Source organism: Fistularia commersonii, chromosome 2 (assembly GCF_037954325.1).
Source record: "Fistularia commersonii isolate RoL2024-O1a breed Wild chromosome 2, RoL_Fcom_v1.0, whole genome shotgun sequence".
NCBI lineage: Eukaryota > Metazoa > Chordata > Actinopteri > Syngnathiformes > Fistulariidae > Fistularia > Fistularia commersonii.
In genome coordinates this window covers 8,486,852-8,548,397 of record NC_141285.1, presented here as the reverse complement: position 1 = coordinate 8,548,397, position 61,546 = coordinate 8,486,852, and the positions used below count along the sequence as shown (strand labels likewise).

At 40.0% G+C, this 61,546-nt stretch overlaps 3 protein-coding genes and 1 pseudogene across 11 annotated transcripts; 1 reads left to right on the top strand and 3 right to left on the bottom strand.

Annotated features, from left to right (window-relative positions):
* Positions 1–6,732: 6,732 nt before the first annotated feature.
* On the bottom strand, positions 6,733–18,104 carry LOC147236268 (kinesin-like protein KIF3A). The gene is made up of 15 exons (XM_086160691.1): positions 17,834–18,104; positions 17,484–17,628; positions 17,025–17,109; positions 16,768–16,873; positions 16,407–16,546; positions 16,065–16,262; positions 15,490–15,664; positions 15,328–15,408; positions 14,815–14,971; positions 14,539–14,719; positions 12,786–12,896; positions 11,157–11,282; positions 10,111–10,164; positions 6,947–7,015; positions 6,733–6,846 (listed from the first exon to the last, which is right to left on the bottom strand). The coding sequence occupies exons 1-15, from the start codon at positions 18,090–18,092 to the stop codon at positions 6,733–6,735; spliced, it is 2,001 nt and encodes a 666-aa protein (XP_086016817.1). The 5' UTR covers positions 18,093–18,104.
* Positions 18,105–23,375: 5,271 nt separating this feature from the next.
* LOC147236267 (uncharacterized) lies at positions 23,376–26,274 on the bottom strand (annotated as a pseudogene).
* A 4,082-nt stretch (positions 26,275–30,356) lies between these two features.
* Positions 30,357–48,998, top strand: lrrfip2 (leucine rich repeat (in FLII) interacting protein 2). 7 transcript variants are annotated; one of them, XM_086165920.1, is made up of 27 exons: positions 30,357–30,521; positions 31,686–31,847; positions 35,407–35,493; positions 35,834–35,893; positions 36,631–36,690; positions 36,829–36,867; positions 37,067–37,138; positions 37,727–37,774; positions 37,923–37,991; positions 38,663–38,752; positions 39,235–39,291; positions 39,638–39,691; positions 39,830–39,886; positions 40,347–40,418; positions 40,672–40,785; positions 41,146–41,187; positions 41,804–41,935; positions 42,309–42,380; positions 43,179–43,349; positions 43,456–43,548; positions 43,928–44,020; positions 45,068–45,169; positions 45,599–45,731; positions 47,022–47,192; positions 47,700–47,779; positions 47,911–48,015; positions 48,095–48,998. In XM_086165920.1, exons 2-27 carry the CDS (start codon positions 31,758–31,760, stop codon positions 48,203–48,205), a joined length of 2,274 nt encoding a protein of 757 aa, XP_086022046.1. In that variant the 5' UTR covers positions 30,357–30,521; positions 31,686–31,757; the 3' UTR covers positions 48,206–48,998. The 7 variants fall into 7 exon arrangements, with proteins under 7 accessions (XP_086022046.1, XP_086022055.1, XP_086022062.1 ...); XM_086165929.1 differs by lacking the exon at positions 37,067–37,138; XM_086165936.1 differs by lacking the exon at positions 42,309–42,380.
* Positions 48,999–49,346: 348 nt separating this feature from the next.
* Positions 49,347–55,172, bottom strand: mlh1 (mutL homolog 1, colon cancer, nonpolyposis type 2 (E. coli)). 3 transcript variants are annotated; one of them, XR_015107583.1, is made up of 19 exons: positions 54,933–55,172; positions 54,669–54,759; positions 53,706–53,804; positions 53,517–53,590; positions 53,359–53,431; positions 53,167–53,258; positions 53,028–53,070; positions 52,848–52,936; positions 52,648–52,760; positions 52,473–52,566; positions 52,222–52,375; positions 51,601–51,929; positions 50,888–51,024; positions 50,669–50,777; positions 50,514–50,573; positions 50,238–50,402; positions 50,054–50,146; positions 49,859–49,969; positions 49,347–49,576 (listed from the first exon to the last, which is right to left on the bottom strand). XR_015107583.1 is itself a non-coding variant. In XM_086165901.1 (19 exons), exons 1-19 carry the CDS (start codon positions 55,037–55,039, stop codon positions 49,421–49,423), a joined length of 2,193 nt encoding a protein of 730 aa, XP_086022027.1. In that variant the 5' UTR covers positions 55,040–55,172; the 3' UTR covers positions 49,347–49,420. The 3 variants fall into 3 exon arrangements, 2 of the variants coding, with proteins under 2 accessions (XP_086022027.1, XP_086022016.1); XM_086165901.1 differs by having other exon boundaries at positions 50,514–50,577; XM_086165890.1 differs by having other exon boundaries at positions 49,859–50,146; positions 50,514–50,577.
* Between the last annotated feature and the right edge of the window lie 6,374 nt (positions 55,173–61,546).

Here is a 61,546-nt window from a genome sequence, read left to right as displayed (position 1 = left end):
GCTGAGTACACACCAGTCTGTCTCAAGAAAACGAGCCAAGCGTTTGGATGTCTGTTTTTGAGAAAGGCCATAAACTAAGCAAACACACTTAAGTACCGTCTGGCTGCCTGTAGAAGTCTTGTTTTCCTCCACACGTTCCATCCACGGCCTCTACAATGATTTCCACACTTCCTTCTCTATGCGCTTTTATACTTTGTTATCCAATTTGGCATGCATGCTTTCTTGTTGAAAAATAAAGTGCCATTGTGCTGCCGCTCAGAGCTAGCAGTTTTCATTAGTAACATTTCATTACATTCTTTTTGTAACATTTCAGTCTATTGATTGTTAACATCATAATACCAGTGAATAAGAATAAATGTAACTGCCAAAGGATTTTGATAACTTAATTCTATTTTCATCAGTACCTGTTCTACGCTAAAGCAGATATTGTCTTGTTACATTTAAACCTTTACTATGTGTGAGTCAGATAAGTGTTTGAAATGATAACAACATGAAATGTCCACCAGAAGTTGTAACAAGAGATATTATGGCGGATGGTGCCTTTAGATTAAGACTGCAGTAAGCCCTGTCTGCACATTAGCAAATAGAGTAGGGTGATTAAAGATAAAACAGTCATTAGCTTGCTTTATTGAGCACAGAGGAATGATAATACTGTGTATGTGCATATGTGCATATATGGGACTGTGAGATCTCTAGTGTCTAAAGTTTTAGCGTTTGTGTCAATTTTATTTTAATTTCTTCCATTAATAACAGTAAAACCAATTTTTCCTCTGTGATATCCCCCTTGCAAAAGATAGAAAGCTCATTGTCCTTTTTAAAGCTATTTACTTTATGGAGGGAACCATTGCATTGTTTTATTAACAACTGTGAGTGGTGTTTTTCAGAACAAGACCTGATCTGATAATTCTATTCTGATCATTCTGAAAGTCAAATGCTTCATATCAACTTCTTATGGTTGTAGCATACTGTACAGTTATTGATGCACCGGAACACATCTTCATCATCATCATGTCAGTGAGTGTCATGGTTTAATGGTTTGAGTGGTTGTCAGGAAGCTGCTGGCTCCGTTCCCCCTCCAACTATAGATCCTGGTGAGGTGCCCTTGAGCAAGAAAGTGAGGCTGAAATTGTTCTTTATGAGCTAGTGGCACCTTGTATGGCAGGCTCTGCAATTACTGTTCATGGTTGCAAAGACCCAAAAGTGTGAAGTTCTTTGAGTCCCACTCTGAAGTACTGTATTAATGAAGTCTAATTAAAAAAAAACCTGTTGAGCTGCAGGTTTTCTCTGCTGCCCCAAGCGTTTCACAACACAGAGAACTACCTGAAAAGACCCCAATCTCAAATACAGTGGGTTCCTCGAAACATAAGCAGAACTTCTGCACGAGAGTTTCATACTTTTCTCTTCCTTCTTTCTATCTTCCACTATCTTTTGAGATGAGATGAGAACAACTTTTTTGTTTGTGAAAACAAAAAGTGGAAAACAACTTTTCCACTTTGTTGTAAGCTCTGATGCAAACAGCAGATGTTTCTGAGGTTCATTCAATGTCTAGTCTACAGTTGGTGGTGCCAGCTTCATTCAACCTCCTTTTGCTTTTCCAAATAGTTCTGCCTAAGGACTTTGGATGCTCTCCTGGTCTCAAGATTTTGATTCTTGTTCTAAGTGGATAATGATAAACACAGCAATATAAATACACTGCAGTATAATTTTATATAATAACATGATTGGAATACAATAAAGTCCTGTAGTGGTTTCAACCTGGGTTGGATTTGTGGTCAGGAGAGGCAGTGATGGCACGGGAGATTTTGCAGTCTGTTTTTCATCCAATACAGCTCCTTTTCTGTATGGAGATGAAAGATCATAGTGAGATCAATGTTACTGTATTGATGAGTTCAGGGAGCGACAACCACCTTTTCTCTCCTAACAATTAATCATTACAACAGAAACTACCATAGAAACCATCAACTGTCTAAAAATACACAAGAGGGGATTTTACCACGCCAAACGGAATAAGAATAAAAACAAACAGTGGTGCAAAGGGGGGCATGATGTCAGTGTTGGTTGATTGAGCACAATAGACCGGGGAGGCAGTTCATCAGCAAACCTACAAAATCTGAGATCACATTATAGTAGTAGGAGTTTGGAAAGGAGATCTCCTTTTTTTAAATGAGGTGTGATGATGCAAAATAAAGTCACATCGCATTTACAGGCTATTATACAGAGTTAAAAATAAATGATTCACTTAGAAAAGATAACATCTTAAATGTTTCATGAGAGTCAGACATTTTTTGAATCAGGTTTAGTATCGTGTGCTTAAAAATAAAATGAAACCGCGGTGCTCTCCAAACAGTTACATATTTGCATAACTTGGCGTCTTTTGAGTATTTCTCCTGGCTTTAGTAAACAAATAGTAAACAGTTTGAGAAAAGTACACTAAAGGCAATTTGTACTGCTCTCATGCGATGCAGATGCACGTCGACGAAATGTGTTTATCTGAGTTTAGTCAACAGCACTCCCTGGTGCCACTCTTCGCTACTACATGGAAATCGTGCAGATTATCTCTCCGACATCACAATTAATATTCTTTCAGGACCGAGACGCTGAAGACCGGCATACATTTCAAAGACACCAACCATCTCTCAGTTGAAAACCAAGTGCATGAAAAGAACTTCAAATTTCTGGTCAGTGGTTCAACTGGGCCACATTGTTGCTTTCTAAAATTGAAGACATATATTTTGAATTCAGACCTATCTCCACAGGACTAGCTTTACCTTGAAGATGTCTTAGGAGAGGAGAGGATAACTTTAGAAGAGGATATCTATGTCACTTACAATCAAATCAGCAGTCCCTAAGTCAGTTAATAATAAAGACGTTTTTTAAAATCATTACATTACAAATCATCATCACAATTAGATTCATGATCTGCACAGTCCAGGTAAACTCAACTCCCAGGAATTTGTCCTCACCAGTCCATCAAGTCCTACTCAATTATTTGATCAATTTAATTCAAATGTGTTGTCTTTTTGCAGTCTTGAAAGCCACTACATGAATTGGAAATATTCTTTATCAACTGATACCTTATGTCAAGGGTTCAGTTGGTATATGAAATGACATTAAATGTAAACTTTCTCAGACTAAATGGACATTGTAATATGAGTTATTGTGGCAATTATCTGTTGAGTGATTAGTTTCTCAGCCAATCTTCTTTTAAAGTCTAAAGGCAGCACGTTTCCTCCCTGAAAATAGGAAAAAGGAATTCTTGGTCTTGCATTTTCCAGCAGTGGGGGCCATTTCAATCATATACTGAAGGAAATGATGGACAACTCTAATTAGTATGCAACTGCCCAATATGCAGGTAGGTGAATGTGTTTTAGTTTTTGATCATGCTGCTATGATGTTTTTTACGTTGTTGAAAGAGAATGGATGGAAGACAAAAAAATAGAGGCCATCCCGAATCGAATTCACTAAAATGACATATGTACCGTAGTAGTAAACAGGACATGGAATTAAGGGCTGTGGACTGTGTGGGGATTACCTCCAATCAGTCTCAGGCCGATCACTCCTGCTACTTTTGGGAGCGTTGGGCCTCACTTGTTTTATCTTATTGTTCACGTCTGGTGAACTCACAAATATTTCTTTCTTTTTCTGGGGCAAGGTTCAGTTTTCGCATATTGGGACCAGCAAAGGCCACATATTTCTGACAAATACAAGAAAAACCAAAATACATCTCAAAGAAATTGTAGTGGGGTATTATTACTTTAATTTTTAAATAATTTTGATTAAAACTACACACTGGTGATAAGGGGACGTTTGCCTGTTTACCTACTTATTGGGGGGAAAAAAGGTCAAGCCTTGATGAAGGAGTCACTCTATGTTAGGATCAGGACTTGATTTGTGGAACAACTTGTAGCAGAGATCAGGCAACCTGAGTAACTTTCCCTTCATTTGCCAGTAGGGCCATGATTGTGTTTTTTATCTCTGCCAATAATATGAAATAGTTATATAAATGATCCAGAAATGTAATACCATATAACTTGAGCACAAAGGCAGTTCTGCAGTTGTTCTAACCTGGGACAGATTTGTGATCAGAGGAGGAAGTGGTGCCACAGTAGACTTTGCTCTCTGGTTTTTCTCCTGATGTACTGGTATCTTCCTGTGCAGAGATGAAAACTGAAAATTATTACTATATCAATGACTAAAGGAAGCCACAATTTTCTTGTTTATCTGTCCAAGAAATTATCTAATAACTCCCAAATATCATGAAAATCTTCAACTTCCCACAAAGTGCTAATATATCATTATTATTAATCACTGTTTTATCTAGCCTTGGGGAGTATAAATGAGATACAGGAGTGGTTCACACCTGGACGGACATGATATCAGTGGAGGAAGATGAGGCACAGAGGACTGCAGTGACTGTTCCTCACCAAACCTACAAAAGAAGTTTTGATATAACCTTGAAACGGAAGACACCTACTATTGACAGGTGTCAATTCAAAGTCCTGATATAAATAAAATCATAACACATTTACTGGATACTTTATACAAAATGTGTCACAAAACATTTTGAGAAAAAAAATAGAAAATGTTTCAGGTCCAATATCCCTTGATACTGACTGAAAGGATGGAAAGAACACTTTTTTCCTTAGCTGCAGTGACTTCAAAGATATTGGACATAGTACACTTGGTACAAACTACTTAGCTTTCAATTATAGTTTCTTCTCTTCGGTCTCAAGAGTTTGTAAGCAGCTGTGTGAGATATGGTCAAAAGTATTCTTGACAATTACTTTGTCATTGAGAAAGCTAAATAAAAAGATGAAAAGTTGCTGCTTATAAGAAATTAATGTTTTCTCCGTGTGGCTTCCCTCAGAGTCTTATTCTTACTGTGTGTCAATGATGGTCCCCTCAGAAAAAAGGACAAAATATCATTGTTCTACCTAGAATGACTGGTTTAGGTTATGTTTCGATCGTGTTAGTGACCTATTTACCAATGTGCTTAGAAATGTCCTGGAACCTCTGAAAACACCTTTATTCTTTGTCTTACTAACCCATATCCAGCGTCTGCCAAATGTAATGTAATGTAATGTAATGTAATGTAATATCCCATGGATGGCTCTATGTTGATGCAACTCTTAAAAAAAGTCATGCGGTTTTCCACTGGGGTACTACAGCAACTACACGTGATTTACAATTGCCAACATTGTAGCTTCACATTTAATGTTAAATACATTATAGGCAGGACATATTTTATTGTAGGTGAACCTTGAATGTTGGGTGATGATGGCAAAACTAAGAAGTGATGTTGCTTTGTAATTTTTCAAAAGGTATTCTGTGACAAATTGAGAAATGGCTTTGCACAGGCTTTCATGCTCTGGTTCATAAATGATTTCCACACAAGGCAAATCCATGGCTCTTGGAAGCATTACTTGTGGAATCCTGACTGTAACATAGAATGTACTGTAGAAAAGGTATACCACCGTCTCTGTTGCTCTGTTGTTTCAACATGCTCATCACTCTTGATAATGCTCATGTCCATTTGTGATTATTCACATTTTCGCAAAACTTCCAGCTTAGTGTCCACAGCTTTCGAGCAGTTCTGCCCCTTCTTTTTCTTTAGCCAACTTCCCGTTTGAAGCTGCAGCCTTTGCCTTTACTGATACACTCTTTCTTCCTTTGAAGACCATAACAGCTCTTTTAATAGCCTCTCAAACATACAGTAAATCATTGCAAACCATAGTTTGCAAATCAAATTCTTGATGCCAACAAAATTCTCCTGTAATTTGTTTTTAAAATTATCAGCATTTGCATCATTTTCCATTAATTGTTCAATTTGCTTTCCATTCATAGTCATCTGGTCGAGCTTGTGCCTGGACTTGCCCAAACATGCTGCTCTGCTACAGCCTTTACAGTTATTGGTTTACTGTTCATTTTGCACTGTCTTGTTAATCGCTGCAAGCAAAATTTTCAAGCATACTTATTTCATAAGAAATTTCAAAGGACCACAGAATGAGCTTTATACATCAATGTGTTCCACTTCATTATTCAGCCAAAGGACATCTTTGTTTCTGGTGTGACCGTGATATAACCCCAGCTACGTCAGCTTCCTCTGAGGTATAGCCAGGATAAATACAACTTCCAGCTTGTTTTCTTTTCTTTCAAAACCACTGGGATCTCAGTAGAATCTTTCCTTCATCGTCTTCCATTCAGTCATTTCCAAGTCATTTACCATGCAGAGCAAATTTTTTTTTGTAAAATGCAGCTTTCCAATATAATAGGCCGCAGTTTGACACTGATACCATTCCCCTCAAATACTAAAACAAACTGAAAAGGAAATATGTGAAAAACTAAACCAATTTCCTCTAACTTCCGTGTAACCTGAAAATCAAGACATATTCTAGACATGTGGTATATGTTGACAAGTGAAATTGTATCAGTCCCAATCCAGATATTATCAGTATAAAACAATGAAAACTAATGACAGAGGCCATATCTGTTCAAATACACTCAAATGAAATGTATAAAAGTAAATGGGGTGTGAATGGTAATGATTTACATTTAACATTCATGCACACACACACACACACACAGATAACAGGAGAGCTGCAATGCAAGGCGCTAACCAGGCCATCAGAAGCAACTGATGGTTTCCTGTCTTGTCCAACAACAATTCCATATGCAGACCTGATTGAAGGGGTGCCCGCTCTACTAAGGTTCAGGTTGTGGACTGTGTGGGGATTACCTCCAATCACTCTCAGGTTGATCACTCTTGCTACTTTTAGGGGTCTTGGGCCTCACTTGTTTTCTGTCAATATAGGTCCAATACACATGGGACAGGTCCACATCACATGACTAAAGCAGGACAGGATTGAAAAAGATGAGTTTATGATCAGTCATTTACTGTACAGTCTACAAAAGAGACAGAAAAATATAAGCTGTAGAATAGACTCACATCAGTTTCATTTTTGTCTGGGGAAGGGTTCTGTTTTCTCATGTTGTTGCCGGCAAATGCTACATGTTTCTGACAAAGACAAGAAAAGCAAAAATACAAGTTATTGTGAAATTTCAGAAGCACCTTGTAGTTAAAAATAACATTAAGCTAAAAAGAAATTACACATGGAATAACAGATCATACGCCTGCCAAAGTCAAAAGCTCATGATGTAAATCAGGGGTGTCCAAACTTTTTTCACACGGCCACATACAGAAAAATATAAAAAGGACTGGCTGGGCCACACACTAGTGGTCAGGTATATAACTTCACTTCTATTGTATTTAAATTAGCTAAATCAATTAAATGTTAGTTAACTATGTTTTTTCTAATTGAATATGGTTAAAGTAAAAATAACAGCATACATCACAGCATTCTATTAATGGATTTTGATTTATTTTGTTACTAAAAGTGTAAATGCAATCTGCAGTGAAATAACAGTAAGATACTCTGAAAAACAGCAGACTGAGAGACATGAAATAGCTAATTGCAACATCAATCTCTTCAATATTCAAAACAGAAAACAAAAAATGTACAACATAGTAATATAGTGTGAAGAGATTTAACTGCTCAAGTAAACAGGACCATGTTTAATTTCTAAAATTTCCATCTTATGAATTAATATTTATAGACCAATGGAAAATCAGTTCAGAATAAAGCAAGTTCGGGTCAATTTTGAGGAGAAGTCTGCATCTCAATACAACTGATATTGTTCACCAGTAGTCAATAAAAGTCTTGGGCTGGGTCTGCTTTTTAGGATGGTGATCCCCTTCACAGCTCTGTGTAAATTGGAAAAAAAGGGAGAAGGGGAGATGGGTAAATTTCAACCTTGTTATGCAAACGAGTTGTTGAGCTTGTTAACACATCGACTAACATTTGTGAAAAAAAAATCAATTAACATTACTTAACTGAATTTGTCAGGAATTATGATTATTAATACATGAATGCTGTATAGGCTTATACATATTTTAACTCACCTACAACGGGATCGGCATTGCACTCAATGTGCGCAGTGATGCTGCGCTTTAGACTGAAGGATAGCTGGCAGGTTGGAAGAGAATTTGGTGGTTGAGATGTGAAGGACATCACAGAGATGGCTGTCGGTCATTTTTGTTCTCAATCTGCTTTTGTTCAGAGTTAACAGAGAAAATGTTTGCTCGATGTATGTTGAGCCGAACAGACTCATCATGCGTTTTGCTTGGTGTCTCATCAGTGGAAAATTGGCCTTTTCCAAGCTCTAGTGGAAGTCAGGGAGGGAGTGAAGCTGATGTCGATTCTTCAAAGAATCATTACACTGCATTTCGATGAGTTCCAACTGCAGACTCTCTTCCACTTCTGCATTCATCAGGAATGGAGTAGAAAACAGCTGGATTGCTTTCTCAATGTTGGAAAAATCCTGGAAGCGCCGACTGAATTCTGTCTTGAGAGATGTGATCACAGACACATATTTTTCCTTTTCAGCGGAAAGGTTGGCCGTTGGAAAAGCAGATTTGATATCGGAGAGCATGGAGAAGTGTGCAAGATTGAAGTTGCGCAGTTGCGTCTCAAAGAGATGGAGCTTCCCGCAGAATGCTTTCACATGCAGATACAGCTGTGTAACAAGTTGCTCTTTCCCTTGTGGACTCCTGTTCAGTGTGTTGAGATGATCATCAAGATCAACTTAAAGTGCCAGATCTGCCAACCGTAGAGAGTCACTCAGCTCATGGAGAGGTTGGTTCTTCTCTTTTAAAAACTCGTCGATTTCAGATCTTAGGGAAGGAAGGAAGGAAATGGTAGAGTAGGCCCCCATACTGCCTGTACATCTGATAGGAAAGCCTGAAATTGCCTGGGGTTAAGTCCTTGTGTGCGAATAGTGTTGACAGTTTTCACAAAAGTGTTCAGCACATCACTTAGCTGGACTACTTTGGCACAGAGGGCTTCTTGGTGAATGATTCAGTGCACCTTTACAGCTTCGCCTCTGCTCTCTTGCACCTTGCTGCACACCATTGAAGTCATTCCATGGTGCTCACCTGTCATAGCTGGAGCCCCATCGGTAATAACCCCACACAGCTTTTCCCATTGAAGTCCCATCTTGTCTACTGAAACCGACACAGGTTCAAAAATGTCTTTTCCAGTTGTGTCTTTTAGACTCCTGACATCAAGCAGCTCCTCCGTAATGCAAAAATTATCGTCAACTCCCAACAAAAAAATTAATAGCTATGCGATGTCTTTGGCATCTGTGCTCTCATCACAAACTAAATAAAAATCCAAAGCACAAGCTTTGTCTGACACCTGGAAGTTTTATGTTGGCTGACAAGTCTTCGATGCGCCGCATAACTGTGTGTCTGGACATGCTAAAGTTGTTGAAGTCCCTGCAGTTTTTCTGGGCGCATTATTCTCACAACCGTAGTGAGGAACTGTTTTATAAATTCACTGTCTGAGAAAGGTTTTCCGTATGGGGGGGTAAGTTGAGCTACTTCATAACTTGCATGTGTGGCATTTTCTTGTATTTTCTGAGCACAAAAAAAATACCGTTGTTGATTTTGCAGGCTTGCTGTCATTTTTTTTTAACTTTATCCTCTCTTTCAACACCAGTGTAAGAAGTGTCAGTCGTATGTTTTGTTTCGTAGTGTTGTCGGACATTATACTCTTTCATTACTGCAACAGTCAGTTTCATTGCAAATTAAACAGACTTCCCATTGACCTCTGTAAAGAAAAATAAATTTCCCCACCATATCTGAAATTTCTTGCGCTCACTTCTTTGGTTCAGCCCTTTCTGGTCATCGTTGGCATTTTTTATTTGAATTCTCTTGGCAGGGAACTGCCTTATTCAAGACAGCATTGCCACCCAGTGTTGAAACTAAGGAGTGCAATGCAGTCAAGCACAAGTTTCATGTGTGTGACATATGCAATTATATTTTTAGAATTGCTGCGGACCAATTAAAAATGGACCACGGGCCGCAGTTGGCCCACGGGCCGTGGTTTGGACACCCCTGACATAATCATCACGATTCAGGGTGCAGTGTTGATTAGCTGTGGATAAGTGTAATATCCTCTTAGGTGGTTGAAACATACTCCGTGTGCATGCATGTTGTGTCGAACACGCAAGGGTACATGAATGCCTGTGAGTTTTGCAAAGTCAGCTTACCAGTTGCCACTCTCCAATGTCCTCATTCCAGTGCATGTTAGTCTCTATCATCTCCTGCAGAGAACATTTTTAAAAAGTCACTTCAAAAAATGCATTATGCAAAAAATGTCATTTGTATAACATTTCAGATCAGATGAGAAACAAAAGTTTGGCCTGTCTGCACAGCTTTAGTGTGAGCAGTTGTGTGCAGATAAATGCCCATGTGGGCCTACTGGCATTGCTCCCCACCAACAGCTTTCATTTTAATTCAGGGATATTTACAAACCTTGGCTTAAATGCTTATGAGTCAGTTCACAGGTGTATAGAGCTTCACAGAACAGCTAGTAATGATGCAGGTTCTTGTTCCATTTTATTAAATAGCAACAACTATAGATAGAGCCTGGCCAAACTACCAATGCCTATTATTACACATTGCAATCAGCAAAAACTTTATGACACCCTGCCTAATACTGGTCAGGTGCCCTTTCTTTGCCATGGAAAAGTTCTGACTCTACAAGACCTGGATTCCACTGGACCTGTAGGGTTTACTATAACATCTGGTTCCAAAACATTAGTAACAAATCCTGTTAGGTCGTCTTAGTTCCCACATGGATTGTATTGTTTGCCCACCACATCCCACCAGGCCACCTGCTACAGTTACCCAATGGTTCAGTTCTTAATACTTAGCTGCCCTCCATCATTGGGCATTTTGAACTGCCTGAAGATTAACAACCCCATACTTCACATACTGGAATGCACTGTAGTATTCTGAAACCTTTCTTTCAGTGTTTTAATTTTTTGACCATTGTACTTATATTGAAAATATATTGAATATATATTGAAAATTTTACCCAAATAATGGTAAAATGATGATCATATCTTTTTCTATCAAAATTGATGGACAAATCATCCCCTTTGTATTTGCTTGACACGCAATCTAGTGCGTTGAATTTTAAATTGTTTGCTTTCATCAGTCAGCGTCCAAGAATAGCTTAATTTAGAATTATTTATAGTGCTCATAACTGAAGACACAATAAAACAAAATACTTTTACATATAAATACAGACCTGATACTCCTTCGGAATACACTTGTCTACAATTAGCATTTGTTGTTGGACTTCTCGAGTGAGCTGGCGAATGTTTCCCAGGAGACCCTCAATAACTCTTTGATTCTCTTGCTTAAGGTCCGCCATCTAAAAAAACACAACCAGATTTAATAATTTTTCTTTAAATCCCCTGAAAGCGATCTATCACAGCAAGAGAAAAAGTATTTGGCTAGATTTCTATACTCAGTGGCGTGCAGACTCTTTCTTCAGCTTTTTGTGCATCTTAATTAGTTGTTTTGTTTACTCAGGAAAGTAGTAGCTCTAGAGCGGATAAAAATTTGATTTTTTGTGATATTTAATTGAATATACATATGGGATTTTTCTGGCACGCTGTGTTTCATACAGATTACTTCTTACAATCATATTTACAGTCACAAGTTGTGAAAAGTCACTTTCAAAACTGAAATTAATAAAAACATTCTGAAGTCTTGTCTATCTCAGGGGCAACCGAACAACCTGGCTTTAATTGAGTATTGGAAAATAATTTCTCACAGCTGATGTCAAAAGTGAGTTACTGCAGGTGTTTTTAACAGAAGGACTCTTTTGGTGAAAAACTTTGATTGATTTATATTAGAACTGAATAAAGCGTTTATTTCATGTTTCATCTGTGTTTATACATTCAAAATGTTTTCCATCCATCCATCCATCTTCTTCCACTTATCCAGGGTCGGGTCACAGGCGCAGCAGCTGAAGCAGAGAGGCAAAATGTTTTCCTTTCTCATAATATTTCTATTATAATATTATATTATATAATATTATAATATTATATATAATAAATATTATATTATATTATATTATATTATATTATATTATATTATATTATATTATATTATATTATTATAATATTTCTCATAATATTTCTTATATTTCTAAAGCCTTATACTTGACTCTTTGGGACATACAATCAAGATTTGCCTCAGGCATCACCAGACCTCTGCACGCTACTGCTACACTGATTCAGTTTCTTCAAAATGTTGTGGTAAATCACTAAATGAAATATAATGGAATTTTATAATGCAGCATACTTCTGTGTACAAACTTTTAACATATAAACTGGCTTGGAGTGTGATTTTTCTGTAAGCCTCTTTGGAGTCATTAACCATGGAAAAATACAGACTTGGTTTAAACTTTTAGTTTCAGATAAACCTGCTAAAGTAATGCATTTACATTGCATGTCAGTATGGAATTTTAGATGCTCTTCCCCAATGTTACTGTGCTCTGCTATTTATAATCTCAGAGACCATTACTGTCTTGAGTTTTTTTTTCTACCACAGTCAAGGGGCAATCAATCATTAAGGGGCAATGTTTCAACCATATGGCCTTTCCCTGAATACATGCTTGGGTATAAATAAAAGAATGTCTGTGGTCTGAGTGAGTTGAAGCATGTAATTCATATATTTAGTGTAAAGCAACATTGGTTAATGTAAATTAATTCGTATCCTTGGCAATGAGGAACAAAGATCTTGCGCTTGCCCGTTTAATCCCCACCAGTTTCCATGTCACTACACAATGACAACATCCACATTCCAACAGCAATGCCGATCCTTGTCAATGTTAATGCACAGTGAGACATCTTTATGCCATGCTTACTTCTGACTTGGCAGCCTTCAGCATAGTTGACACCTTCTTCAGTTTCTTGGTTTTTTCTTCAGCCTCTTCTTGAAGGCTGGTGTACTTCTCCTCAATGTCCATGCGCTCTTGCTGTGTTTGGAGGGACAGGGATGAATTCATACTGATGATTATATTATGATGATTATTAATTATAAGTAGACAAATTGTCTTCATCTTGACTTTCGGCTGCTCCTGTCTGGGGTTGCCTTGGCCAATACACTTCCTCCATCTCACCCTATTTTCTGTATTCTCTTCTCGCGCACCAAGTCCTTCATGTCCTCTTTCATTCCATCCATATAACTTCTTAGGTCTTCCTCAAGGCCTCCTGCCTGGCCGCTCTAACCCCAGCATCTTTATATCAATATATGCATTATCCCTCCTCTGTACTGTATGTCCTAACCATCTCAGTCTGTCCTCTCTGATTTTCTCTCCAAAATATGGTACATGCGTTGTCCCTCCTATCAAGATCATTCCTGATCATCTCCATCCTCGATGGAGTATAAAAATACTGCAGCATGTAGCCCCCGCTGACCCAACGGTATCACTAGATGGCACGTCAAACATTTATTAGTGTTTTCTAAAGATTACTGGGCAAATTCTCTCCTTGAATTATTCCTTCATTCATTTATTATCTAGATGACTTATCCTGCATTTAGGGCTACATATTAAAACATCTTGGATAGTTTTATGTAACAGAACTATCGGGTTATGTTCATGATTTGTTAAAATGGTGTCAAGGTCAAATTTTCCACCACGAGTCAGAACACATCTAAACCCAGGGTGGAGCAATCTGCCCCCTACTTCCTCAGTGCTTTTGAAAGACCACCCTATTTCATGCAGTCATATTAATGATGATCAGTTAAATAGGAACATGATGGGAGATAAAAGAAGAAGTCAGACCCATTCAGCTTTGCTGGGTAAACAGACCCTATGGTATTTGGAGCTTTAATTACATGCTTGAGTTACAAAATGAATTGAATGGTCTTAAATTATATCTTATATTTCTCTGGGGAAATTACCATTATATGCCATCTAAAATGTCCTAAATCAACAATATGATTACATTATCCAACTTGTTGGGCATTATCCCTTGGATGATATCAGCTTCATAGCAACATACAGTGAGAATTTCCATCGACTTAGCCACTAATTTACACTTAGATTTGAATAACTCAAGATATCTCATAAGATAGATTTGATGACCCCATATAAGTTTTCCTCAAAATCATGTTATATACACCATAGTCACTCACATCTGTGAATGACTTGTACATTTCAAAATAAATACTGGTTTTGCCAAACCAAACAAACCCATGTTTAGTTCTAGAACTGAAGGAGCCTCTCGGATGAGGGGTGAAACACCCTCGAGTGAAGAAATTCAAGAAAGTCAAGTCGTTGCCATAACAAGAAGATCCCAACAAGAATTCCTCATGACCTGGATGACTGAGAACCTCCATAGAAACCCATATTGGACAATGAATGCTTTGTTAATTTTCTAGCTAAGAAAATAAACAGCTTTATGAAAATATCATTTAATACAAAAGTAATAATAACTATTCTTAGAAGTAGTATTCAGAATGCTAATGTTTGTTATTTTGAAACTAACAGAACTTATTTGTTCTGTTTAAAAAATAAAAAAGATGTATGCTTTTTTAGGTTATCCATATTAGGTTACCATAGCCCTGAAATGATTTTGTGTAGATCTTCCCTCAGCAATTGCACAACTCCTCACCTCTTTCTCCTCCAGCTTTTTCCCAAGTTGCTCTGCCCTCCTACATCGTTCCTCCAATTCTTTATTGGACTCCTGCAAGAGTTTCTCCTGCTCCTCAGCCTTGGCCAAGAGGTCAACTCCACCCACAATCACCTTCTTCTCCAAAGCTAACAGTTTTTCTTGCAAATGGTGGTGCTCCTGCCTGAGTGAATGGTGACGGATGATGATACGCTTGCTACCATGTGATATTTAAAAGTTTAACAGACACAAAAACATGTGTACTTCTCTTTAACTTACTGAGTTTTGAGCAGATCTTTCTCCCTCTTCTCTAGTTCTGCTTTTGCTTTGTTCCTCTCCTCCTCCTCCATGTCCAACTTTGCTTCTAAGGCCTTTCTTTCCGCTTCAATTTCAGCCTGCATCTCCACCATCTTGTCTGGGGAAACTTTTCTAGTCTCTGAAGAGATATAAAGAGTGTTATAAATAAAGGTTTATTTTAGATGTACTTTACCCAATTACTTAATTGTGTTTGCATGCTTAAAATGTTAGTGATGCCATTAGTTGATATTATTTAATCCCTGCTATTAATGTGAAAGTGAGCTCTTTAAAAAAAAAAATTAACTGATGCTATTCATAGTAGCCCCCTTTCCTTTACCCAGACAAATTTTATTTACTAATACAAATCATTGTAATTTGCAATCCTTGCCAGTGAAAGTATACTATTCCGAAGAAGTCAAGTCATATAAAAACGGATAAAAATAATGAAAAAATCTAATAGAAAACGGAACCAAACAATCAATCAGTTATTCTTACTTCTACGTATGCCACCTCCTTTCTCCCCTCCTTCATCCATTTCCCCTGACCTACTGCCCTCTGAGTCAGAGATCTCCTCGCCTGGAATAGTACATTGCAGTGGGATATTAGATTGAATTACTTTCTCCCATGTGCTAGGCCAAACTAGGACAATATCTGTACCCTCATCAATTTTCTTCCTCAGCTTTTCCATCTCCTTCTGATACTTTCGCAGAAGGGCATCTTTGGGGTCCTCATTGATTCTGGCTTTGTTCTTGATGTTTTTGGCCCTGTTGGCATAACGCAGGGTGCTCATGGTCTCATCATAGTTGTAGCTTGCAGGGCCAATATTTGCACACTGGTAAAATAAAACACAATACGGAAGTTGAAGTAGAAACTAAAAGAAATATGTTAAGTCTCAAATCCTTGAGAGGAGACATTGTGATTTTATTTCATTATGTACCATGCCATGTTGTGCATAAATCTCAGTCCAAAATATTCCATAATCAGTTGTGAAGAAAACTAAAATATGAATGCAGGTGGTTACAAATAATATTTGTACATTTGATTTTCCATGCTGCTCTGTACACACAAAAAAATGTATGTTTTTTTTACTTTGTTCATTTTGATTAATGTTATTTGGAGGAACATGCTCATGATTAGTTGCCTTTATAAAAGGATACATTGAATACTGAATGAATTAAATGTATTAAGTTCAGTATTTCCACAGGTGTAATGGTTTCAAACTTTTCGTGTACCATCATGGTCTTTGAGTTTCCCCCGAGTGAGTCCTGCAGCAAACGAGTAAGTTTGGAGTCCCTGTAGGGCACATGCATGCTCTTGCCATCAACCAGGGCAGAGATAACGTTACCCAGTGTGGAGAGAGAGAGATTGATCTTTGTTGACTCCTTTAATCGCTGACCAGTGGCTCCAGTCTTACCCTGCCTCTCAGAACCCTATGATGTTGTAAATGGAGAGTGACATTATTAATGGTCAAATAGTCTAAAGCATACCAGAAATATTAGCATCTGTGTGGTCTTGTTATATTCGTTGAGTGCATTTCTATTTTTCGTTTGAATTTTGTGGATCTAAACACGCACTGCAAGGTCAACGAGGTGAAGTTTTCCCATCCGTACAGGCTGGTCTCCATCGACACCATTTTCGCAGCACTCAATTGTAATGGTGAAGATGGCGTGAGAGCGGGAGCTGTGTTCATTCATGCCTGTGGCACCAACAGACCCTAATAAGAGAAAAATAACATAAATCAGACACAAATCCTCACGTCCCAATCTTGTTACACATTTTAAAGACTTCTAATGAAAGTTATAATCAGAAGCAAGTTTCTTTCCATGATTGTTGCCATTCCTCAAACAACAAAAGCAAAACATCTTAAAATAAGCATGAATGTTTGAAGCGACAGATATTCAAGTTACTTCTCATCCTGTCAGGTAATCTACCTACGTTTTCTCTGGCCCAATGTCATATACTTGTCCATGTCATCTGCATTTTTCACATCTTTCTGTGAAAGATCTTTTATATACACACCGACATCTGCTCTTTCTTTAATCTGTCACAAAGCAACAAAACAACATGGTAAACTATGGGAAACAATCTATATGTAATGCTTACTGACCTACAGGAGTAACTGAATGACTTTTTCCTTAAAGTCTTTAATATTAATTAGTGACTAAGCTACTGAAGAAATATGAATATTATACCTCAAGCCTATGCATGTGGTCCTTGCCCAGCAAATCTCGCACTTCTTCATTGTAAATCTCTAAGTATGAAACACGAACCAAAAACCTGCAGAAGATTTTAACATGTCCAAAGTGAATAAACTCTGACAAGGTTCATAGACCTTGCAGAGAAGATGTAACGGATAAAATAGACAGTTATTAAATAATAATATATCAGTGTACATTAAGTGCTGAGAGAGAACTGAGTTTATAATGGTAGTATCTGAAGAATTACAGCTTGATATTAAATATTGCAATGTGGCTGCAATGAATGTACAGTGAGTAGAACTCAAAAGCAGTTATAATACCAGTACTATATAAGAGAACCAAATTCTATTTTTTCTTAAGTCTGTTGTTTTTGTGCATATTAAGACGTAGTCTAAATTCAGTATAATTTACTAATAAAACAGTTTTGTAGAGTTAACAGAGTGCAATCTTGACCTTGTGTCACCCTCTGCCTTAGCAATGTGACCAAAAATGTGGGCAAAAGAGTTAGGGATTATGCCCCTGAGCTCTGGCACATCTCTAATGCCCTCCATCGTGAACGTTTTCCCCGTGCCAGTTTGCCCATATGCAAAAATTGTGCCTACAAAGAAAAACATAATATAGTGTTATCAGTCAAGTACAAAATATATGTTAAATATTGAAAAATTTTCAAAAACAGAAAATTAAAAACAAACATTTCAAACTTACTTTTAATGTAGCTGAAAATGCAAACAGTAAATCAGTTATAGTACACCTAGCGGCTGCATTTTATCTATTTGTTAACAGACAAAAAATTAGAATTTTACCATTATATCCCTCTAATACAGAGTCAATGATGGGGCGGGCGGTGAGATTGTAAACATCCAGCTGTTTGCTGACTGGTCCAAAGACAGTGTCAAAGGTAAAGGTCTTAGGAGGTTCCTGGGGATTCTGTGGTTTGTTCACTGTTACGGCTCCATTGATCTCATCCACATAGACAGCATGCTCATATCCCATTTTCTTCTCTGTCTGGTTCAGGGGACGACATCTGACCACTACTCTGACATTATCACTGATCCCCTGCATGTCAGTTTTCTCAGGCTTTTTTTCCTGAAAATTGACCATACGCACTAGCCAACTTGGAACATTGTGAAGTAAAACTTGGACAAAAATAATCATTGATATAACAATACAAACCATAATGAGTACTGTCAGCAGGTATTACAGCCAATTACTGTAGTGCCATCTCATAGTGTTGTTGTTGCTGGGGTTTCAAGGCTACTGGTATCCAGAACAGCATTGTTGTCGCTAACGTTCTTATCCATGTACCTTTCTTTTTCTGCCTTCGTTTTGGGCCCAGGAATATCCTCCCTGTGTTACAAAAAGATGATAGATTGCCCTTGTGACATCATAGCTGCTCCAAAGAAGGGAATGGACAGCTGGACCTGATGGGCAACATCTATTGAACGATTACATCATGGTCCACCTTGCGACATCACAGCCACTGCTTCAGTAGGGTTTTGTTGTAGTTGTCATGGTGCATTACATGAAGACATACACTATATGCCCAAAACTATTCACTCACCTGCCTTGACTCACATATGAACTAAAGTGACATCCCATTCCTAATCCACAGGGTTCAATATGACATTGGTCGACCCATTGCAGCTATAACAGCTTCAACTCTCAGGAGTGTGTTTATGGTAATTTTTGACTGTCCTTCCAGAAGCACATTTGTGAGGTCACACACTGATGTTGGGCGAGAAGGCCTGGCTCTCAGTCTCTGCTCTAATTCATCCCAAAGGTGATTTATCAGGTTGAGGTCAGGACTCTGCAGGCCAGTCAGGTTCATCCACACCAGACTGTCATCCGTGTCTTTGTGGACCTTGCTTTGTGCACTGGTGCACAGTCATGTTGGAAAAAGAAGGGGCCAGCTCCAAACTCTTCCCACAAAGTTGGGAGCATGGAATTTTCCAAAATGTCTTGGTATGCTGAAGCTATCAGAGTTCCTTTCACTTGAACTGAGGGGCCAAGCCCAGCTCCTGAAAAACAACCCCACACCATAATCCCCCCTCCACCAAACTTCACACTTGGCACAATGCAGTCAGACAAGTATCATTCTCCTGGCAACCACCAAACCCAGACTCATCCATCAGATTGCCAGAAGCGTGATTCGTCACTCCTGAGAATGTGTCTCTACTGCCGTCCAGTGGCGGCATGCGTTAGACCACTGTATCCAACACTGCATTGCACTTGGTGGTGTGTGGCTTGGATGCAGCTGCTTGGCCATGGAAACCCATCATATGGAGCTCCCTGCGCACTGTTCATGAGCTACTCTGAAGGCCACATGAAGTTTGGAGGTGTGTAACAATTGACTCTGCAGAAAAATGCAGACCTCTTAGCACTATGCGCCTCAGCATCCGCTGACCCCGCTCCGTCAGTTTACATGACCTGCCACTTTGGGGCTGAGTTACTGTAGTTCCCAAACACTTCCATGTTCTTATAATACAGCTGACAGTTATGTGTAGAATATTCAGGAGCGAGGAAATTTCACGACTGGATTCGTTGCACAGGTGGCATCCTATCACAGTTCCACACTGGAATTCAGTGAGCTCTGGAGAGCAACCCATTCTTTCACAAATGTTTGTAAAAACAGTCTGCATGCCTTGGTATTTTAAACAACTGTGGCAATGGAAATAGTTGTAACCGGATTCCGATTATTCAGATGGGTGAACGAATACTTTTGGCCATATAGTGTATGTTGGACTCTCCATAAATCTCATAAGAAATACATTCTGATAGGTTAGGACAAATGAGGCAAGTATATGGTGGAAAGAATGAGTATAGTAAATGTGCTGAAGAAGTACAACATTGGTGCTGTAGCTGTTGAGGTAATCAGTGCTGCTGACTTAAGGATCTTGGGTTTTGGAATTGAAGGTTTCGCAAATATGATTCAAAGAAAGAATGCTTTGTGCCAAAACAATACAGAAAGAAATGACAGAATAGAAAGGACCAATGAGGGGGAAATTAAAAATGTACTCTGCAGCAAAGAGCAGCATGAAAATATTGTGATATTTGTGACACAAGTCAAAAATGCAACATTTAGGAATAAATCTGGAGCTAAAAATTCATTTTTTTTTGAGAAAACTGCTGCACATCATGATGGGTTAATATGGTATAAAAAAAAATATCTTTACTGAACATAGTTCCCATGGGTGGCAGTACAAACTAGCCAAGCGTCAGCAAATGCGATATACTGTAAGAAGCTGTGTAAATCTTTAGTTCAATGTGAGAAGACTGCTCACAAATAATCAAGACTTCAGGCCCTTTGAAATTTGTATTTCCTCCTCTCCTTCTGTGACCCACACGAGCCCAGTTCCAGTTATTGGCACCAGTGGCAGTCGTTGAGGTGGACCTCGACCAAACCCATTTGAGATTTCTTCTTTCAGCTTTTCCCTTCAGGGGTCGCTACAGTGAACCAACCTTCTCCATCTAACCCTATTCTCTGTATACTCCTCTCTCACACCAACTACCTTTATATCCTCTCTCACCATGTCCATAAATCTTCTCTTTAGACTTCCTCGAGACCTCCTGCTGGCAGCTCCAATTCCAGCATCCGTCTACCAATATATTCACTAGCTCTTCTTTGTACATGACCAAACCATCTCAGTCTGGCTTCTCTGACCTTCTCTCCAAAATATCTAACATGTGCTGGTCCTCTGATAGACTCATTCCTGATCCTATCCATCCTGGTCACTCCCAAAGAGAACCTTAGCATCTTCATCTCTGCGACCTCTAGCTCTGCCTCCTGTCTTTTCGTCATTGTAACTGTTTCTTGGCCATACAGCATAGCTGTTGTCACCACTGTCTTGTATACCATTACTTTCATTCTGGCTGATAGTCTTCTATCGCATAGTGCCCCTGACACTTTTCTCCACCCATTCCAACTTGCTTGAATCAGTCTCTTCACCTCTTTTCCACACTCTCTGTTGCTCATTCACACACATATACTCTTGCTGCGACTAACTTTCATTCCTCTCCTTTCCAGCGCATACATCCACCTCTCTAGATTTCCTCAGCCTGTTCTCTGCTCTCACTACGGGTCACAATGTCATCTGCAAATATCATGGTCCATGGAGATTCCTGGCTAATCTCACCTGTCAGCCTGTCCATCACCACTGCAAACAAGAGGGGGAACAGAGCTGATCCCTGATGGCGTCCGACCTCTACCTTGAACTTCTTTGTTACCCCCACAGCACACTGCACCACTGTCTCACAGGTAGCAAACATGTCCTACAACAGTCTAATATACTTCTCTGCCACTCAAGATTTCCTCATACAATACCAGACCCCCTCTCTCGGCACCCTGTCATATGCATTTTCTATGTCTACAAAAACACAATGCAGCTCCCTCTGGCCATCTCTGTATGTCTTTATTAGCATTCTCAAAGCAAATACTGCATCTGTAGTACTCTTTCAAGGCATGAAGCAATACTGCTGTTCACAAATGCGGACTTCTGCTCTCAGTCTAGTTTCTACTACTCTTTCCCATAACTTCATTGTATGGCTCATCGACTTTATCCCTCTATAGTTGCCACAGTTCTGCACATCCACCTTATTCTTAAAAATGGGCACCATCATAGTTTGCCTCCATTCTTCAGGTATCTTCTCACTCTCTAAGATTCTGTTGGATAATTGAGTCAGAAACTCTACCACTGCCTCTCCTAGACACTTCCACACCTCCATAGGTATATAGGACCAATTGCCTTTCCACTCTTCATCCTCTTCAGTGCCTTCCTCATTTCACTTTTACTAATCTCTGCTACTTTGTGGTCTACAATAGTCACCTCTTTTACCCTTTCCTCTCTTTCATTTTCCACATTCATCAGCGCTTCAAAGTACTCTTTCCATCTTCCCGTCACTCTTCTTGCATCTGTCAATACATTTCCAACTCTATTCTCAATCATCCAGTCCTGTTTTACATCCTCTCCATCTTTATCTCTCTGTTTCGGCAACCTGTATAGATCATTCTCTCCCTCCTTACTGTCCAACTGAACATGCAGGTCATCATATGCCATTTGTTTTGCCTTTGCTGCCTCTATCTTTACCTTACATTGTATCTCTTTGTACTCCTGTCTGTTCTCTTCAGTCCTCTCAGTATCCCACTTCTTTGCTAACTGCTTTCTCTGTATATACTTCTGCACTTCCTCATACCACCACCAAGTCCCCTTATCTACTTTTCCTTCCAGATGACACACCAAGTACTCTCCTACCTGTCTCCCTGATAACACTCTGTTGTTCATCATTGTTCATCATCATCTGGAAGCTCTCCCTGACCACCCAGAGCCTTTCTCAACTCCACCCTGAAAACCATACAACACCACTTTGTCCTCTGCTCTGCCTTTGTCCTCTTGATCATCCTTGTCACCAGTCATCCTACAAACCACCATCCTATGCTGTCTGGCTATGCTCCCACCTACAACTACTTGCAGTCACTGATCTCTTTCAGGTTACCTCGTCTTTACAAGATGTAGTCTATCTCTGTGCTCCCACCTCCACTCTTATAAGTTACCCTATGTTCCTGTCTTTTCTGGAAAAAAGTGTTCACGACAGCCATTTCTATCCTTTTTTTCCAAAATCTACCACCATCTGTCCCTCTGAGTTTCTATCCTGTTTACCAAATCTGCCCATCACTTCTTCTTCCTCTCTCTTGCCTTCACCAACATTCCCATTGAAGTCTGCTCCACTTACCACTCTCTTATCTCTGGTGATATTCTGCATCAATTCTTCTAGCTCATTCCAGAGCTTCTCTTTCTCTTCAAACTCACATCCCACCTGCGGGGAATATCCACTAACAGCATTGAGCATCATACCTTCAATTTCCAGTTTCAGACTCATAAGTCTATCTTACATTCATATCACCTCCAGAACATTCAAACACCTCCTTCAAGATAACTCCTACTCCATTTCTCTCCCTGTCAGTACCATGATAGTACAACTTAAAGCCTGCTCCTAAGCTTCTAGCCTTACTATCTTTCCACCCGGTCTCCTGGACACACAGCCTATCTACTTTCCTTCTCTGCATCATGTCGACCAACTCTTTACCTTTTCCTGTCATACTCCCAATATTCAAAGTCCCCACTTTCAGTCTCAGACTCTTGCTTTTCCTCTTCTCTCTCTGCTTCCGAACACACCTCCCTCCTCTCCTTTGACATACAGTAGCCTAGTTTCCATTGGTTCCCTGTCAGTCATCAGTGTGTAAATACATATACTAATGCACATGGACACATCCTCAGTGATGTTCCTGGAATCATTGGGTGTTTCGGGTCTTTTCATACACCCTCATCCAGGTGACCCAGCCAGGGCTGATCAGACCCCGGCTTGTATCCAGTTAGCACACTGGCTACAATGACTCCATGGCTCTCCTGTCTTGAGCCACAGCCATTTTGAGGCCCTCTCTGCCGCTTTGGTGGTATTGCGGATGGCTCTTCTCTTATGCTGCCCGACGATGCCCAGACAACCCAGAGCGCTGGCATAGGACCGGGCCGCAAAGCCCCTGCAGCCCACTTCCACTGGAAGGCATTTTGCCCTCCTTCCTGCTTGCTGGCACTTAACTAGTCCTGTGTACTTGGAGAGCTTCCTCTCAAAAGCCTCTTCCAGGCGGTCTTCCCACGGGACGGTCAACTCCAGCATTATCACTTGCTTGGTGGCCTCTGATACAAGGACAATGTCAGGACGGAGGGTGGTGGTTGGAATATGGCTAGGGAACTTAAGCTGTTTTTCAAGGTCCAATGGAGCTAATGGAGTTCTTGGCATGGCAGAACTGCTTTGCCCAAACAAACCCTGTGCTGAGTGCCTCAGCGATGGTCATGCCTCCATCGGTAGCAGCCTTCTCCTAATGCTGTGGCGCAGCAGCTTAGGACGTGTTCTAAGGTGCCTCTCTTGGAACACAATGGGCAGGCTGGCGACTCTGCTAAGCCCCAAGTATGCAGGTTCGATGGACCGGGCGGCACATCTTACACTGCCTGGACAAGAAATTTGATGCGATGAGGCTCAACAGATCCCCGTCCAGGTAACTTTCCTCTCAAGCGCATTTACCCATCTTGTCCAGGCTCCCTGCTGTCTCATGCCCACCGCCTTGCAAGATCTCGATTCCTCCATAGCTGCTCTCACCTCCTCTTGGACCAAGCGACTCCTCTCCTTCCCCCTGATGTTCATTTGGGGGGTTGGGAAGGAACCTAGGCCAGCTCGGCCCCGTGTGACGACTCCCACCAGAGTCTTATGGCGCAGTCTAGCTTCAGCTGTTTGTACGGCCTCTTCTGCCTTCCACTTTCTGCCCGTCCTTACCTGGATTCCAGCATTACCCACCTTCGTATCGCTGGAATCCCTGTACAGCACCACCTCTCTGGCTTTGGTTACCTTGAACTCCTCCTCCAAGGACTTGAAGGGCAGCTGCAGTTTGTTGTTGCGCCTATAGAGAGCAATGCTGCTCAGGCTCTTTGGTAACCCCAGCCATCTCCGGAGGTGGCTACTGACTTTCCTCTCCAGGGTTTCAACTGTGGAATGGGACGGCATAGATGAGGAGCAGCCACAGGATCCTGGGGAGAATGCCGTGCTGTTAGACCCAAGCCTTGAATTTTCCAGGTAGACCTGACTTGTCCACAGACTTAAAACCAGACATCAAACTCACCACAAGCTGTCTGGATGGATGCTGTATCTTTGAGAGAGCTGTCAAACATCTTGCCCAGACTCTTGACTGGCCTCTCTGAGATTGTAGGGATAGCTGCACCTGCAATGTTGAAGCAGAACTTGTCTTCTACCTTCCCTTTCCTGAGCACCATCGACCTACATTTGACAGATTTGAATCTCATTCGGGCCCACACCATCATCTTCTCCAGCCCCTTCAGAATCCATCGACATCCAGGAGCAGATTCTGTGGTGACTGTTAGGTCATCCATAAATGCCCTAATGGGTGGCTGTCGTTGTCCAGAGCTCATCAGGGGCCGCAAGCACTCTGGCTCAGCAGACTTGGTGAACATATTCATGGCCAGGGAGAATAGCATCAAAGAGATGGTACACCCTGTGATGATGCCAATCTCCACCTTGTGCCAGCTGGATGAAATTGCTCCTGAAGAAACCCTCATGCTGAAGTTGTTGTAGTAGTCAGCGATGGGGTCTCTACATCTGCTCGGCACATGATGTTTCACCAGAGTGAGCTGGACTAACTTATTGGGTATGGAGCTGAATGCATTAGCCAGATCGAGGCATAACACTGACAAATTGCCTCTCTGCTCTCTGGCCTCCTGGATTAGCTGCGTCACTACCCCTGTATGCTCCACACAGCCTGGCATCCCTGACATGCCACCTTTCTGAACTGATGTGTCGCTGTAGGTGTTCTAGCCAGGTATGAGCCCAGTCTCTTGGAGATAGTGTGGAAGAAGATCTTTGATTCAACGCATAGGAGGGAGATGATGCGGAACCAATCAAGCTGGGTGAAGCCGTCTTCCTTCGGAATCCATACTCATTCAGCCCTTCGGCATTGCTCTGGTATCTTCCCCTTTCTCCAGAGGACTCTCAGAATTTTCCACAGACGCATAAGCATTTTGGGACAGTTTTTGCACACTTTGTACGAAGTGCCGCTTGGTCCTGGAGCAGAGCATGCTCTGGCTTTATGGACAACCTCCTTGATTTCCATTAGCCTCAGCTCCGACATGTCAAACTGCACCTCTGGTTCCGGGGGATCAATGTGGATGTCATTGTCTCCCAGCTCCATTTCTCTTCTGGGGTCGCAGAACATCTGTGAGAGGTCTTGATCGATGTCTTCCCTTGAAGAGGTAAGTTTGCCACTGCGTTTCTGGCCTAATAGGTCTTTTGTGAACTTGAAGGGCCGTTTACGAGCCCTCTCACGTCGCCGCCTCCGATGCCACTCTGCTCGGCGTAGGACTCTTATCCTCTTCTGGTGGATGGCCATCAATTGGGTTAGGCCAGATCGCTCCTCCTCTCCTGCCTCCTTATACTGGCACTTCAGCGCTCTCATTTCCCTTCTGATGAGGTGGATCTTCTCTGCTCTGTGGTTCCTTGCGTAGGATGTTCCCGGGCTTTTCTTCTGCTCTTCGCCGAACCGTTCTACCGCTATGCCGACAACGATTGCCGTCATGGCTTGCAGCTTCCGCTCCGCCTCTCCTGTTGACACAGTCTCCAGGATTTGGTCCACATCATCGTCGAACTGCTTCCACAGCGAAGTCATGGTAGCTGCTGGCCATTTGATCTGCCTCCACTCTGAATCGATGCTCGAGGAGCGCAAGGGCAACACTTGGAGGTTCCGAGAACTGTGGGGGGACTCCGGGCAAGGCCCCTCCTGCGTCTCACCAGGTGGAACACCTGTGCGTTGTGTTGCTCCTGCTCCCCCCAAGCACTTCTTCTTTGCTCGGTGGATTTTCAAGCCGTGCATATTTTTGCAAACCTTTCCACAAATACAGTGTGAGCTCGTAGTCGTTTGCCCATTGCTTTGGTCTGTTACCAATTAATCCGTCCTGTTGGGGTGCTCATCCTCCCCCCCTCTCGGGCACCCCTAGGGGTATCTCTCCATTGAGTTAATCGTAGCTTGATTGGGTGTCCTCCTCACAGTGAACACAGATTGGGTTGTCAGCCCGCTCTGCCCCGGTCGCCGTCTCTCCGAGCTGTCACTGCCTCTCCAGTAGTCACTATTCTATTCATGGTTGTCATCCAGTCTTTCCTGGCCATCACTGATGCCTCAAAGTACTCGCTGTGTAAATACATATAGTAATGCACATGGACACATCCTCAGTGATGTTCAAATGGTGGTCGTTGTTTACCCGGGCCTTGACCGATCTAATATGATCTGGTTATTATGTTTGATTCACATGCTTGGTTTTGGCAAAAGTTTTATGCCGGATGCCCTTCCTGACACAACCCTCTGCATTTATCCGGGCTTGGGACCGGCTCAGGGAGACACTGGCCCGTGCCACCCTGATGCTGCATTTGAAGTTTGGATTTGGTAGAAACCAGATATTCAGTGCATTAAAAAAAAAAACACTTATGCTGAAATCGGAATATGTGCAATATCATTTAAGCTGTTATTACTTCTTGGAAATAACCAAGTGATTGTGTCTGTATAGACTGGAAAGAGGAAATAATAATAAATTGCAATAACTTCAGTGAAAGGCCTGTTTGAGAAGATCAAGCATGATAATTTGAATGCACCCAATACATTATTGGGGAGTCATAAAACAGATGCTGGTGCTGGCAGGGTGTTAAAAGGTGGTTTTGCAAAAAATTAAAAAATACACAAGAATTCATGTTTATTAATGGAAAATATGTTTTGACCTCACTTCACTGTGTGATTTGTGACTGTACCAGCATCATCAAATGTGGTGAAAGATTTATAATTCAACATCACTGGCAATTGAGAATGCAGGTTGGAATCCTTTGTTAGTTGACTGGAATGATAAATGTAGACAGGATAATACTAAACAGGATAATATGTCAATGTAATAGTGGCTTCATTATGCAGCCTCAGGGCAGCACTGGCCCGTGTCTCCCCAAGCCTACCTTGGGGGGGCACAGAGCAGTGTCTCCCTGTGCCGGTCCCAAGCCCAGATAAATGCAGAGGGTTGCGTCAGGAAGGGCATCCGGCGTAAAACTTTTGCCAAAACCAAACATGCGAGTCAACCATAGCCATATCATACCGGATCGGTCGTAGACCGGGTTAACAACGACCGCCATTGGTGCTGATGACCTACAGGGTACTAATGGAAATTGGGCTACTGTGGGTCGAAGAACAAGAACAAGAGGAGGATACGGAGAATAAGGTTAAATGGAGAAAGTTGATTCGCTGTGGCGACCCCTGAAGGGAAAAGCCGAAAGAAGAAGAAGAAGAATAGTGGCTTCATTACAGTCGAATCCATAAGAGGTAAAGACAAAGGGAAAAGTTACAGGGTTAAACATTTCACATAAAGGGGAAATGAATGACAGAATTTAAAAAATCAACTTAGCAAAGGACCTTGTTATTTTTAACATGTTTTCCTTCCTGAACAAGCTTGGTTGTGAAAGGGACAGTGCGTTTGGACAAAAGGAAGAAAATATACTGATAGGTATATCAGGTTTGGGGAATGATGAAGGAGATAGGGGAAGGAAGTAAGAGGAAGGAGTTATTCACTGGTGTGTGAAGAAGAGGGGGAACGTATATCAAGAAAATATTAAGTTAATCATATTTTGTCAAGGTAGAGGAGAGAAAAGTAAGAGACAAAAAAGACTGACAACAAGGAAGCCATTGGAACGTCTAGGATGCGTGCTGATTTGGCTGTTTCTTTCAGCAATGAAGAGTTAAAGAGGCTCTAGGGAAAGTAGGAAAGACTGCACCTGGAAAAGATTAGATATGCCATTGCATGATCAAACATCTGTGTGAAGGAAGCCTGGAGATGCTATTAGTGCTGTCACTAAATTGTAAAATCATTAAATGTAACAAGATGCCAACAAAACATTAATGTTCTTGCAGAAAGAAATGCATGGCCTCAAAGTGGATTCAGGAGGGCATGGGTGACCAGGGTGCAATGACAGGATAAACAAGAAAAGCTCAAGGAAATAATCACTGATCACAATTTTATTGTTTATATTTTATTTTTAATGGAGAAAGGTTATGACATGCTAAGGTGGGAGGGACGCCTCATCATAATGGATGTAGTACATTCATTTGGGTCATGGGCTTTCTTGACTGAATAAATATTTGGGCAAAGATATCATCAGGATCGAGACGCCTCACATCGAAAGCAAAATCTCACTCACAGGAAGACTGACTAACTGGCGTTCCAAATGGAAATGATCAGTGACATACTGAAATCCTCAGTGTTGAATTAGATCCATTCTGACCTAAAATGACTGCGTCATAAAATTGCATGACAATTCAAATGGCTGCTGCAAACACACTCAAGTTAGCTTTAAAAATACATATATATCAACTCCTACATTATTTAGAATGAACCCATTGAATGCATGTTTTCTTTTTTTGTATTTTACTGAGGACAATTACAAGGTACCCTCTAATGAGTTCATTATCAACTAGGTGTTTGTTGCAAAAGGAATTACCATGAGAGGAGCATGGTGCATTATGTATTGTGTCTGAATGAAGCAGATTTAAAAGGGATTGTCTCTAGAATGACTGAACAGAAACAAAAAATAACTTATTACTCAAGTTTAGAATTAAAGTTTACGGGATATCATCTCTTTCTGTAAATAAGACATGAACAATAATAAAAATCCGACTACAATTTCTACTCTGACCTGACCATAGTACAGTACTGCTGTTGTCATTCCACCAAGGAATAGACTAGCACCATTCATCCAGCTCTTTGAAGGTACAATTGAAGGAATTTTGATCAACTCAGTAAAACATAAGAACACTAACGCTTATAAAATTAGCGTTCCCACAAACGCGATACTGCATGTCTGCACAATATGGGTCAATTCAACATCAGTCCTGCTTTACCTGATCTTTTTGACTGACACAAGATACCAGATGTCCTGTTAAATGTTCTTTTGCTTGGGGAAGTAGTTTGAAGAAGGGCATTATTCTTAACGTTTGGAAAAGAAATTCAAAATGTCACATTCCATGTTTACCACATTCTGGTGTGCCATTTACAGTTAGCTATATTTGTAAAAGAAGAGACATGCCTCATAGAACCTTTTATATTCATTTCACCGATACTGCAAAACCAGAGTCACTGTTGTGTGCAATTGTGCGTGCCTGCCTGCCTGCGTGCGTGCGTGCTCGCGCGTTAGTCCGGCTGAGTACAGAAGTGCCAGGACAGTGTAGCGGGCACTAGATTAATCTGTGACAATAGCCAAAATTCCCCAATGTCGCTATCAAATCCTTTATTTTAATGGTTTCATAGGACCCAACTAGAACAATTCACAACACAGTTATATACTTAAGGCTACATAAAAAAAATAAAAATAAATAAATAACAAAATAAATAAAAAAATGGTGTTGGACAATTAACTTTTTTATATATTTTTATCACAGTGAGCACAGTGTTTCGTTCAAAATTACCTGAAAAGAAGGAAAAAGAGCTTACTGAGTTTCCAATCACTTCCTATTCATTTAAGTCGGTAACCACAAACACCCTGAAAGGACTAGTATGTTTTAAACTGTATTCAGTTATCCTCTCCATAGCCGTATTTGACCGGTTCTTTGTTGTTCGAACTTGTCGAGCGTAGCGGTTGTACTGGTATGTCTGACAGTAAGTGAAGGCAGCATCACACCCTGATTTTTTTTCAACATCCGGGACTGGGACCTTTGGAGCTAACCAGTATGAGTGGAAACTGGGTAAAGAGGCTAGTGTAGAGAGCGGTTGAAAGGCGGACCCATGACAGCTGTCAGTGTGGACAAAAACACCCCCTGTCCCCATAGGCCGACCAAATGGTGCTCCATTAAATTGTAAGAGGAAAGAAGAAACATATCGGCGGCGTCAATGGTCATTTGAAGGCGTTGCAAAGGTAAGTTTGCAATTTTGGAGGGGGCAGTATGACGGAAAGATCCGTGCCAGTTTGTCCTGTCTTTTTCTCATGAGTCGTGGATAGCTCAAATGCTATTTAGCTAACTACTCAGCTAACCTGGTCAGCTAGCCTCCCATAGAATATCTTCGCTTGTGGGGATATTTGATGAGAGAGAATGTCACGATTTGATATTAATCTCTATATATATGAGTTCAATTTAAGGGAACACGGGGTATTTCAAATGGGACCACGGGAGGATAACAGCCTTGTTAGCAAGTTTAGTTGGCGGATAAATTAGCTGGCTAGCGTAACCTTTCCTTCAACGTCATGTTATTAGCTAGCTACCGCTAACAGGGCAGCGCACCCATTTAACGTGAACGGTAATTCGGCTACGGTAGGTAATTATCGCTTCCCCTAAGTCACAAATTATATAGTCATTATTTTGGACTTTTGGAGTGGTCATTTGTTACGTAGACAGTGACGCCTTGCCAACGACAATCTGTTTGATTGACTTGGTAGATACAAATACAAGTGTAATTTTACATTGTTCCTCCCTAATGCTCAAAACTTGTATTGTGTCCGTACCGGTATTCAATTGTTACATTATTTGATCTGGGGATTCCAGGGGATTAAACTTTAGTCCATCAAACCTAACTGCGCTTTGTCCCGGTCGTGGCGTTTTCTTGCCTTAAGTCAGCCGCCTTGGTCTTTTGTGTTCTTTGATTTGTTGACTTTGAAATTGCCCCTTTTTTGTCTGTCACACGTGTCATTGTTGCATTGATGAGGGATAGCGTCGAACCAGCATGGCTTCAGATCTATTCAAGAAAACAACCGTGTATGCTCAATTTCTTAGCAATGGTTTCCTGACTGCAATGGTAGCTACTAACAGTATTTCTTCCATGACTATGGTCACTGAGGTCATATTTTAGGCAGGTTCATGTCTAGCACCACTCCTTATCCACAACCCTTGTAGGTGCCAGACATGAGTGGTTATCTATTTTAGTAGGAATGGAAGTAACAGATAAGGATTGTGGTTGGTTTGTCAGAGTGAATAAAAGCATGCACAGAGCATAAACTAATGAAAATGCACCAATGATGCATGGTGAAAATGAACATAGACTGGTTTACAAATTATTCAAAGTATTCATCTCTTTTTTTGTCCAGGGATTTTTCAAGAGTCCAGTGCATTTCTTATCTTTGGACATAATTGTTTGGAGCGACAGTTGAAGAGGCATCATGGGGACACAAGGCTCTGGCAGGAAGCGTGCCCCTCTAAAAGATCGATTCTCAGCAGAGGATGAGGCTTTGAGTAGCATTGCCCGAGAGGTAAGATAAATATTGACTTAATTTTTTCTACATTCCTTGCATTGCTTGTCAATGTTAATATGGTTTCTTTCAGCTCAGTATATCCATGATACTCCGATCTTTCAAAGTGGGCAGATGTGTAACAAACAGATGTGTGCACAGATAGAACCATGTTTTGTCCATCCCTTTTAAATAGTTCAGTGTGGAGAAAATGTATGTGACAGCATAAAAACAGGTATCAAATCTGATTCACCACAAATTATTTTGACATATGGTGATACAGATATCCCAAAGTCTAAATAGCGTGAAGTTTAAATCTTGCGATTCCATGCTGTACCCGAATTTTCAAATTTCAAACATGTCAGAATCTTGTGTATATTTTAGACTGACCCGTTGTTGTGAACAGCTAACTGATAACCGTGGTGTTATCCAAAGACATAACTTAGACATAACACAGCATCAGAACACTATTCAAAGGAAAGACTGAAAAATTCTTTATGAAAGCTGGGTTTATTTCATGTGAGTGGCCTTGTTTACAATGTGTTCCTCATGAAAAATCATTCGGTTATTTGTATGATATTTCTATCGAGACCTAAATAGCTTTTCACAAAACTACAAGAAAAGTTTATAAATCAAATATAAAGGTCAAATATAGGCATCTGTACAGTAACCAATCAGTGGATTTAGGGAACTATTCTCTAATGCACAGTTGTATTGTAGTGTAGTGGTCAGTGTTGTGATATCAAGTGGGCATTAGTGCTGGTATGTGGTTATTCAGGTTCTACTTGTTAATTCTAATATATGTCTCAGTGGAGACAGCTGTTTTGGAGCAAAAGGATTCACTTGTAATGTTGTCACTCAGGAGAGGGAAACAGGCCGAGGAGGGAGGCTACCTGGCTTGTAACAACTTGTCCTGGGATTATTCCATTATTCCATTCCTCTGCAGGGCTGCCATACCTTTGCATAGAATTCCAAACATAGAATTCTTACTTTACATGTAACAGTTTAAAGGACTGACAAATAAGCTTGCCCCTAGGTATATACGATACATAGAATAGTTGATTTATAAACCCCTGCTCCTCATGAACTACTGGGGAAAGAATGGTTTGTCTGTGCTGTTTGAAAAGCTATGCAGTGGCTCAGTCTTGGACATTTAGCACATGGCTCCGTTTGCTCTTTATAGTCATGCAGGCTGATCATAGAAACATGAGTCATCTGACCCTCCCCAGTCAGGTCCTAAATTTGAATCTCTTTGTGTAGCTAAACAGTGATTAGACTGACTCTGCAGCGAGTTCAAGGTGTCAGTGTTAAAATTAATAGTAATTTCCTCTGTCCCATATCAAATAATGGAATGCTAGCCACTTCCAAACGTTGGTTAAAGAATCTTGCAGCCCTTCTGCCTGGCTCTGCCTGGCAGGGATCACTGCTGAGAATGAATGTAAATTTGAGCTTGTACTGCGACTAGTGTAGTTCTGAGGCCTCTTACATTACTGAGTAGTCAGTCTTTTTTTAATACCATCAACCTGCTTACAAATCAAATGGTGCCCAAGTGTTGGAAATAGATATTCAACTCAAATATTTCAAAATATGTTTGTCTTTTTATGTTGTTGTTTTTCTGTGTTGATTGAGTTGACCGTTGACACTCACCCTTTCATTATTTTTTTTCTTTTCTATAGAAAAGAAAGTTATTTGAGCCATTAATTATTTGATTAATGGAAGCATAAGCATTTTTTGTGAATTAATTTGAGCATAATGCTACCCTTTTCTGTTTTTTTTCCTCTTAAAACACTGAAAATGATGTGAGATATTACTTTTGATTGTCTTGCATTGATGTTTTAAATAGTAAATATTGCACCAGCTTTAATGTATGTATGTAATGTAATGTATCTATTTTAGATGACATTGTAATATATTGTCAAAGAGAGGTGTGGTGAGAATTCCCTGTAGATTCATGTGTATGAAAAATGCCTCTGAAACCACATATTTCAATCAGTTAGGAAATAGTCATTATTTCCCCTGAAGAATGGGATGAACATTGCAGACATCTTTAGAGTAGACCTGATCTTATGGTTTGTAGCATGGTTTTCACTGTCTGTGCTCTGGAGGTGTGTTTGATGGTGAATGTCTGCTGCTCAGGTTACTGTACGAGTCCCCTGATGTTGCTGTTTTAGAGCTAAGGCTGGATAGGCCAGGCTATAGATAGGACAGAGACAGAGCTCAGCTGTGCTGTTGTGCAGTGCAGGTCATTTTGTCAGACAACTCAACAGGTGCAGTGCACAGTGCTATCTGCTTTTCAGACCATTTCTGATTTGGGTGTCTTTACCTATGTAGTCACATCTTAACTTCTTTCTCCTCCCTGTACAAAGCATAATTTGTTTTAGGCCAGCACCAACCGATGGATTAGAAAAATGTTCACCTGGCATGTGCCGTATATTCACCATAAAAGCAGAGACAGGTTTTTCTTATTTTTCCAAACTTACCAAACATTTTAATGCAGAATAGAACAATTTAATATGTTTACATGAGTATTGTAAGAGATGTGTATTGTAAGAGATATTTCAAAATTTTGATTGATTGCATCTTGGGGGAGTAGTTTCTGAATCAATTCTTACAAATTTAGATATGATCATCTTTCTCTTTCATCGATGAGGAGATTTAATAACTTTTTTAATAATAAAAGATGGGCTGAAGGTAAAAAAAATATTAATCTATATGGTTGCCTAGCAGAGTTTTACTGTGTCCAGGCTGTTCTAGAATAGGAATAGCTTCTATCCGGAAGCCTACTTATCTGGTTCTGCAGTGAGGAAATAGGCGAAATAGGTACAAAAAGATAGTTTATTCATGTTATGCACATTTTCTGAGTTATGCTTTTTTTATGAATGTAACATTCTTTATTGGCACCATGTTTTATTCAGACCATATGTAATTATAAGTTGGTGTGCCATTGCATTGATGCAATGGAAGGATATAGTCACCTATATGTGGCCATGCAGGGACTCAGGGATAATGTGAAGGGCCTCGCTTAAATAAGCGTGGTCCACGTAGCTTTTCATTAAAATTACCCCCTTAACTCCTTTTTGGTCTTTATTAAGCTGTGAGAAAATAACGTAATGATTTTTCTCACTTTCCCCAAAGGATATTTGATTACTTTGGTTTTTATTTAGATTTTTTTTTTGTACTCAATAAACACTGCTCAAGTTATACTGATAGTGATGAATCTTCTTTGTGTTCTCAAGTTGAACCGAACCACAGTATTAAATGCTTACTTTTTTTATCCAAACCAGTTTGTAAGAGGTTGTAACCAGAATTTCCCCCTTGAGCTCATAGAATTAAACCAACTGATCATTTGCACATGTTGCTTCTGATGAGACATCTCCAAAGCACACACTATGAAAAGTCTCACAGAATCTGTCTTATTGAGCTAACTTGTAATTTAGGTCCTGCAGGATATTTTAGGATCATACACTAATGCTGCCGATGCTGTGAGGGGCTCTGACATGATCAATGCATCAGGCAAGATTCTAGGCAACAAGTTACTTGTTTCCATTCATGCCTAACATGTACATTTCTTCTTTTATAGGCAGAAGCCAGGCTTGCAGCAAAGCGGGCAGCTCGGGCAGAGGCAAGGGATATCCGAATGAGGGAACTTGAACGGCAGCAGAAGGAGGTAAATATCATCAGATGAATAGCACTGTCATTGATGAACCATGAGAGCCAGTACAACTGCTGATTCCTTGTTGATTGGCTCATTACTGCCTGATTTGGCTCATCACTGGCAAATAGCTCATTGTCAACTCTCCTCAGACTTAGATTCAGATTGCCCATTTGGGATTAATCGTGCCCTTTATTTGCAAAAATACACCAAAAAAAAAAAAAAAATCCCCATGTCCACAGATGTAACCAAATGTTCTATTCTTGAATGAAATGTATCCCAGTTTTGACATTTCAGCACTTTTGAGTGAAGTATGATTGTATGTTTTTCCTGGCGCTTCCCTTCTTTGGTCTAGCTCTCTTACCACTCATCAGGCAGTTGCAGCAGGAAATGGGGTCAAATCCATCAGTGGATGGTAGGGAAGTGAGAGTGTTGCAAACCTCTCACTCTACTAACGTTGCCTGTTTTAAGGGATTTATCTCCAGTCAATGTTGACTGACTAAACCCGACTCACTGACTGTGCCTCACCATAAAAATATGCTGAGCAGTGTATTTGTTTTGGAGACTCCATATTCTGTGATTGTGTGTTTTTGTGTTGGCAGCGGCCTTTGGCTTTATTTAGAGGGGATGAATAAGCATGCAAAGAGCTAAATTGGAAATGTTGCCATTTTTCTCCCACCCTGTGAATGTTCCAAGCTCTCCATGGTATTAACCTGCATGTTGATGTAATGTCACAGTAAAAGTTGTGTGTCAACTGATCCACCACAAGATATCTGAATGTAATGACTTCGTAAGGTGCCTAGTGATCAAGTAACAATTTAGGTGAGACGGTTTGAGGTTTTCTTCCAGCAAGAATATCTTCCTGCATTATGATATGGTGTCACCTGTTTTATTTGTCATGAGATATTTATGTATATGTACATCTTTTTTAATATGAAAATATAAAAATTCTAGTAGTCGAGCTATTGGTTTTGTTTGCCACTTCTCCATTTGCCCTGTTTGACCATTTTGGTAGAAAGATGTTAACAGAGGTTATTTTGCATGGTTTGGACTTGCATAGCAGCGGCTAAGTTTGCAATGGTTTTATTGGTCGCTGACTAAGTCTCTTCACTTTCTATCTGAAATTCTGAAAATTTTTCTTCCTGACGCTAGGCTGACACAGAAAAAGCCAGAGCCTCTAGTAGTAGTAGATCCCGCAGCCATCATCACCGGGTCTGTATTTTTCCCCAGCATCTTCCTTTTCTCTGCCCTCTATTTTACTTTTTCCTCTTCAACCCTCCCATTAATCTCACATAACCCTGTGTCTTTTTCTCTGATTTCCTGCTGTGAATAATGATCCCACATCACCAGGGGCTGAATGATGATGTCATGTCAGTCCGCAGCTGCAGGGTGCGTACATTAAACACCCCGGCATTGTTATGACTGTGTACTTATGGGGCACACTAATGTATGAGAGGCATTGTTGAAAGCTAATCATCATTGGATAAAAATCTCATTCTGTATTTTGGGAGTTTTTTTGTCTTTTCCTTTTTTCGAGGTCATAATATGATTGAAATGCACTGAGTGTTCTGTTTGTCTTTGTTTTTAGTCAACATCGTCGGCATTACGTGATTTGGGCTCTTACAAGAGTCGGCCCAGTTCTCATAGAAAAGATGCCTTGGTGCGTTCTATCTGGATGTGATTGGCAATGTAATTTTTTTTTTGTGTGTGTTTAACAATCTAACTTTATTTCTGAAGGCAGTATTGATAGGACAAATTTCATTTTCCCCACAATTTCCCCACTGTAGAACAATTTAAAGAAGTATTCTATTCTGCTCTATTCTATAGTAAACAGTTAAAATATCAGATTTTGCATTTATAACACTACCCATGTATGTAAAGTGAATTTTAACCACTTCCCAATAATGTTTTTTTGCTCACTATGGTGACTGCTCATTTGATAACAAGTTCAGGAAAGTAATTTAAAACAATTTGAACCAACACTTACTGCCCCTAATCATTTTAGGTTAAGGGTAATACAAATTTATATATATATATATATATATATATATATATATATATATATATATATATATACACACACATTGACAGAGAAATAATTGTGATATTTGATTTTGAATGGCACTGTCTTTGAATATGACGCCATCAGTTGAACTTGAATATCTTGAAAAATGGCAGAGGTAACCCTCTAATCAGCTTTGTTGTTTTCAATGTATTTATCTTTTTCTGACCACAATTCTCTCTTCAGTCTGATGGCCTTGCCACTAGCTCCAACCTCAAGACATCTCGATCCACTGTATGTACCTGTGTGTCTATCACTAAATCCTATCCTGAAGTTCCCCAATGGGGATCAATAAAGTATGATCTTAGTCTATCAAGGCCATAGGCTTGTCCATTTGTCTTGATATCTCATTATAGTTTTTTACCTTTTTCCTGATGGACAGAGTTCAGTGTACAGTGACTTGCATGGCCATAAAAAGTCTTCATACAGCTCCTCCAGAAAGGACCTGCTGGTCAGTGTACTTCTTAGTTATGTGTTATCTTTGCTGCTAACACATATTAATGCAGTGCAGACAAATGTCAGTGGCTTGACGTGTTGATATGCTGTTAAACAGTTTGACATCAGATATCTCACCACTTATTGTCATGTGATGCGTTTAGCTTTGATTCCAGAAGGAGTGTCTGTCTTTCATTTTAATTACGATTTATTCTGTTCTTACGGCAACTGTAATTTCACTAATGGTACAATGTGTTTCAGAAATCTAATAGATCCCAATGTCTGGTTCAATTCTACATATCTAACAACTATTCAGGAGGATACAGTGTCAACCACTCCAACAGACAAAAGAACAGAATAGAGCATTTGCCGAATTCTCAAAATTAAATGTTAATGCATGTTTTATGTCGGTGGACTTATTTTCAATTAACATACTGCGTATAAAGACTGCTTTGTGCCTTATAATATGCATGGCATAAGAAAAAATAACCAAATCAGCATCAAATTCTAGGAGATGAAGGTGTATAAGAAACCACATTGTGGATATATGCGGTCATAAACCTGCACTTGCGTGAGTGTAAGACTTACGCAGATATTGACCAAATGAAAATTGAAGCATGACATTTAGGGTAAAAACCTGCTTTGCCGGTGTTTATTTGAGGCCATATTATGTTGCTACTCCTACAGACTGGATTATACCATGATCAAAGGAATTACACCAGCCTAAAGAAGACCAAACTACCACCTCCTCCCTCCACCTCCACCTCTCTGCCACGGGTCTGTCCTCCTTCCAGTGCAGTCCACATTTTACCCCCTCTATGCAAAGACATTGATGAACAGTTGGTGAAACTGCTTATCTGTGTTAAATTTTTATGGCCAAATTATTCCTTAGAGATGTGTAAGAACATGTACGTGAATTATCGAATAGCGGTAGCAGAGACTATTAACAGTTTTGCTGTTGTTCTGTTAAAGAAGGACACCAACATCGAGAATGATGTATCAACCTTAAACTGTTTTTATTTGGATTATATTAGTGAGCGCTGATATGAAAAGTTGGTTCTTCACCTTGGTTTAAAACTATGGTGAGTTGACAGTGTTGTGTCAACAGCTTTAAAAATTGTTGCTACAGGCATTCATTCTTGCAAAGTCAGCAAAACTCGCATCCGGTTTTCTAGTACTGCAATTATTGAGTCATTCCCCACACAGCTTTCCTCTGTCCTCTGAATTGACGTCCCCCCGCTGCCCTGCTCTCTTGACAGGCTACCACTTCCTCATCCTCCACCACTGGAGCTGTGCTGCCCCGCAGCTACAGCACGGTTAGTTTGTGATCACTGTATAGCCTCTATCTAACTGCATGCCTTTAGTTAACTTAAGAAGCAGACCTGCCACCTCTCTAATGGCTGCAGACATGAGCTAGGATCCCCATGGTGGTTGAGACTGCTTATATTTAGCTTAGCAACAATCAGAGCACTTGTTAGGGGCTTGATATATGTGCCTCAGGTCGATGAAGTAAGAGTTTATATGAAACCAGCTCTTATATTGCACCAAACCCCATACTTGATGCAGAAAATACAGTTGTTTGTGATCACTGTTTGGTCCATTCTCGTCAACCCCCATAGCTGTCAGATTTATGCCTGCTTTGTCTCTCATATGTGCCCTCAGGCCTCTATTTATGATGAAATTGGTCTTTACAGTTCTGGGCACAGTTCAAGAGCTGTAAGTCATGAGAATATTTGTCAAATAGAATTTTAGTGTCATTAACACAACAGATTGCTGTTGTGCCTGTGACCTGAAGTCTGTCTTTATAATGTCCTGTCACCACATCCCCACCAATTCACCCCCACCCATCCACAGCCTTCTGAATACAGCTGGTACTCTTCTGGAGCCAGCTCCACTCACAGCAGCCCTGTGGTGAGCACCCATAAAAACACCCTGCATGATGTCAGCTAAACCATGCATAAGACTCCCAATACTAACCCCAAGGTCCCCCTTTCACTGTCAAAGCAGCAGGACTACTTTCTCCCCGCTCCAATTTTGATCATGCATTCCATACTTGTTCTGACTTGTTTTAGGGAGCAGTATCCATGGTTGATGTTAGTCTGTTGTGTTGATAAAATTGGAAGCAAGGCTTTATGGTTTGGCTTAGACCTTTTAACTGCGCAATACAAAACAATTGTACCTGCATGAGTAGTATGTTTAGCAGTAATCTATAGGGTTACATTAATTAGAGAAGTCTTCTTGTCAAGTCTTCTGACTGGCTACAGGTGAGCTTGTTTAAAGAAGTGTGTGTGTCTGCTCTGCTTCAGTGTAGACTTTCATCTTGTTTGATTGTGTGCAATTGTGTGTATGTATGTGTGCGTGTCGATCTCAGTCTTCCTCAGATGATGACACTGTCAGCAGTGTGTCCCAGGAGCGCTTGAGCAGAGGCCGCAGGGACAGTGCGGTGAGCTGTAGGGATGAAACTACTCCATTTTGACTGTTGCACTGTTATCGCCCGTCACTCGTCAGCTTTAGTATTGGTTGTTTATAATGTTTATTATTGAGGTATCAAAGGCGGGTTATGCCAATTATTTACAAGTTTCTCTCTTAAACACTTGTGTTTCATTGTTTACAGTCTGCCCACTTCCTGTCTGAATTTGTCTGATGTGTCTTTTTCTTTTTCTCTTCCTCTTTCACACTGTGTATATTCTAAGCAGTCGTCTGACTTCTCAGATATTAGTGAGTCAGCAGCTGATTATTTCAGCCGCTCCAACCGAAGGGGCAGTATTGTGTCTGATCTTGATGATTTGAGCATTCCTGATCTGGACACTGTAAGTGGTAAAAATCCTTGCAAAAGGATGCTAAAAATTGCGTGCCAATAATGGATTACTTTTTATTGTAACTGAGGCATGATTTTAATGTCACATTTATTACCCAAGTGGATGTGAATGACTGCAGTGTTTGACTTGTAATTAATATATGCCATGAGATGAAGTTACTTGATGAATTTTGTTTCATTTTTTTTTTTGTCTTAAATCTGTATAATCTGTGACCATTCAGCACTTACTTGTTTTCATGCCTGGACTTACTACCCAAATTTACACAGAAGAAAATGTCATCACGACGTAGACACATTTTACAAATTGTTCTGTATCTTGGTTTTGACATAATATTTCTCCTTTTTCTTTCAGCTGGATGAAAAATGTGACAAACAGTATTCGGATTACAGTCGGGTGAGCATCTAATAATTGTTGCCTTTCACTTTTACATCTCTACAACTCCTCCCCCCACGCACACACACAAAAACAAAATTATCATGTTGGTTATCTTCAATGAGTCATGGTGTCTTTGTCTTAAAGCTTAGTACCTACATATTGGATCCCTTGTACATTGTGGTCTGGCAAATCGATTTCTTGCAAATACCCTCTATCCACTGCAATAGTCTGTCTATTGTATGGTGAATAATTAAAAACAATCTGATTCATAACATTGTGCTTGAGAAATTGGTGGGTAAACAGTGTTTACCCACCAATTTAGTGTTTACTGAACACTCACGCTGACATACAAATTAGCTGTAACAATGTTGTACCTACTTAGCATAACTATGACAACACACCAACATAGAGGCTTAATCTATGTTCTTTTCAGTCTGTGTATAATGTGAGCAAGGTTATCAAGTACATGAAACTACCTCTTAGCTGCTGACAGAGACAAGCCTGTCTTCAGGAGGATTTGACATTCTACAATGACTTGATAGCAGTGCGGTGTAAAATAAAAGCCAATTGACACATTGTGATTTTTTTTTATGTTTCTATTCTTGACCTGTGTTTTGACATGTTGTCCTTCCAGCCATCTTCCCGCTGCACCACACCAGGTCTGTCAGCTGCGACACTAGCATCGCTAGGTGGCACTTCATCACGACGGGGGAGCACAGATACTGGCAGCGCCTATGACCCAGACACAAGCCTGAGTGAACTTAGGGTAAGTTGTAGGATCTAAATCATCTGGATCATCTATCATGCCTTTTGATTTCATTGCTGCATTATCATACTTCTTAAATCTTTGTTTTTTTTTATGCAATTTATGTCAACGACTTTTCTCTGTACGTAATTCTTCCCTAATTTTTGCCAGTGTTTTGCCCTCTCTGCTGTTTTTAGTTTTGTCTTTAAACACTTTTCTTCATGTATGCACGGGAGGATTGCAAATCTGTTTCTTGTGTCTGGGTCTGCTGATCTTGTGTACCCTAGCTGGACTGTCTCTGAGATGGCAGCACGTTGCTTTATCTTTCCTTAAAAATCCCCACCCTCTCTGATGCCCCAGTTTACCCCAACAATTCCCTCCATCTGCTCCACAGGATATCTATGAACTAAAGGACCAGATTCAGGATGTAGAAGGGCGATACATGCAAGGGCTTAAAGAGCTGAAGGTAGAGGGGCTTTAGCTCACAGCATGCCTTCTCTTGTCCTCTGGGAGCAGAATGGCCTCACTAATCCTCCTCTTCACTCATTCCCTACTGTACCCACTATTCCTCCTAACACGACAACCATGTGTTTATCTGCTTCCTATCCAAAATGCATGATCTCTCCTCACTTGATATAAAGACACTTCCAAATTTGTGCTGCATTCTCAGTCGAATTAAGAAGAGAAATATGCTCCACCAGCTGACAGATGACAGTCATTGTTTGAATTCTTCCACACAGCCCCTCAGTGCTACAATGTTGGATGATCGTTGGGTGTAGTCGATGTGTAGTCGATTTCAGCTGTCGTCTGTTTTCTAGTAACCACCTAATGTTTTTTTTTAAAAAGTAGTAAACTAACAAATTTGGTCTGTGAATGGTTCTTTTTAGAATTTGATCCAACTTTTATACTTGCTTGTTTATATTTAACTCTTGTTTCCATAGTTCTCATCTAGTTCTCTTTTTAGTACTGTTTTTCTTACTGTTTTACTACTGAAGAGAACTGGTTGCATTTTAAACTTTGAGTGATTCATTTTATCCCCTTCACATTTAATGAGTCCCAAAGGATCTGTGTTGAAATGAAAAAAGGTTGAACAAAAACATGCCTCTGGTGTAATCAACCTTAAATTCAGAACATAGAAAAAAATTAAGTATTTGGTCATCTCTTCTCGAAGCTAAGTTATCAGACAGCGCACCTGTTGCATGTAGGTGAAATGTACTTTTAATCATGTGTTGTGTATTTATTAGTATGGCCTCACTCTTTTCAGGAGTCCCTTGCAGAGGTGGAGGAGAAGTATAAGAAAGCCATGGTATCGAATGCACAGCTGGACAATGATAAAGGTAACCTCATCTATCAGGTTGACACACTAAAGGACGTCATAGAAGAGATGGAGGAACAAATGTCAGAGACGAGGAGGGAGCTGGAGGAAAAGTCAAAGGTAAATTATTAAGCCACCTCCCAGAAAAATGCTCTAAATCCATGTAAGGGATTTAAGTATTTACGTGCAAAGGATGTTGCTGGAAAACAAATGTATTTTTTTTCAGGAACTAGAAAGACAAAAGCACACATGTACAGTCCTGCAGCATAAACAAGAAGAACTAAAAGAGGGAATTCGCCAGAGAGATGACCTTATTGAGGTATGGCAGTGTTCTAGTGCACATCACATCGGGCTTCAACTGTCAACACTACAGAAGGTGTTAGTGCTTCTGGGCAGAGTAGACTAGGTTCTTTCGGGGACCTGATAGGATTGATTCACGCTCAACCTTTAAAACCTTCTTCCAAGCTGACTAGCTCAGTTTGATTGCTTTACCTGACCCTGAAAATCATCTGTAATGGTTTAATAAACATTATTTAGTTTAAATATAATGTCTTTTGAACATGTTTCACCTACTTCTATTTTTCAGTTTCTCTTTCTTCATTTACATGCATTTTCACAGTCTCTTTTTCATTGGACTCTCCCCTATTGTGTTCTTATCTTGCACTGTCCCACGTTGTTACTGCACAATACCTGTCCAGGAGAGCCAGCGAACACAGACTAAGTTAGATGCCCTCACCAGAGAGGTGTTTGACCTGCAAGAAACGATAAACTGGAAGGACAAAAAGATTGGGGTAGGAGGGCCTATACAGGTGCTCTAGCAGACTGAGAGGCAATAGAAGGTCAATTATTTTAGTATTAAGATAGTTGCTTGGTTTCCATCCAAATGGGGTGCAAAGAAAAAAAAAGGAATTTGTGAGTCTTTTTGCCCACCACATTTACTTAGATTTTGTTAATCAGGATGACCAGTAAGCAGTGCACATTCCTCAATCTGTTGCTATTACAACTGCTGAAGAAGTGACCACACAGGCGGTTTCCCATTGATTCCAGTGTTTGCGTTTGTTTCAAGTAGGAATTCAAAGAAAGACGTTTCCACCATATCTGCTGCCATCACTCTTGGCATAGCAGAAGTTTCTGTGCACTGTCAATTTACTACATCTGTTTGAACATTCAACTTTTATTTGGTATTACAACTTCCCACCTCCACGAAGTGCAAAAAGAAAAGAAAAAAAAATCACATAAAACAGGTGGATGGAAACCCCATAAGTGTCCTTTTTTGCCTTTCATTGTGCCTGCATAATAGAGACCCTTAGATTATTGGTTACTAGCACACACTTTGACCCATTTTGACTTTAGGGTGTTTTTGCATGTCAGAATAACTGGGGTTTTGGTTTGGATTAAGTTTCCTAAGTTAACTGTGAAAGGATGTTGAAACTTGAGGCTTCTTAAAATAGTGCAAGAAATGCAAAGTATACTCAGTAGAGCTTTTTTGCATGCACTGCATCCAGTACTTACCAAAACTGTAAATGATGTCAAGTCATTATGAAGAAAACATTTTACTTTGTACTGTAAAAACTGGTTACAAATACAATACTATCCCTCTTTATCAATTTCATCATAAATCTAGTAACTCTACCACTACTCTTAACATGTGCAAAGGCAGTTTTATCCTTGTGTGTGTGCATGCATGTCTGCGTGTCTTCAGGGTCTGTGTTTCATTTGTGCAGTGTATTTGTGCATGGCAGATGCTCAGTAGCATGTGCTGTTGCATGCTTGTAATTTCTGTCCAACTTGTCCACTTCCTCCTTTCCTTTCTTGTCTTCTTTCGTGTGTTTGGCCAGGCCCTAGAGAGACAGAAAGAGTACTTTGATTGCATTAGGAATGAGAGAGATGAGCTCAGAGATGAGCTTGCTGACATCAAGGGGAAGGCAAAAGCAGGAGAGGTAGGTCCTCCTAAGTCCTCAGGGGAAAGCAGAGTCAAGATTTGAGGAATTCATTGTTGATCAAAATAAAGTTAAGCCACTGTGTTTCTCTGCTTAACTTCTATGTCACTTTTTGTGCCTTTCATTTACTTTTTTTCCTTTCATCTGCCCATGATTTTACCATGTGTTGTGTATAAGTAATATAGTACCTTAATGTTCCTTCTCACCAAAATAGACTGCAATGCACATTTTAAAATGACTGATTTGAGTGTATTAGTACATAAAATATTTCTGCAAACCTTGTCAAAACACGACCAGATTGAAACTTGGCTTCTTCTCACTGAGGCTTATACAACCTCTGCTTTGGAATGAAGCCACCCTGTCAAGATCATCTGTTTTTCTTTTCTGATTCACAGCACTACCTATCAATGTTGTGCTCTTTTCTGACAGAAACATGGGCTTGTCATCATCCCAGATGGAACACCAAATGGAGACATCAACCATGAGCCTTTGTCTTCAGGAATCACTGTGGTCTCCCAGGAGGCTGCACAGGTGCTGGAGTCTGCAGGAGAGGGTCCGCTGGGTGAGTTGGAGACATAATTTTTTTATACAGAGGGAATGGGGATGTGGCAGTGTTCTCTAATGGCGGTTTTCCACTGCACAGTTCCAGCACGACTTGTTTTGGCTTAACTCTGTTTGGGTGGTTTTCCATTACTTCATAGTACCTCCCCAATGTGAGCGAGGTCGTCTCAGCACGGCAGTACAAAACTGCAATGACATTTTTTTAAACATGACACAAAACACAGACAGTGACAGACACAGAAACAATGGCACACTTGCTACTTGGTCTGCGGCTATTTGGTCACACAAATTAGGAGAAAAGAGTCAGAGAAGGCTACAGATAGCCAGACACATCAGCCATGCTAACAAATAGTGCAGTTGCAATTTTTTTTTTTTTTAAATGGCAGATTTGATTTTGTGTCGACTGCCGTGCTCAATAACGACATTCCCTAGACAATCAGTGGCCATCGGTGTGTTGTCATATTTTTTGTATCAGCTAACTTGGAACCTCACAAGAGTAGCCACTAAAAAAACTGGGACCGGGTACTTGGTAATAGCTCTAATAAAAACCCCAAATCAACAGTTGTGTTGGAACTGTCTTGGAAAGCACTAGATGTTTAAAGGAACTGTTGACATAAAAGTTAACATTGAGTCCAAAAATCAAATCAGTTGGGTAAAGATATTAAGGAGGTTGGGATTTTTTGACAGCAGGGGTTAGTTTGTTATTGTTATTTTTGAAGAAAATAATATTACAACTTCAACTTTGTTGTAAAGTAAATCTGAAAAGGTGTATGTACGTCAGACATATACTAAAAGGTAACCCTCTAATTCACTGTTTCATGAAAATGAAATGAAATAGTTCCATGAGCTATCCATGTAATTCTCAATGTCTGTTTGTGCTTGCTACGGTCACGGTGTCTTTGTAGGACTGACAAACTACCCAGGTGTTCATGTTGTGTGTTTGTTAGTGTTGCAATAATACAAATCAGTGTAGTCTTTCTTCCCTAGCGATGTGTTTTCTGTTGAAATTCTTACATATCATATAGTCAATAAAGGTTTTGACAAATGTTCTGGAAGAAAAAAATACCGTTTTTGCTGCTAAAAATGTTTAACAATTAAATTACCCATAGTGCAATCAAAATCCTGAATCCAGCTGTGTTGAACATAGGTGGTTCAGATTCAGTGAAACATTTGTAGTTAATGTATTGATGAATTTCTATTCATGGCAACTACAACTCCTTTCTAATGTGTATTGAGTTTTTGCCTTTGAGTAAATGGTGTAAGTAAATTGTAATTTTCCTGTGTTTTGTAGATGTCAGGCTACGAAAGTTGGCTGAGGAGAAGGATGAACTGTTGGCTCAGATCAGGAAACTGAAGAATCAGCTTGAGGAGGAACGGCAGAAGCACTCAAAGGTGGAGAATGTATACACAGACGGGGAGAGGATGGAGAACGGCACAGATCTCTACTTAATTGAGATGCAAAGTAAGTTGGATCTCCTTGGCTACATAGTTATTGTGGGATGTTTGATGTTATTATCTTCAAACTCTAATTATGTTTTAAAACTCGCACTCTTCCATATGTTTTTTTTTCCTTTGGTATAATTGAACGACCCACCCACCAGCACTGTCCCTTTTTCCATTTCCATCACAAAAAAATGGGTCTTTCAAATTTGAAATAAAATCACTTTTAGCTCTTCCTGTTTGTTTTAAAAAAAATGTTTTTAGTTATTTTATTATTCTCTTGCTAATTGCTTGTTCATCTTGACTATTTTTAGTTTTTGAAGTCTGGCATGCCTTTTTTTATGATTTTAATGGTAATTTTTTGCTGGTATTCCAGGTAATTTCTTGAGAACTTAGGTTTTCGATATTGTCCTAGTTTTTTTAATCGACCAAGTAGATTTTCTGAGAGTAAGTAAATTGATGCAGAAATAATTCCTGTAATTATTTTTATAGTCGCAAGCATAATTTTTTCTTCTTTTTTTATTCCTAGGAGATGCCAACAGGCAAATTTTTGAATATAAATTCAAGCTTTCCAAGGCGGAACAGGAACTGGGTACAATGGAACAAAATGTAAGTGAAATGGATTAAGATATATACATCATCTTAAGAAATGATTCTTTAAAATAGATAACAGCAATTTTACAGATTCAAAACTGGATTTTAGACAACTAAGTGAATGTTTACTCTTCTCTGTGCTTCAGATCAGCCGACTTGAAGGGCAAGTGTCCCGATACAAGGCACAAGCTGACAACGCTGAGAAAATAGAAGATGAGCTTAAGGCAGAAAAGCGTAAACTTCAAAGAGAGGCAAGGACCATGTCGAATCTTAAAATCCTTCCGGTCATGACATGGCGTAGGTTAACCTTATTCCTCTGTGCACCTACAGCTGCGCACGTCTCTGGACAAGATAGAAGAGATGGAGACGACCAACAATCACCTCATGAAGCGGCTGGAGAAGATGAAGGCTAACAGGAACGCTCTGCTGTCCCAGCAGTGAGACCAAGGCAGTGCCACGGAAGCCCTTAAACTCGCACCGCAGACCTCTGACTGCCATATTGCATCTGGAGCACATTTTGAGCTGTAAAGCATTTGTAGCTAACCAAAACACTAAAAAAAAAAAAAAACCTTGTAGCAGATAAAAAAAAAATTAAAACGGAAAAAAGAACTTTTTGCTAAACCAGGAAGAGTCTTGAATGTTATTTTTTCTGAGGAATGAGTCAGAAACTTAACTAATGAAACTATCAAGTTGCTGGGACATACATCTGAGAATTTTTCTCAAGACACTGCTTTTCAAAGGTTTGTTCTACATTAGCCACAAGATCTTATTTTCTTTCTGGTTGGGTGCCTGTCTGTACTTTATTCTTTTGATAAGTTGCATGAATGAGTATAATGATGCTTTAAAAAAAAAAATCATCCCTCACGGCTGCTCTGGCCCGCATCTTCCCAGCTTTCTGCCCCACAGTGAAGTGCCTTTTCACACTAGGAGACTGGGGATCTGCACTGCTCTGCCAAACTAATGGTTTAACAGGTGCACGATGACGATGTATTTTAAAAAGGTGCAGTTTGAAAATATATAGAAGTGACTGCTGCAGTTTCATTGAGTTTTTTTCAGATATTTAAAAGATTTCTTGAAAATAAATGTAATTTACAGAACCCTGTACACAATGTGTATCTTTACATGTTTGAATCTGCATTTGAGTAATGTCAATTTGTCAGGTGTGAATATTGCTGATTGCCTAGATGGAATTTCATATTGCTTGGTAAAACCTGAAGTTTGCTTCTTTAAAGTCTCAAGTTTGTTTTTTTTGGCTGAGATAACTGGAAACATCTCCCCGGGAAAGAATATATCATGGAAACATAACTTTGCATGTCTTCCTCAGGGAAAATGTAGATTAGTGAAACATAATTTCCATCTGTTATATACGCGCGTCAGTGTGAGGTATTAGTATCATTAGTGTGGATGTACATTGATACCTGCATATCATAAAGAGGGAGCAGCTTTCTGTTGTATTATATTCTGAGGTATTGTAAGGACCTGTGATCCAGTAGTTGTTTTCCTGGCTGCAGAAATAGTCAAAATCATGTGAAGGATGTCTAATTAAAAAAAAAAAACATTTAAAATGATGAAGACAAATTTAATAGAAATAATTTTAATTTCAACACAATGTACATCTGGAATGAAGGAAAAACAAATAGTAGGTCTGGTGAGTTTTCAGCACCTTTCAAACACTTTGTAGAGGTCGGGTAAGTTGGCAATCTGCAGCACCGTGCCATCCTCGTTCAAGCTCTTTGGAGGACTAAAGAGGTTTCGGAGAGCCTGACAGACAACGTGCTCTACTGTCCACTGCCACGAGTTCAACTCTGCATCCTGAGACAAATCACATCAATTAGTTTTTTTTTTTGGATATCTATATTGGAAAGAAATGGAAATAAGTTCTAGAATGCAATAATATTTTACAGCTGCACATTTCAAAGATTTGGGATCAGAACTATTTTATGATTGCATGTTATTTCAACAAACAGCAAGTTTGGATGTTCTTGAACTTGGGCTTGCCAATCCATGATGCAACCCTTTATAATATGAAAAAAAAAATTCAATTTTTTTTTAAATTTGTTTCCAGCTGTGTGAACATGAACATGAGAATCCCACCTGAGCATCCCCAGGCTCTGCCTCCAGGATGTACTTTTTCCTGATGGAGTAGAACATGCTGCATTCCTTACTGAAGTCTCTAAAGCAATCCTTCTCACTGTCCCAGTTCACCTGTGCACAAACCAGCCAACAGGGGGCTTCAGATAACCCATTTTGTAATCGTGTGTAATGTGGAGACACAAGCAAAGCCATCACCTCAGTTGCCAGGCGTAAGATAAACATGGGTAGGCCTTCCATGATAGGTGTGTACTTGTCAAGCAGTAATGGCAATCCTGTAAGAGTTCCCTCCTGGAAATGATAAGACCAGAAAAATATCTATTACTGTGATGATCAAAAAATCAAAAATAATCTTAGAAATGTATTAAGTATCCACACTGACCTGGTCTATCTCCATGGAGAAGTAGTCCTCCAGCATCTCTGCCTTGTTCTTCAGGAAGTCCACAATGTACTGAGCCAGGCTTTCTTTGGGCCCATCCTCTTCTGACCAGCCACTCTCCTCAGAGTCCAGAGCCAACATGGCAAGGTCATAAATTGGAGCTGGGGTCTTAATAAAAAAATATATTATATACTAAATGAAAGAAAAAAAAATCCAAAATCAAACAAAGTCTTTTTTTTTTTTAACCATATTCTGGTCATTTACAATCCACATACTTACAGATAGTCGAAGTACCCCAAAGTTCCCAAAATCATAGATGAGTATTTGATAGAAGAGCTCCTGGCTAAGAGAAAAAAAAAAAGATTTAAAAAAAAAAAAAAGGAAAATGAGGAACAGCCAGCCAGCACACTTGCTCTGCCTGCTGAGGACCTCACCTGAGTCTACTGGTGTTGAGCAGGTACAGCTTTGTCTGATGCTGGATCAGGGTCCACTGGGGGTTGACGCATCCCACAAATGAATGATTCTGCAACATTTCCTGAAGACCTGTGGGTACACGCAATACGATATACCAAGGCCCATTTCGCTTTGAGACCAGAGCTGATCTAATGAAACCTAAGGACTGCGTGGCAGCAGTTTGACCGGCTTGGTTGTACCTTTGTGTGAGTTCTCATCAATGTCACTCCTCAGCTCTTTGATGCTGGTAAGTTTGATGACTCGCCTCCTAAGTGTAGCTGAAGCTGTCGCGACCTCCTCTCCCCCCTCCTGCTGCTCCTCTGTCCTGGGACGCTTCCTGGTGTACCACATACAGACCATTTCTATATAAAACTGTGTCCACCCGAGGGGACGAGATAATCCACAGTTGTACAATTTTAAACTTATTTCGCTGATAAGATACCAGTCTCTGATTTAGAGAGCCAGCTGGCACAAAGATGCCATCAGCCAGTATTCAAGTAGGAACTTCAAAGTAATAAGTTCAAATAGGAACCATGGCAAGACCTAAGATGCTATTTTTAAGTTTCATCCTTAGTCGGTTGAGTCGGACTAGACTCTGCTTTAAATCAAAGCGGTGAGTTTATCAACACTTTTGGTTGTAATAACAGTAGCGAGATGTTGAAAATAATTAAGCACTTAGAGTGAGAGGTAAAAAATGTCTGCCTATATATTAATTGGTAATCCAAAACATCTAGCTACAGCTCCTCAAAAGCAGCAGTCCAGAAATGTTTCAAACAAAGACCCCAGGTAGTGATTAACTGGTGTTTTGTTTTGTTTTTTAACGCACTGTCAACATCAGATGATGTGACGCAAACTAAGTTGAGAGCCCGGCAGCATTTTACACTATTCAAAAACCAAAACAAACTGCACTCACCTTCGAACATCAGGAGCACCAAGGGCTTCTTGGCCGTCATCTCTCAACTCATCCGCCTCCTGCCCGTCAGGGGCCTCCAATATGTCCATGTCATCTATTTCTGCTTCGGCTGTCCTGGCCGTCTTGCTCGCAGCCTCCCTGCTGCTTGCAACAGTTGGTTCGGGGTCTGGAAGAGACTTCTCTTTGGGCTGGAGGAAGGCGTCCAGCTTTTGTGCACGACAGTCGGTCCTCACCATCTGATGTGCATAGACCCGTTCGCCAGATGCTGATGCTGCACGGGACGACTTGACCTCACCACCACCTGAGACTGACAGCCCCGGTAACAAAGTCTGCAAAAAAACACAACAGGCAAAAATGTAATTCTAAAATTGTTTTTCTTACAAATAAGTGAAAAGAATAGACTTGAGATGAGCACTGTTCAACGACTGTGTCATGGATTTTTGTCCAGTATTAAATAAAATTATATTCTACTGCATACATCAAGGCTGTTTGCTTTTTTTTTTCGTTAATATAAAAATTATTCAATTATTTGCAAAGAATTTTTTTCGTGCACAAGCCGACTTGATTGTTTTCAAAACTCTGGGGAAAAGCCCATTAATAACTTCATTTGAGCAATTTTACCTGAGTGAAATATGTGCGTGAGGAGTTTGAACCCAGCAGCTTGCTCTCGATGTGCTTCTGAATGCTCTCGATGACACTGTCCTCGTGTAAAAAATGCACCTCGTGCTTTGTTGGGTGGACGTTTACATCTACATTTTGTGGGGAGATCTCCAAGCTGAGGTGATAAGATAGAGACATTGAATTTAAAAAATGCAAACGTTTAAGGTTGCATTTGATTACATAGAAAAAAAAAGCAAATCCATGTTATCCACCTTAGATAGAGGAAAGGGTGTGAGTTCTTGGGCAGGTATGCAGCATAAACGGTCTCCACTGCTTTTTTCAGGGCACTTGACTCCACCAGACGATCTGACAGATCACAATTTCCAATTAGCCAGTAAGGTTAAACAGCCTGTAAGCAATATTTTCTAAATTTTATTCTGCACATACGGTTAATGAAGAGGACCAGGATGCATTTCTTCACCGAGTAATTTGCATTTGTGACATAGCCTTTCAGCTTGTATGCGAGCTTTTGGTCTTCAAATCCAACTTCGATCAACTCCCTGGGAACATACCAGGAATAGTGGTTAGGTGATAAGATGTCACATACCTGCAAAGATCATAGCATTTTTTCTTTGGCTGACTGATACCTGCTGACTGCATTGCCGAAAACACCTCGAATATTATCTACTACACTTGCATTGGGTAGAGTCCTTACATCTGCTACTGTCTCTCCTTGCTGGAAAAGGAAGACGACATAGTGAATCAATTATAGAAGTAAAGGAGGAATATCCTGCATTGGCTTTGTTTCCTCTGTAGCTACAGCTCACCTTCTTTACAGAGAAGCTTTTCCCTGAATTGTGAATGGCATACCTGCAAGAAAACGTGGAATATTTTGACTGTGTACAGAATAATGCAAAAATAAAGGAAAAAAAGACGGGCTGAACAGGAAAGCTCAGACCACCCCACCTGCTAACCACCTCTACAATCCGAGAATATTCATCGCCTGGGCTTTTTAGAGCTTTCCTCCGAGTGGACACATTATAGAAGAGATCTTCCACCTGCAGACAGCCGGGGTCTACTGTAGCACTTGTTTTAAAAATAAATGATAGATAAATAAATAATGAAAAACATCTTTTGGCGAAAAGGTAATGCACATACGAGTATTTGTGTTCCCTGGTTTCCGGCACAGGGTTTAGGGGGGCCTTTGAGTTTGCCATCACTGTAGCTGGCTCTGCACAAAAACAGGAAAGGACAAAATGTGAATATCCAGAACTGTCAAGCTGATAACCCAAAGGAGCAGGTGAGAGGGTCCAAACCTGTAGGCACACTTGGCATTAGCCGTCTTTGTTGTTATGGTCACATGAGCAACATGGCTTATACTAGCAAGGGCCTGCAAACATAGAAAAGGAAATGTTGTCAGCTCTCTATATTTCTATGAGACGTTAAGTAATGACTGACTCAAACCTGAATTGGCCCCTGAGTAACCAGTTGGCATCGCTGCTCACCTCTCCCCTAAATCCATAGGTAGCGATAGCTGAGAGGTCCTCAAAAGTCTGGAGTTTGCTTGTGGTGAACCGCTCACATACTATTTCCATGTCTTCTTTCTGTATCATGAATATGGCAGAGCTTGGTTGGAAAAATAGAAGCAGCTTTCAGAGATCAGATACATTGTCAGCATTGACAGACAAAGATAAGTAAATAATCTAAACATAAACTTTTATTAAAGATGTGCTTATGTATTGAAATGTAATGATATACAAAGAAACATCTGAGTATCTTGATATACCTTTTTCCTCATCCATCTGTACTTTAAACATTTTGAGAGACACCAAAATATTATATAAAAGGTTGAAAGATTTTGGGAAACATACGCATCTTAACATGGCAGGGGAGTGTTGAACGATACTGCATCTTAGAAATGAGAATGTAACATTTCAGTTTGCCTTAAACTTATCTAACACGCTTCTAAAGTAACATTTCCAAAATGGTAAAAACAAGAATTTTACTGTCACAACAAATTATTGTCCTTATTTTGTTTAGAATTGTTCATTGGTTTCTTAATTTATTAAGAAAATGTTTGTTGATTGCTTTCAAGATCATGACAGTTTTAGAGCTTTTGACTAGCCTTACTGAGTCAGTATTTTTATTTGATAGTTGATAGTAGTTAATTTTGCCGACATGGTGAATTAATGTCAAATTGCAGTCCTTTCAATTATATTGGGGCTTCTATAACGTAATCTGAGCCGTGTATGTTAGAAGCAAGATTCCGGATCTAACTATATAACGTGATATTTAGTCACATACTGGTGCAGCTGTGGCTCAGTTGATAAAGCAGGTGTCCTTCCAATTGGATGGTTGACAGTTTAATTCCCGTCAATAATCTTACCCGATCACAATCTGATAGAAACAAGTTATTAAATCTGAAAAGTGACAATGGGGGTCGGAGCACTTCCAGCCCAGTTTCCTACCCTGATGCCAGTGCCATTGTCCTGGATCTGGAGGAGCTTCAGCCCACCATCCCTCACTGTCACCTGGATGCTGGTGGACTTGGCGTCCAGACTTGGACATGGGACACAGAACCGCATTTACTTTTGATATGCGACACCACTTGGAGGGTTCGCCCTCAAAAACACAATCCTTACAATAATTTTACATTTGCTGGCACTTCAAACTCGTTTGACTTGGGCATTCGTTCAGACAGCAATATTTGTAAACAATGTCTCTATATTTACCAGTTTTCAAGCATTTCTTTGACGGCGTTAGCAGGTCGCTGGATAACTTCCCCGGCAGCTATCCGGTTGACAACGGTCTCATCGAGCCTTCGGATAACTCCTGCCATGCTTTTAAGTATTGTGGACTGTTTCAGTCCCCCTGAAAGCAAATTAAAGAAACTAGAGTACGTGTGTGTGTGTATGTGTGTATACACTTAGCATGAAATGTGGAACAACTGCAAGAAACGGAGAGGAACAGCCATGATTACGAAGCAGGTACAAATAGAACGACGTCTCACTTTGACTTACTTTCAGTTTTTATCTAAGTCAATGGTTTACCAGTCGTTAAGAACGTTTTACGAACAGTTTTCCTAAAAAGAACTGTCATAACAAAAACGTCTGTTATCTGAAGCAAGAAAAATGTAACAATGAAAGTATTCTGTATTCTGAAGAGAGCCGCTGCCCCCCCCTTTTCAGGCGAGTAAAGCATCTTTAAAACACACACGATCTTTGTTGGTACCGCGCGCAATGCTGTAATTGGAGCGGAGGACAAATTAGGGCGGGGCTTGGAACCCAAATACGGAAACATCTTGCGGGAGGGCTTTGTCTGACTTTTACTTTTACAGACTGAACTAACCACACGGCGTTCTCACTACATGTAACTCTCGACACGTTAATATCTTTAAATTCGAAAATCTCTCGCATATTCCGTACTGCTGCTATAATAGCTTATACATATTACTCGAGCCTTACTATTTCCAGATAATACTCCGATATTATGCTTGATGTCTCTGCAAGCCTGGACAGTTGTATAAACAGGAATTAAGTTCCCCGCAAAGCCGCAATTTAAAGGAAAGTCTGAATATGGGTGTTAAATCTCACATCGTTTGTTTTGTAACCTATTCCCTTTCTTTCCAATGGAACTATCATGTGTGTGCGTCAGTAAAATACCTTGCCTCAGTTATCAAATGTCAGCAAATGTACAATTGTCCCCAACCTTTTTATCACCGCGGACCGGTCAACGCTTGACAATTTTACCGCAGATCGGGGGGGGGGGATACACGTATTGTTTATATTGCGACTACAGTTATAAACGTGATTCCACTGTGTGGATCCTCGCTTTTCCCATTGGAAAAGAAACTTTCCGTCTGACGTCTTTTTTTACTCATTTTGCCAGCTTGTGTGTTACATTTTTGGCGCTCAAGTGACCGAGATGTGACCGAGAGATTCCGGTCATTTTTCCATATAAAAGCTTCTCCAAAATAAAGATGATTCAGACTCAGATAATAAATCCAACAGAAATAAGTGATTATTTCTTGTGCGGCCCGGTACCAAGGGGTTTGGGACCACTGCTCTACGATACTTCCATCCATCGATCCATCTTCTGCCTCTTAGCCTACACTCAGGGTCGGTGGATGTCATCGGGCAACTCACTCACTCCATTCATCCATTCATTCATTCATTCATTCATCCATCTTCTGCCTTTTATTCTCAAATCGAACCAGGATCCTTCGTGCTGTGAGGCCGAAGCGCTAACCACTGCGCCACCGTGTAGCCCCCTCTAAGATACTAGATCTTTATAAAGATTTATTCAAAACACAAAAACTAATCGTAGCTGTACTTGTTTAATTGAGCAAGTGTGAAAATAACACTGCTAAGCCGTTCGCCCACATCTTGCCAGCCGGCCATATGACCTAAGCAGAATAAAATGCTGTCCAGGGAGTGGCGCTGTCTGGATATCGTAACCAAGGAGTCATGCTCAAACTTGGGCTGAACTCGATTAGAATAGGCGAATAGAAAACTTCCTGAAAATCAAAGTCATTCTAGTTTGATGTAAGAATGTGTCATGCTTTTCTCTCCTTCAGTAGATATTTCATAGTGATTTAGCAGACAGTTTCACTTCATGACCATATTTAAGAAGCTTTAAAGAGTAGCAGGGTTGTCAAAACTCTCCAACTGCCCTCTTCCATCTGTTCCATATTTAGTATTATTTTGCAATAGCTTGTGAATGCAATTTCAAATGTAAGTTCCGTGACTTAAAAAAGTACAATATGTGATAATATAAAATCATGAAAGGTTATCTTAGCAGAATGACAAATGGTTTTGTTTTACTTAAGTAGCGCTAGTTTGGGCCAATATTGGGAAAAACACAACATATCTGTCTAGGGCCAAAGAAGAGGTAAGCTTCATAAGGTGAAAAGTGGCTGAACAAATGACCAGTTTATTGCTGTACAATTTGTAATGTAACACAGTGAAAATAACAATAATTTGCAATAAGGAGCCATAACACAGCAAGAATAATAGAACATGCAAAAAAAATCATGAAAATAATAAACTGCAGGAAATTGTAAAATTCTTGGAAAAGAACTGTAATTTGCAAACATGTCTATGTATGTGCACACACAACGTTCAGTACTTCTGAATGCTCTGCTCTGGTCCAGATCTTTCATATACTGTGTTGACCTGTCTAGCTGATGGGTAATGTTTGGGTCTTTTTTTTACCCAGAATTGAGCGGGAACAGTCAGTTGTATTGCAGGCTTGTGTGACGTGGCCAACAACAGCTATTGCTTATTCAATGACATTTTACCGTTAACCGCTTGTTTTCCCTGACTAAAGCACTACAATATCAGTGTTTGAGATCTTCAGTCATGCATTAACACCATATGTCTGCTCTGATTTCAACCATAATGTTATGAATCCCATTTTAAGGCTACCTCTGTAAACAGAAAACTGGACTTTTGCTGATTCAAAATTATAGGATTTAGTGCAGTTTACTTCATCATAGCGAGGCAGCTTTTTACACCCTTTGGATCTCTGCCAAGAACTCTTGGCACAACCAAGCAAAACAAAAGTATGACCTGAAAGTATTACAGGAAGCCAGTTTGGAATTTTGTCACATGTAGCTTTTCAGAGATGTGCTCATCCAGGTGTATGGAAGCTCTTTTTGCTTGTGAAACTCACAGAGGAGTGTCATTACAATGCAAATATCATATGTCAACAAGGCTATCATTGATTCACCATACACATGCCAAAGATCATGTTCCGTTGAAGTTGCTCCAGCACTCCCTTTAAGATGAGGAAATTCTCCGGGCATTGTTTAGTATTTGTATCAAGTAAGTAATGGAGGGATATGATGTCTAACTTGAGACATCTGTCCCAGGACTCAGTGCAACATTTTCCAGTATGTAGTGTATTTGCATGATGGCACACAGGATACAGCACAATAGAGCTGGAAAGAAACCACATGTGGAAGGAAGACGCAATCACTAAACATAGTTGCTGTGGCCTGCTTCCACTGTCAGACACAATTTTGAGATAATTGTGGGTAGCTTTGTGTATTTATGGGAAATATATGATGAAAACCACCAACTCATGTCTCATGAAATTCTCCAAGAAACGAAATTCTGTTTGTAGTTAAAATAATTTCTCAGTTTTCTTTCATAATGTGAATTTCCCAAAACACACGGCTGTCTAATTCCACAAAAGAACAGTCAAGTAATCTGTATACACAGAAATATACAGTATGTATACCCACAGACATAATGCAAAGTTGCTAGTCGTTCCACATTTTACAGCTACCAGAGTCCATTGTTTCAACTGGCGTTCTTTTTCTCCCTCACTTGTATATAAAATCCTTTCACCTGTTATGACCTGAAAGCAGACAAGGACACCAAGGACTTGGGAAAAAGTATGGCTTTATATGAGGGTAGGTGGTGAGGGGCTGATCAGACAGAGGTCAGGGAACTCAGGCACCATTATAACAGGGGAATAGTGGTAGGGACCAAAACTTAAGGCCAAAGGGGGGTGAGGCTGGGTGGCAGGAAGCTAGATAGAGAGAACACACTGTTGAATGTACTGAACACAAAAGGATCATCTAAAAAGAGATTGTCTTTTTTTTTTAATTAAAAAAAAACACAGGCACTGCATGAGCATGTCTACCACAGAACAGTGACGATCTGGCAGAGAGCATATCAAGCGCCACGGCTAAAATACTGCTCCAAACAAAGATGGGAAACTAGTATGCGACCATCGGCCTCTTAGCCACACCCAGACCCTGGAAAAGGAAGCACAGAGAAAACCCCGGAACAGAACAGTCTCCAACCACCACATCATCAACAGCAAAGTGATAATGTTGGGCTTGACGCCCCCTAGCCTTCTCTGTCAAACCTGTGGAGCGATACCCACCCTCTTACTCAATGACAGGGTAAGCGTCTGTAGACACTGAAACTTTTGTGGGCACACTTGTCTGAGGAATTTGTCATGGGCTCTTCAAGTGATGAATATAGAGGAGTAAGTCTTTCCTCTAAAAAAAGATAGCCAGTTAAGTGTCCTCTTGTCAAGAACCATGCTACAGTTCATGCTCACCCTTTTTTGGAGAAAAAAAACACTTTAACATCCTTCACTAATTGAGTTTGATTGAGTTTATTGGGATCAAGTGATCTTCTGGACCTGGGGCTTGGCTTGGAGGATTTTCCAGCCCAACTTTGTACCAAAGAGAGTCTCAGAGACAGAAAGCAGTAGAGTATGGAGGATATGGGACTGTTTACAAAGGAGCTGGAGCTTTTCAAAATCAGCAACAGGAAGAGTTGATGGAGGAATTGTCATCAACGGAAGAGAAGTGAAGACAGGATATGGCGAGTTCATTGAATAATGAAAAGTGTGATGTGAGTGAAATGGAGTGAGGCGCAAGGTGTAGACGTTAGCCATGTAATAAACTCACTCAGTGTTATGTTATGGCTCACATGTTTCACCTCAAGAATATTAATTTTGTGTTGTTTATAATGTGATTTTTTTTTTGTGTGTTTTTTTTTCATACGGTCATTATCATTCTTTGATCATTTAGTTTAATTAGCTCCCTGTCATTATCATTCTTTGATCATTTAGTTTAAGAACAACAACCAAGGTACCATTTTATCTATTGTGCATGTTAAAAGGACCCAAACTATTTGAGATTGAATGTCTTATCAATATGCACTGACTCTGGAACAGTCAGGGTCTTATTGGTGACTCCAGGTGGATATTATCTGCTCTGTGGTTCAATGTCTGACCCCACAAATGATACAGCATCTTTGTTTGGGGTTGGCAATCCATTTGGAGTGGTATTGTGTTTTAATCAGTCGCATTCTTTGTGTTTCACATTCATGGTTGTTTTACAAAATGAAGGGAGGGGGTACAGCAGGGTGTTATAGCTCTAGCTAAGCCTTTGGCCAAGTTCTGAACATAATCAGAACTGTCAGTCACAAAACCAGAAGCATTCCAAGCTTCTATGCAAGGTTCCAAGTTTCTGTACAAACTACACAAGAATGCTGCAGAGAAGTGTTGTGTGGTATGTAGTGCGGCTACTACGTGAAAAGAGAACCGGTAAGCATTAATTTTTATGTTCTTCACTCGCTCACTTGTATTTAGTTTGGGTGGTGTCCGAAGGAAACAATGAGGGATTGTCTTCTTGACTTCGCTCAGGCAGCTATGTTGCCTCATTTCCTTTTCTTTAGTTACATCAGACTTAATCCTGATGTGGCTATTTTAAGTCCAAGTGTGTCGGAGTCCTTTCAGGGAACATCATTTAGATCCCCTCTCTTCCTTCTATGGTGTAACAAAGCTTTGTCATGTTATCCCAGATGAACACAATCTCAAAAGTGCAACATGTAATCAGCCCCACTGAATTACAGTAATGAGATCTATGGTACGATACTATCATCACAGCCTCTAATTACGACTGGTGCCAGAATATTCATCAATGAAGCATAAAAGAATGTTGGCAGAAAAAGCTCTACCATAGGCTTTGTTTTTTTGTTCCTCGACAGTTTGTAGTATTTTAATTTAAAATCAAACAATTTGAAGTGTTGTATTTAGGCTGAGGAGAGATCCTCTTAATCATTTTCCTTCAAATCTATTCAGGTATGAGGGACAAAGAGGGACAATCAGCGAGGACATTTTTTGTCAATCAGTGCTGGACAGTGACCAAGAACTGTATTTAAACACAATTTAGTTAATGCTACCTGCTTGAATGTTTCTATTCAAGTATATTTTATACCTCTATACCCCAGTATTTAAGAAGAAATCTAACTTGTAGCTTAATGGTGTGGGCACATGTAACCACTGTTCCTGCCTCCACAGCCAGTCTGTTCATGTCTTTACTTGCCATCGCTCTTCTTCCAAAAATTCATGACAAATGCAGTCAGTGAATGCCTCCAACATAGCCTAAGAGAGATCAACACAACAAGTTTGGAACACTCCTTTTCTATCTGTAACTTCATTTCACCTCTAGTGTTAGTTACAGTGGTTCCTGAAGCTTTGATCACAGCTGGAACTCAAAATTGTCAAATTCAGATGAGATGAGATGAGATGAGATGAGATGAGATGAGATGAGATGAGATGAGATGAGATGAGAAGAGAACAACTTTATTTATCCCGAAGGAAATTGTTTTGCCAGAGTTTCAAGCAAAAAAAGTAATGTGTGTGTATATTATTCATATATTACATTAGATTTATTGCATAAATAATTGGACCAAACTGTATCTTTTAACACTAAAAAAAAGACACATGCCACAGGGCTGGCACAATCTTGTCTCTACCTCTGGTACCTAAAATGCTTTATGTCAGAGCATGTTGTCTCTCCCTGCAGATGATGAAC

Bases quoted from the DNA above. Each gene is read 5' to 3' on its own strand.
- mlh1 (XM_086165890.1), bottom strand. From the start codon at position 55,039: ATGGCAGGAGTTATCCGAAGGCTCGATGAGACCGTTGTCAACCGGATA. The intron at 54,760-54,932 runs GTAAATATAGAG...CCCATGTCCAAG, and splicing joins AAAGAAATGCTTGAAAACTG to TCTGGACGCCAAGTCCACCA. The intron at 53,259-53,358 runs GTATGTGCATTA...GGCTGTCTGCAG, and splicing joins ACCAGGGAACACAAATACTC to GTGGAAGATCTCTTCTATAA.
- LOC147236268 (XM_086160691.1), bottom strand. From the start codon at position 18,092: ATGCAGGGGATCAGTGATAATGTCAGAGTAGTGGTCAGATGTCGTCCC. The intron at 17,110-17,483 runs GTCAAGATTGCA...AATCTTCTGCAG, and splicing joins AAGGCAGAGGGTGACACAAG to GTTTTTGGTTCGTGTTTCAT. The intron at 16,874-17,024 runs GTATAATATTCA...GCTTTGTGACAG, and splicing joins ACCACATGCATAGGCTTGAG to ATTAAAGAAAGAGCAGATGT.
- lrrfip2 (XM_086165920.1), top strand. From the start codon at position 31,758: ATGGGGACACAAGGCTCTGGCAGGAAGCGTGCCCCTCTAAAAGATCGA. The intron at 31,848-35,406 runs GTAAGATAAATA...CTTCTTTTATAG, and splicing joins TGAGTAGCATTGCCCGAGAG to GCAGAAGCCAGGCTTGCAGC. The intron at 39,692-39,829 runs GTAAGTCATGAG...ACCCATCCACAG, and splicing joins CTGGGCACAGTTCAAGAGCT to CCTTCTGAATACAGCTGGTA.